Source organism: Rhodamnia argentea, chromosome 3 (assembly GCF_020921035.1).
Source record: "Rhodamnia argentea isolate NSW1041297 chromosome 3, ASM2092103v1, whole genome shotgun sequence".
NCBI lineage: Eukaryota > Viridiplantae > Streptophyta > Magnoliopsida > Myrtales > Myrtaceae > Rhodamnia > Rhodamnia argentea.
In genome coordinates, this window is record NC_063152.1 from 7578119 (window position 1) to 7650207 (window position 72089).

The following is a 72089-nucleotide window of genomic DNA, read 5'->3' on the forward strand; positions in this document are numbered from 1 at the left end:
AAAGAACGGCATTAGAAGAGTGAAAGAGAAAAGAAAGCATAAATCCCTTCAATTTTATGCTTTGCTTGTAATTAACAAAGATAAGAATCTTTACACGAGTTTTAACCTTGTGTGAAAAACTCTTATCAATATTCTTCAAAGGAAAGCATACCATTGAAAGGAATGTAATCCACGATAATTGCTTTTGGTCACTTCCAAGAAAAATCAATGGAATATTCAAAAAGTGTAAAACACAATTTTAATGTGTTTTAAATTCAATTGAAGATATGATATCCAAATTAAAACCGTTTGCTAAGAATGAGAGTAATTTAAATATCTATCTTTCATTAAATTTGGAAACACGAAAAATCTTGGTCAATTATCGTGAATTACAAATAATGAAAATGATATGCAACATGCATGAACCAATTCAATTTTATAGTTCCTTCTGGCGAAATTGGGATCAGACTCCCCTATATAGCCAAAAGGTCAAACAAGGGTTCTAATTCCAATTTCCTCCAAAGGGAATTATATAATTGATTGGAAATGTTCGAGTGATTGAAAGAAATGCTACTATCACATTCCAATGATAAATCAAAAGAAATACAGCAAGATTCCAACCAAATGAGTACAATCAAAATAGATCCCTAATACAATCGGTCTAAAGGGTGAGATGGAGGGGATTTCGGAAAAATAAATCCTATACAAGCGAACTAGGAACATAAAGCAAATCAAAGGAATGCGACCCTAAACACTTAGAGATGCCCCCGGTTACGGTCTTCAAGAGTTAACTTTGGGATCGGCTATTCCAAATCGTCATCTTCATCGCCAAATCGCCATCTTCATCCGACTAAACTCCAACGACCTCCATAGCGGACTCTTTTTTACCACCTTATGCTCGTAAATGAATGGTGCTATCTTTGCCTTCACATCCAAAATACTGGGAGAAAACATCTCTATCTACCCTCCAAATGGCATTTAATCCAATCACCGGAACTATTCAAATGCAATGGATGTAATGATCACATTTAAAATGTGCAATGAGTTGAACATGATAAAAATTCTAACAAGTTTGAGGGATAGAAAGATCTTACCAACCGAACTCGCCGATTTTTTTTTGTGGTTTTAGGTATACCAACCATCCACGGACATGCGCATGAGACAAGTGAGGGGTATACTCTAAAAATCGAAAGATCGGGTATGGAACCTATGGCTAAAGGCTCCCACGATCCAAATATAGCGGATTCGCCCTCGAGGGTACCTACCCGAGAGGGTTAGAGATCGCCAATCAAGATCATGAGCGGGAACGAATACGAGAGTCTCAAGTGCTATCGAACACAAGATCCTTTCGCACCCTTTCCCTATCTAAGGTAACCTATGGGTGATTGCGGTCGGGGTTTGACCGCCGGTGTGTGCAATGTGTCGTGATCGCCAAAATGCACTTTCATGCACAACAATTTATATCAAAACACCGCTTCTATAATCACATCCACAAACATACATTCCTTACTCCAACCTGCAAGAAACAATGTCAACAATCACTCCACCCCTTATTTCTCCCATCTGCAAAAACATCTAACACATTCGTTGGCGTACGTACCTCACCTTCAAGCGCATCTGCATAAAATTAGGTTAGGAAAACCAATCAACTTTTTAATCGGCTCAAGTCCTCTAATGGCTTAGTAACCGGTCCCCGGTGGAGTCGCCGGTCTGTCGCGACCCTCGATCTCGACGGCGGGAGATCGTGGGCTAATGGGTCGCCCTTCCGGCCCGGTTGCGTGTGGACCTTCGGACGCGGGCCTCTCCCAAGGCCCGCTACCCAAGTCGCAACGGAGGATAAAATCGTAGTCGACCTTTCGGTGTGGTCTAGTGACATGTGTTACGTGTGCATGCCAACGGAGTCGCCACCAATCGTTTCGTGGAAGGTACGATTGGAAACCCTATCGAATAGTCGGGAGCTTCTATTCGATTCTGCGAGAACCGGAGAAGTGGGATCGGGGACTTAGTTACGCCAACTATCGGAGATGACGCCCTTTCGGTACCTAAGTTGATTGAATTTTCTAATCTCGAATTTCATGCGGATGAGTGGGGTACGAATCCTAAATCTAGGAGTTCATGCGGATGGGAGTGACTATTCTAGCAATCACAATCAATGAAAGTAAATGCGCAAATCAAGGAAACCATAACGTGCGGATAAATCGCATCAAATCGGCGTGGCATTCCTAGTATAGCCCTATTGGCTTAGAGAAGGGACATTCAAAGCATAGGAAGGGATCGGGAGTGATTTGGAAGCGATTCACCCATGAGAGGCAAAATCGTAATTTTGAGAAATTTTGGGGTACGATTTGCCAAAAAGGGCAAAATCGTCATTTCAGAAAAAATTCAGAGTAAGAAATGTTGAAAATAGGATTGACCACCTAAGCTGACCCATCTCCTAATTTCCAACATTTTTTGGAAGTCCACAGGAATTTTTGGAGACAAATTACCCCTAAAGGGTAAAATTGTCGGTTTTGGAAAGATCGGGAGGAGAAAATCTCAAAAATAGGATTGGCCGGTTGATTGTGACCATTCCTCAATTTTTGAGAATTTTTGGAATTTTCGGGAATTTTTGGGGATTTTTGGGGACAAATTACACCTAAAGGGTAAAATTGTCATTTTTTTGGAAAGATCGGGAAAAGAAAACTCAAAAATAGGATTGGCCAGTTGATTGTGGCCATTCCTCAATTTTTGAGAATTTTTGAAATTTTTGGGAATTTTCTACGAATTTTCCTAATTTTTTTGGATTTTTTTTTTTTAATTTTTCCAATTTTTTTTGGATTTTAAGAATCATTTTTCGATTTTTTTTATTTTTTATTTTTTTTTTTCGGACCGGGTCAACCCAGTCAACGGACCGGTCAACCCGGTCCACCCGGTCCGGAGCCGCGTCCAGACCGGCGTTCACCCCCCAAAACGACGTCGCCCGGACGTCCGCGCGCAAATTTTCGAAAATTCCCGCCTAGAATAATTGACACTCCAGATTGTGACACGTGGCGGACGGACGACGGTCGGATCGACTTCTCTGAATCAACGGCCAAGATTAGAAGGAGGTTAGATCTCAACCGTTCAATCTAATTATTTTTTTAATTTCTGAAAATGATTTTATTTATTATTCGAAAATTCGAATATTCGATCCAACGATCGGAATGGTGACGCGTGGCCAAACCTGGGCCACGCGATCACAAAATATATTTTTTTATTTTTCGAAAAAATGGAATATATCTGAAAAAAATGAATTTTATTTTTCAAAAATTCGGGATCCCGACACGTGGCCTATCTTAGGCCGTCGGATCATTTTTTATTTATAACAGATTGCTGACGTGGGCACCACGTGTGCACCACGTGGCGCCACGTCATCGCCACGTCGGCTTTGACCGAGTCAACTTTCGTTGACTGGTCAAAGTCTTTACCTGAGAAGACGACCGGCGCCGGCGGATCTCGCCGGCGCCTCGCCGGAAATCTCGTTCCGGTGTCGAAATCAACCCTAAACTAAGCGAAATGGGAACCATTAGATTCTCTACACAATCCAAGCTAATATATCTCAGCTTTACATCCCAAAGTCTAGTTCACAGAAGGTCTTCAACTGTTGAACTCCGGCCAAACATGCAGATTCCGGCGAGAGAATATACGTTGATTACCGATCATCCAAACTGAGACTTAAGCACATAATCCACATCAATAATGGTTCGAACACTTACCTGATCATCCTTACTGATTCAGAATCATTCGTTGACGACTTCCGACACGAGACTCCGGTGAGATAGACACGTAGGTTCGGATATGCATTTTTTGGCCAGATCGATTCACGAAAAAGGGAAAACGAAGGATCAGGAAGTGTCGTAGATGCAAACAAAAATGTAAGAAGAGTGACTAAACAAGATTTGCAGACTCAAGGTTTGGATCGGGGTCCTTTAATTCACACCGGCATTCCATCGAACAGGTATCATGCTAATGTTAATGATGAATGTATTCCGATCGTAAACTAGATTATGCAAAACCGAGCCTACATCGGTACTCAACCAACTCAGATTATTCAAGATAATGCATCAATCCAACTCGACATGGATGAAATCGACTAAAACCGTAGATTCACAGTGCTCGCCGGAAAGTTAATAGAAGAAATCGAGCTCACCTTTCACGTCGGAGACGACCTGAGATGCGACGGCAGCGAGCTCCGATCTGAGATGCGATGGCGTGGTCCGGCGTCGTTCAAATCGACGGGGACTGGAACTTCGAAATCCCGAGTTACAGAATATCAATCTCCCCTCTCAAAAGACGATCTCCTCTTTTCTTTCTTCCTCTCTTGTGTTCTCCTTTTTTCCTTTTTTTTTCTCTCTGAATCTCCTCCCCTTTTGTTTTCGAGCACTCTCTTTCCTTTTGTTCCTCTTTCCCGTGCTCCTCTAACTGCCAGGCCTTCCAGAAGCTTCCCGAAGCTTCGTTGCTGAAAACCGTTCGAAAAACGGCCGTCTTCTCTCTAACCTGCGCCTGTGGAGCTTTGGGAGAGACGATGAATAGTGCCGGGTCACCGGGTCGGATCCGCCCGACCCGGCTGACCCGGTTCGTGCAATAAATGGCCAAATTGAGCTAACAATTAACATTTTTTCATAAAATTGATGCCAAAAATTGATTTCCCATCATGGATTACCTCTAAAGATGTGATTTTCGTAAAAAATTCCTTTGGAATTGAGAGAAAACCCCAAATATTGGGTAAGATCCGAAATTGATTTTCACAAAATTGGAGTCCTTAATGAAGGAATTAGCATCAATTGAGCCCGTCATTAGATTCAGGAGGTGGAAAATTATAGGATAAGGATCATGGGGTTCCATGGGTGTCTCTTAGGAAGATTTAATTTCGGATTTGGCATGGTAGGGACTAAAATGAAAGGAATTTTTGTGCAATTAAGTCCCTAGTGCCAAAATTGAGCAAATTAACATGTAATTGGATCAGAATGTGAAATGTAATGCTAGAGAAACATGTCACAACCCTCAAAAGTGAAAAAAGAAAAATAAAATGACCCCAAATGGTATTTTCATGTCTAATTCGAGGGTGCATTTGTGAAGGAACACACAAATCCGAAATGGAATTTTCAAATTTTAAGAGGTCAAAATGAAAAGGAAATTAAAAGAAAAATACTGACTATTTTTCTGTATTTTTGTGACCTCGAATAGTATTTTTCTTGATTTTTGGGGTATTTTCTTATTTTCTGAAAAATATCAAAAAATGCGAAAAATATGAAAAATTATTTTTTGATCAAAAATGGTTCCTTGAGCTTGGCCAAGGCTACCAAAGTTGATTTTACAATTTTCTAATTTTTTGTGAATTTTTTATGAATTTTCAAAAATAAATCGAAAAAAAGATTGATTAAAAATCGGGTGTCAACACCCGTGGGTCTTGAAGAGTTTGGCCGTTGAAGCTCTATGCAGCTAATGCTTATACTTCGTTGATTATATTCAAAAAATTGAAATTGTTTGAAGAAATTAGAATTTGAAAATTCAAATCAGCAATTAATCTTTACTTCAACGGGAGTATTCTGTGTTCTACGATTCTCGCTCCGCCATTCCATCGTCTCCCCTCTCTGTCTCGCTCTCTCTCTCGCTCTGCAAATTCTCTCCTCTCCCTTCGTCTCCCAACTGTATCAAGAACATGGCCGGGAACTTCATCTCCATCAAGATGAAATCTTGAACCCCGACTACATCGGCGGATTACCCGATCCCCTAATTGGTCACATCCTGTCTTTCATGAGCACGATTGATGCCGTCAAGACCAGCGTTTTGTCCAAGCGGTGGCATTCCGCTTGGACCTTCAACCCGTCCATGGATTTCTTTCTACGTCAGGGCAGCAGCCGGCGGTATTCCAATTTTGTGGATTTCGTGGACGGGGTACTCTGCACCGCACCTCGGGTGAGAAAATTCATCCTCCACGCACCTTGGGTCCCGTTGATTGAGTCGGTTCTCGGTAGATGGCTCGAATATTCAGTGCGCCACGGGGTGGAAGAGCTTTCCGTATCGTTTTTCCTCCGGCGTTATAGTATGTATCGTTTACCCGGTTGTTTGTTCCGCTCCAGCACGTTAGTGGATTTGCGATTGTCCGTCCGTAGAGCCGATTTTTCTGCATTGAATTCTGTTGATTTGCCTTCTCTGGAGAGATTGTCCATTCAATTTGGGGAGCTCAAGAACGATGCGCTGGCGAGTCTTCCGAGGGGCTGCCCTGTTCTTCAATTTCTGGAATTGAAAAGCTGTCGAGACTTCTCGTCCGTCGTGGTTCTAACCAGAGGTTTTAGAGAGATCCTTATAGATTCTCACATGTTTGAATGCGATAAACCTCCAATCCCGAGTATTTTGGCTCCCCACGTTCTAAACTTGCGCCTGTTGGGCGGTTCCTCTACGAAGGAGTTCGCAGTGGATGAACTAAAGTCTTTAGTTCAGGCCGAGCTGGATTTCTACATGACTAGTCCTACAATCAATCGGACCGATGGCAATCTAGTCAAGAAGCTTCTCCACAGGCTGTGTCACGTCACCAAATTGGTGATAGGGAGCTGGTGTCTCCAGGTGCGATTTGCATGCGACATATTCGTCCCGTTGTTTGTTGGTTGTTAGTTTCAAAGAGACGTTGTCATCTTATAGAGCTTTAGTAGAATTTTTGCTGGATGTGGCGTTTTTCTTTGTGTAATAGGACTCATACGCATCTTAGCCTGATATGGCCGTTAGAGGTTCAGCAATCCATTGAAATTTTGGTAAGACTAAAATCTGATGTTCCACTAAAAAAAAAAGAGAGAAAAATTTCACGGGAAGCATCTGCTGGTTGTTTGCTCATTTTGTTTAGTCCGTCGGCTTGTGTGAGAGGTCGTTGGAATTGCAAGCATGTCGTATCTTTGTGAGAGGTCACTGGAATTGCTGATAAAGAAGAAAATCAGACATAGTATTTGCTACTCTGCCTGATGTCTACTAGAGCAAATGTACACTGCCTTCGTAATAACTACCAAAAGACCATAGAAAATGGAGCTGGTGTATGGTCAGTCCATATCCTGGTCAGTTGTGCATAATCACAATATGAAAAGATCACAGAAAAAAAAAACCGAAATTGAATGAATGGAAAGTAGTTGTTTCCCATTTAATCTAAATACTGAAGTACAAGCTGTTCACTAGAATGAATATGTAACTATGTTATTTCGACACTTGAAAGCTTTAGCATCAACCAATTTGTCATTGAGGTGGGAACGGAAATAGTTCTCAGAGCATATGCTTGCTGGGTCTTTGTAACTGTAATTGGAAAGAGGAGTATATTATCTTATTCTTAAATGTGGCCTCTTCATGTGATTAGGTTCTATCAATTGCGGAAGACGTGGAAGATGTGCCGTTTTTGTTGCCAAATTGCAAGTCCCTAACTCTGAATGCGCGAATGCATTATCGGGATTTTCCTGGTATAGCGATCCTGCTGGCAATCTCGCCTAATTTGGAGGAGCTATCGATAAATGCTGATTATGTTGACTACACTTGGGCCACGGTATATATCTGCAAAACTCCTTCCATGATTCATTGATTCTCGCATATTTTGTAAATCCAGTAATCAATTAGAAACTTGTCTGTTCTAGATTAAAAAAAAATACGTGGCCCTTTCCTTGTCTTCTTTATCTTAAAATATTGAAAAAGTGGATAATTTTTTGAGACAAATGAGGCGCTTTTTAACTCTGAGTAGCTTTATTATGCCATACGCGTTCAGTAAAACATCATACATTATGCTTTCCATGTCCATGATGAATGGTTGATTAACAAATGTTACCTCTATACATAAATGGGCTTTTACGGATAGCTTTGGGAACAGTTTAAAGACTTTAATTGAGGGGAGAGTTAAGAGGGAAAGTTGATCTCTGTTGTATTTATTTTCAGCTGACATCTTAGCTGGTGAATTAGGTACATGCGATTTATCACCACAGGGTGGTTGATGTCCTGTTGTTGCTGTTTAAAATGTCTAAGCTCATCAAGTTTCATACTAAGAACTTAGTTTTGCTATCCATTTGCAGGTCAAGTGTGATTCAGTGATTGGAAACGGTGATGAAGAGGATTATTGCTGTCAGAAGTTGTGTGTCGGTCTGGCTCAACAGCTAAAGAGGGTTGAGATTGTTGGGTTAGACACCGACTGTCTAGAGCTAAAATGGGTGCTTTACTTGGTGAAGTATTTGCTGGGTGATGCATTCGCATTGGAGAAGTGGGTCCTAAAAGCTAAACGACGGCATGAATCGAGGGAAAAGCTTGTTAATCCTGGCAAATTGCTTGAGTTCTACCAGCAACTCCTATGCCTCCCAAGAGCTTCAACGAATGCTGAACTGATTTTACAAGGCGTTCAGCATGACGAGCAGAAAGGCAAGTAGAAAAAAGGAGGAGTTATTGGAAGCAGCAGCGAGGCAGAATCTGAAGCGTTTGATGTTGGTTCTGCAGTCCTCGTTTTGAAAGGTATTCTTTGTCTTTCAAAGATGCTCAGTGAATAAGACCATAGAAGCCACATGTAAATGATATTGATAGGATTCTTTTTGAAACGTACTCTTTGACTATGAGTCTACAAGTTGCTTGCGCTGTTCTGGTGACATGGTGATTTACATGTTCGACAAAGAAAAAAGTGCTTTAGTAGTGCAATTCGTTATGCTGCTGCAAAATGTCTTACTTCGCTGCAGTGAAGGATTTTCAATTGCTGGCATGAAGATCCAAATCATGGAAACAGACTGCCAGATACTTGATTGATGTCTTGGCAAAACAATGTCATCCTCATTATCAAAACAGCTTGGAAATAAAACGCAGTGAAGTACATTGGTGACCTTACGTTGTTTCCTCTTTTTGCCGCTTCTTACAATGCCTCTCTTTCAACAATGGTTATAGATAGCCTCAGCTTTTTCAGAAGCCATAGACGTTGGAGCAATAAGAAGCATGTGATCTGTCGCAATTCATAGCCATCCCACGACTTTCTTAGGACAATCAAACCATTGAACAAACACATTGGTCCCGTTGTGCAGTTCCGTTAAGCAGTCTGCATCATTAAACTAGACAAAACTCAAAAGGGAATGGAAACTAAGGATTTTACCAAGTGCTTGTAAACCTGTTCAAAAGGAACAATTGCCCATGAAACTCAGATAAGCTTGATCCAAACGAAATCCCAAGCGCGAAAACTCGAAATGAAGCCACGTCGAAGTATTTCTTGACTCCAACTTATGGTGTCAACATACCTGGTTATCCAACACCGTCAAAAGTGGCACAGAAAGAGACAAGCAATTTTATTCCCGACTCGAGATTACCTTTGCCATGCAATTTAGGGGTGTGTTATAAGGGAGTCCATTGAAACTGTAATCTATAGCTTTAGCGTTTCGCGAGTGAATCACCTCGATATAATCCCAAAGATCATGAGGGTCGACAGGTACTCCTCGACGCAACGTCCTTAATTCGGCGTCAATTATCATCTTCTCCAATCCAACTACCTTCTTGAAAAAGAAATTTGGCCAATGCAAGCAACGGTTTTGATTTCACCAAGTCAAATTGAAAACCAACAATTTCAGTCCTTCTGAGATGATTTGCCCCCACAATAAAGCTCTTTTCCTCTGCACCAAAATTGCTTTTCATTAAGGTAGCATAGGTCTTGAAAATCCTAGTAAGACTTTGACCAAAATCACACGTTGACAGGAGCCTTGCCAGAGCTAATTAACAGTTGCAATAACATAGTTGCGACATTCAGTAGGAAAAAAAAAACATAGAACAAACAAGCTTGTCGAATGAATCAAGGATCAGATCCTTATTTTCATGCAGCTACTGAGCATCTCTACTCTTTTACATGCCAACCCATTCATATTGTTAAACGCAAACGTGTGTGAAACATAAATGGGATCGGGAGACTTGATTATATTTCAGCAGCTTCATGGTAGAAGCCCGAATGTAGATGGCGTGAGGATGAATGCCAAAGCATATATGGAACAGTATGCAGATCCGGAAACAACACAATATTCTTGGATTTTACGTTGCATATGGCTAGCCTTTTCAAGAGTGGAGAATTCCGCACAAAGTACCTACAAAACACCGACCCTCTCCAAAACCTCTATGTTATGTCCAACATTCTTCGACACTCTCCCGACACTCTCCCACTCTCCGACACGACCGACAAGTGATCGGTGTTCTAGACACACCAATGATACGTGAGTCCACCATTCCGACATGCCATTGTGATGCGTACGGAGTCAATTTTAAGTATTTTTAATAAATTATGGGTCAAAATATAAATTTATTAAAAATATGCATAATTAAGTCATAGATCCAGCCACCCTAAAATTTAATATATAAAGGCAGCAAAGAAAAAAAAAACTAATTGTGAATCCCTAATAGAAGAAGAAGAAACTTATATATATGAAAATACATATTTAATATGCAATGTGTCCCAACGCAACGAAATTCTGTATTTTTTGAGAAATGACGGTCGACGTGTCGTGTCGTGTCGGTGTCGGTCCTACTTAACCAACTATGCCATTCTTAAAAGGCTGCTTTTACAAACTGTAGCACACACTATGATATCACGCCATCTTGACGATGATGTTCCATCTAGTCTATAGCCTGTGAGGGCAAATCCGCCGATCAAACGCAATAAAAGCATATTCGGAGCCAAAAAATTCGAGCGGCATACCATAAAACCCTTCAATCACGGACTCTCTTAGACATTTTGAATCAATCCGAATGTCACACGTGTTGTGGTATCGGCGATAAAGCGGAAGCGGATCATAACTTTGGAATCAAATCGGGAGCTATAGAAATCGATATAGAAATAAAATGAATTTTGACTTATTTCTTAATAATATTTTTTTGTCTTTTTCTTTTTTAAGGTTTGGATCGGCCAGAAGGAGATTAAAAAAATTATTAAAAATAACTAAAAATTTGAAATATATCAAAATAAAAAATTGCTACGTCAGTTCCGATCCGTTAAATATATTGAATTGATACAAATATAAAATAATTAGAAAAGAATTGATAAAAAAAAAATTTAATATTGAATTGATACCATTACAATACGGTCGCGATTGTTTTGATAATTTTACCTGCCATATTTCACGATCGCATCAACACCTTGCCCGACGCGGTGGTCCACCACATCTTCTCCTTCCTCGTCGTCCGATCCTACGTCTTGTCGAGGCGGTGGTGGATCGCCACCCCAGACCTTCGCCGTCTCCTTTCCCTAGAAGGGCCCCCCGTTCGTGGACAGCCTCTTGAGTAGCTTAGGTTGGAGGAATGCCGCGGTTTGAAGCAAAACGTTAAGCCTTGTACGAGAGGTTTGAGGGAAATTGTGGTCGATTGCTGCTTTTGGTATGCACTTGATGAGGGTTTCCCATGGGAGATTTTGAGTCCTCTTTTGCTGTCGCTGCGTCTGAGAGGGTCTTTTGGTATGATGAGGCAGCTGGTAATTAAAGCCTCTTCCTTGGTTGAGGCTGAGTTGAGCTTTTTTATGAGACGTGAGGATTTCTGAAGCCGAATTGATTGTTCTGTTCCATATTCTTTTGAGTCTTACCAGGATACTGCAGCCTGGTTGAGGGACTGCTTCAGAAGCTGCAGAACGCGACTAGCTTTTGATTGGTAATTGGTGCCTTCGGGTTAGCAAATGTTTCTTTCGGCCAACTTGGGTTCATATTTATGGATAGTTCATGGTCCCTCTTCCTGGAGTTGAGGAAGTTCATACTAAATTTTATCACACTGGAATCTGGTTCCCATCGTTTGCTACTCTGCCTTATGTCTAGTGGTGCAAATGTACATCGTGCCTTCAGAATAACTACCAAAAGACCAAAGAAAAAGCAGCTGGTGTTGGGTCAGTCTGTATCCCGCTCAGTAGTGCATAATTGTGATTCCAAAAGGTAATTGTAAATTCTTAATTAAAATAGAATGAATATGTAAACTCTGTTACTTCAACACTCGAAAGCTTTGGCATCACTCAATTTACCATTGTGGTGGGAAACAAGATAGTTCTCAAGCATAAACTTACTGGGTTTTTGTAACTGTACTTGTAAAGAAGAGTAAATAATCTTATTCTTATACGTTGCCTCTTCAATATGCTTGGGTTCTCTCACTTGCGGCAGAGGTTGAAGGTGGTGCCATTTTCTTTGCCCAATTGCAAGTGTCTGACTCTGCATGCACGAGTGGAGAAATGGGATTTTCCTGGTATAGCAAAGCTGCTAGCAAGCTCTCCTAATTTGGAGGAGCTATCAATAAATTTTGATTCATCTGACTACACCCGGGCCATGGTACGCATCTGCCAAAACTCATCCCATGATTCATTCATTTTAGTACTTTTTGTTGACCCAAAAATCCATTGGAACATAAAAAATCCAAAGCTACCTGTCTATTCTAGAGTTAAAAATTACATGGGCTTTCCTTTGTCTTGTTTGTCTTCGGAATTTGCAGAAGTGGACAATCTCTTGAGACAAACGAGGCACTTCTTTAACTCTCAGTAGCCTTATCATGCCATGTGAGTTCAGGGAAACATCATAGCTTATGACCAACACGGCTTATGCACAATATGCATTTCTTCATCAATGTCAAATAAGTTTGAAGAGAAACCAGCCGTAAGCTTACAAAATCCCTAGTTTACATGAGATGTTATATTTATATGGTGTGATCATATTGTAATTTGTAAAAACCATGGAAACAAAATTCATGTATGATTTGTTATTGGAGAACTTACTGAACTAAATATAAGCAGGTCATGATAGTTCAGGTTTTTAATCAAGTTGGCACTATTGTATAGTTAGATAGACTACATGCATGATTTTGTGTTTTGCGGTTTGAACTTTGGACCCAGAGCAATATTTGTCTATCAATTGTGGCAACTGTTTAGTAGGTAGCCAAAATTTTGATGTGACATGATTACCACTTAGGGTCACCCTTAGTTGTCACTTGGAAAATGAGTCATGAATCTAAAAATTAAGTCTGCGGATCGTGGATCGTGATTGTGAATTTCATCCAATGAAATCATACCATGTGATATAATAGATTGGTATTGCATAACAGATGTAAATTAATTGCACAATATCAAGTGAATCGCTAATAACCTTTTTCATAACTGCATTCCGTTCATTCAATTTCCTTCCCCAGTCATAATGCAATCTAGGGGAAGCCATTTCATATTTGTTTCATGGACTTGATTGTGTCTAATAGCATTGATGAAAAATAAAACAGCTTCACCGCAATGGATTTCCCATGTTGTAACAATTTGATGGAGAATTCAGTTTCCCACGAGTTGTTGATTATTGTATAGGATGAAGTTTTGAACTTTCCTCGTACTGAATGTAGTTAACATGAACATAATTGGAAATGTCACATCTTGCATTAGTTACACTGGATGCAATGAGGTGCAACCAATGCGTTTTCATACAGGCGGCAAATTTTGTAATCATTGCATCCTCAGCTTCTCTCCATTGACCATTCTGTATTCTGCCCCTACTATTTCAGCCAGAAAAGTGGCCACTTAAGAGAGGGACTGCAGTGGAGCCATTGCCAAACCTGAACAACTCGATGAGGATAAGGGTGAAGCAGAGAAGCAGCTGTCATTTCTAGCTGATTCATCTTCTTCAGGAAGAATGGCATTTTACTCATTGGATTTCACCACTCCGTTTGCTTTTCTGATGTGCGAAACTATTTAAAATTTTATCTTATTTCTAATTTTATTTGCATATTGTGGTGTAGTCTGCCTTTCAACTTGCCAAAGACTTGATAAGTAGTTTTACCAAAAGTGTGAATGAATTTACTGTCTTTCAAACCTGCATGCTTCGTCATCAATAACTAACACTATTATATGGGCAGGAGGATGCTACAGACAATTAGGATAGATCTGACAAATCTAAGTACTTGGGAGGTGTGGGAGAGCATCAGTGAGGGCTTGACATTTTTCTCTTATTGTTTTTAGCTACATATTAACTTGGTTATGCATTCGCTTTCTGACTTTCGTTCTCTCGTGAATTATTTGTCTGAAATGAATCTATAGGGCTAGCTTTTCCTTTTGATTACCTGGGTGATTGATCTATTTTTACACTAATTTGTGATTAAATATATGTTGGCGTGTGAAAACACTGGGAGGACTAGAATCATTAGCTAGGTGGGCGCAAACAACATGACATATTATCGAGTGTTAAGTGAAATTGAAAAGGATGAGAATTGGACTGTATCATCAAAAGTTGAAACATTCAGATATTTAACCAAGGAAGTTGGCTCACCAATAAAGAAAGTTAAATTTTTTTTAAAGCAGTCTTTTGTTTTTTTTTTAATTGAATTCCATAAATTTTATCTTCAGTGGGGGCAAACTTGTCGGTAATTTCTGAATGTATGTCCAATCTGCAGAATCCGGTTTGCTTCTTCACTATGCTCTGAAATAGTCATTACTGTCATGTATCCCGTGCTATCGTAACAGTTGGAGTTTGCTAATTGCGGGAGCATGCCCATTCCAATCCAACTAATTTGGAGACTATTTTTTCTCCCATTTTGGAGCCTGGTGAACCACCTAGCATAGAAAGTGTCTCCATTGGTACTGTTTGGACTCGTATCCATTAAAGATGTTCCTGCTGCTAGATAGTCCCTTTTGCGCTCTCTCGTCTTGTCATCTGTTTACATCCTTTTGTTACTTTGCTGCAACCGCAATAAGGGAGAGATCCAATTCTTGTTGGAGAGATCATATAACTGTTGTTTATCTAAATTATGCTACTAATGTCCTGTTTTTCCCCTACCTTTCTTTCAAGCACCAATTTTTCTTGTTGGATACGGCATTGGGGTAAGCATCCTTTGCTGCCAAGGATGCCATAATTTACCCGATAGTGTATTTGATCCCCCACGGGGTGTTTCTTTTCATTAATGCATCTGTACACCACGAATCTTACCCCATGTCTCAATCCTTAGAATTTTTACTTAAATGGAAGCATGTTTCGTTATCCTTTACTTGTCGGATCATGCGGTCAATTCAATACTTTTCGTGTACGAACATTACTTGTTTAACGAGGAACTACTTATTCCGCTTGTTGAGTTGAGGCTATTTTATTTTCCTGGTGCGCATGCCTTCATGGAGTTATTAGTTTGTTTTTGAGGAGTTTAATTCTAATGCCTTGGTAGATTTGGTAGGGAGCACTTGTGATTTTGTTGAAGCATTGTCGGAGGCGGATGAAAGCTTTGAAAACAAGGGGACATGTGACTACCAAAGTTGCAGTATATCAGATTTCTATTTCTCTGACATGTTTATAGCGTGTTGACGTCCTAATGATGTTACAACGGATGATGAGGATGCCACCGATTTAACGCTTGGGTACTAGGGTGATGAGTCAAGTACGTTGTTTGATGTTTCCGACAAATACATGATGGTACAACTTCTAGGGAGTACACTTATTACTAGTGCAATGGAAGATACCAAGTGACATGAAGAAGGAACGGTTGATCTAGATGGATCCAGCTTCTATATGTCAATTGATCGGATGAGATGCTACAACTCTAAATCAGTATGCCATTCTGATTTGGACGAAGCGTAGTGCTTCCATCCGCAATTGTTCATCAGAACATTACCTGACTTTTCCGATGAAATGTCGAGTTTCAGCCCACATCATCGAACAAGGAAATTCAGAAAAGGAGGTCTGTGACATTGGTGCTTGATCTTGATGGTAAGAAGCTTATTTTATGGTTTGACTCTCTCTCTCTCTCTCTCTCTCTCTCTCTCTCTCTCTCTCTCTCTCTCTGTGGTTGCAATAAATAACGATTATAATTATCTGTGCGTATGATAGGTAGACCGACTGAAAGATCGGTCGAGTACAATTTCATAGCCTAGGGAGAAACTTTTGATCGTGCATGCTCTCCTCTCCTCTTTATTTCTTATCCCTTAAAAGGTAAAGTTTGTTGTTCCAATTTCTCCTTTGTAAAGAAAAGCATCAGATTCCAAAGTCAATGTCTTGTGGAGGTACTAGGACACCCGCTAAGGTTCTGACACTTTTAATGTCAATTTCTGAACCGACTAGCTAGTTAAATGCTACTTCTAAAAGAATGCAGTATTTATCCGGGACAGCCTTGCCTCTACTAATCATCACCTTTCCTAGTCATGTATCAATATTTCTTTTTAGTTTCATCGTCTTATGAAAGCCCTTGATGGAGTCTTATATATGATCTTTCCCATCGGGAGAAATGCTTATTGTAAATATGCTTATGTTAGCTGTCTATTCTAGAAGAAGAGAGCCGGACATGTTATACAATTTTGAGTGATAAGCACAATTTTGCTTGAAACTTGGGCATTCTTGCAAGTTGAGCACAATTTTTAGGTGTAATAAAAGGATCATAGAAGTTTAATAGGTAAACATGAGCTTGTAGGTGTCTTGTTGTTTATTGTTGCGAATGTACCTGTTTTATGTGTGGTAAGAGAAGTTTCTGAACTCTAACGACCGGCATCTGTGAATGTGAATAATGCCTGTTCTTTAGTGAAAGATTTTGGATTTTTCCCCTTGAACATAAACAGATAAACCTTCTTTTCTCAGACACTTAAGGATGCTTGCCCCTACTTCACTTTCGGTTTCCATTGTACTCTGGGAAAGAAGTTCAAGAATACAAAGTGTTGTCCTATATGCTCTTTATATTCATATGGTCTCCCTTCACCTATCAGCTTAAGCTTTTGGGTTGGACTTTCTCACACAAAGTATAAGTTATCCTCTAAATTATTCACATTCAGACGAGCACTAAAGATCCCATTCAGATAAGGGGTTATGTCGGCTAATGTATAAGAGTTCCACGATTTTATCCTGTCTTTTTTGAGCAGTCACGTCTATTGCCACTAATGATTACTGACATCAATATCCGATTACAAAGGAGGTACGAGTGTAGCCATATCCTCCGAGAGAGAGAGAGAGAGAGTAGTCACTAGCGAGTGTCTGGCAGCTCACAGTGCTTGCAAGGGAACATTACAGCGGCATGCCACAATCAGTGTGTGGCAGGACCCTGATAAATGTCTGGCCAAGGTTGGCGATGATTGTCAAGGTTGCACACCGTCACCTACACTTGCCCATGTGAACATGGGCACCTACAACCCTCCTCTCCACGTGGCAACTACAACCCTCCTCTCTACGTCTCCCTCTGTATGTGTCTCATGTGCGTGTGCGTGTGCGTGTGGAAGTGCATTCACATAAATGACAATTTTCTAAAAAGTCAGCCATTTGACAGTGTTCAGTGTGAGTAACAGCCAGCGAGAAAAGGACTTTTGTCAAGTGAGGTAGATGACCTGATTGCACCCAAAAAAGAAAAGGACAGCTAGAAGATGAAAGCGCACCTAGTAGACAAGTTTGCTGACTAGGTCTCAACCCTTTTTTAGCAAATTTTGGGTCTGTTTGATAGAATTAGCCAAAAAAACAAGAAGGTCTGTAGAATTGACAGAAATACTCGTGGTTGGGTTCTTGTGTGTAATTTACATGCATAAAAGCTGGTGTTTTCCAATAATTCTATGTCCTTCATACTTGGCCATGGATATTATCTCTGTCTCTGTCTGTTCCATTTTTAATATATCGAGAAGATGCTTTGAAGTGCATCTGCCGGTGAAATTGATTGCCTTAATTAGATTCTTTTATTTACTTAGCCCTTGAGACAGATACATGGAGAATATCTGATTATGAAGTGCCATTGCACTCGGTTGCAGTTGTTGCAGAGACACTTGTCCAGTCGACATGGGAGCATTGTGATGATGCGGATTTTGCCTTCACTGTCTTTTTCAATATGAAAGAGCACACTGTGTATGTCAAAAAAGGAGGCCTTATCTGCAAACCTTCTTGGAGAGAGAATTGTGGACATGTTCAATGTCATAATCTTTGCAGCCAGCCCAAGCATCTATGCAGAGCAACTGCTTGACATACTGGATCCATACCAGAAGTTAATATCACGTCGAGTTTATCGTGAATCATGCACTTTTTGTGATGGGACTTACACGAAAGATTTGACCATCTTAGGTTTTGACTTGGCTAAAGTTGCTATTATTGATTATTTTCCACAGGTACTCTCCTGTCCACTTCCTATTCGGTTACTTGTTTGCCTCTTGCTGACTTCCACTTTCATTTTCCTTGTCGTGCTTACCTTGAGTGCTCATCTTTTTTGTGGTGTGAGTTGTGCTTTACCATGTACTTTCAAGTGGATTACCTTCTGCACTCTCTAGTTTAAAAGCTTCTGGTTTTCACCCTGAAAATTGAAGTTCGACCGCAATACAAATAAAGTGGTTCTATGGGTCATATCTGTCTGAATATTTGAACTATAAGAAGTTAAGAAACTCGGTTATGATTTGTCGTCCAGATCAATTGAAAAGGTGTCGATTCAGGAATCCAATTTGTTATTTGCTGAGGGTGTGCACAAGTGGTTTAAATCTAGAGAAGAGGGTGGAAAGTGTAAATTCAAATTGTTTTGTGCAAGTGCTTGCAAATGATACATGCTATATTTGCAAGGAAGTGTTGTGAAGAATCATTGAATATCTTTTTCCTTACATAGAATTCTTACTTTTGGGGGTTGCTCCACTTTGATTATTTCAGGTATTCCGGTTGCAAGTGAATAATGGAATTCCTATTAGGAGTTGGTTTGATGATGCATCAGATTGTGCATTAGTATCACTCCTTCCCTTTTTAGAGACTCTGGTTGGGGCTGATGATGTACGTCCTATAATTGCTAGAAGATTCGGTAACAAGGAATAAGAACCCTCGTCATCTACATTTTTTAAATAGCAGTCCCGTTTCCTATTGTTTGCCCTCTTACTGTTGTTTTCTTTTATTTGGTGTTTAGATAATTGTTATAGGTCAAAGCATAGATTGTTGTATTCCCGAGTCTCCTTCAATTGCTTCTAAGTTTTTCCATATTTTCCTTCCTATTGACAGTTCCACGGAGTGTATTGGTTAATTTTGTAAATAGATGGTTCCAGAAAGAGCTTAGGGATTTCTGCTGTGGTTTAAAAATGAGCTATAGCATTCTTCATAGGGGTGTGTAAGCAAACCTCATATTATCGATTTCAGCATTTCTTTTTCTGGCTTCGTATGTCTGGCTAGGAAGCTAATTTTTCTTGATCTCTTGAGACCTTTTTTCCCTGCATAAAGGAATTGAAATTATCCCTGATAAATTCTTCCTGTTTGTAGTACCCTTTTTTAACCTCTTCAGTAATTGGTATAACAGTCTGATTGACAGAAACATCGGCTCAAGATAGTATTTGGGGGGATTAAGCAGAAAAGAATATATATATTCCCATGAGCATAAATAACTAAGAAACTAGATCACAGAACTTCTTCCCTAAAACTGGATTTAGATGCATAAATGTGTTAACTGCTAACATATTACCTCGACAATATCGTTATTGGTTATGGGGATCTAAACTTAGTTTACGCTAGTTTATAGCTCCATAAAATATTGTTTTGTAATTTGCGACAGTTAGGAGATATTGGACATGCACTAAAAGTGAGATCTTGCTACTTGTAGCAGACTTTATTTCATCGAAATGGTGCTGTCTAGCCTTCTCGAAAGAGGATATGAAGTTCCTTTTGTAATGATCCAAATATGGGAACAAAATGTAAGTGCAGGAACTTAATAGAAATTTAGTTACGAGTAGTTATTGAAATGCTGGACCTTGTCATGATGGATAAAGAGAGTGTTACTGAGCTGTAACATTCTTCATTTAATATGAAGATAAAGTAGTGAATTTTCGGAATTTTTTGTTCTTAGATCTGATCTTCTGTCACACTATGACCTGCAGATCTCTCTCTCATTCTACGTGGTTGAAGAATTTCAAGACTCGATTTATCTGGTTGAAAACACATTCCTGTGTATTCATTTGGCGCAATTCTTAGTGTACTTTTAAAGGGCATCTATTTATAACTTTGTGGAGAAATTGATTTCGCTTGTTTCCTCACTTTCTTTGGTATGTGACTAGCACCGCATCTGGTTCTGTTTTCTTTTGGAGCAGCAAGAACAGTCATCATATATGCCAGAGTTATAAATTTGTAGAAAGGTGATGTAGTTACAGCTCCATATTGACTGGGACGGGTTGCTACAATGAGTTGCAACTGGCCCTAGACATGGTTGTTTCTTTGATCGATATCCACTAAAGCAGGTAAAAGGTGCAACCTTCATGATGTCAACTAAAAGTAACTCCATGTGAGAATAACCATTCATCAGAATATTTGCTTAGGTGAATAATGTAATGTCATATGAAACAAAAAATGATGAAGGAAGTGTAATTTAGGAATGACAGATCGCTCTTGGGATTCAATTAAGGATGACTTCTGTTAGGATTTGGTATTGTGTCTCTTCTCAGGTTCCATTTGGGTGTTCTCGATCTTATTTAGTTGAATGGGGTCAGCTGAGGTAAAGTTCTTGCTTTTTGCTTCTCAGAATTGTTATTTGCTAGCTACATAAATCCACCCGCTTGCTTTCTTCATTGTACTCCTTATTGCTCTTAAGCATTTGTAACTTTTTCAGGCATCCTCTACCTTTAACCTTTCATTGGAGCAATTATAGAACACGTGCAAATAATCCTCCATGTTCATCGTGCTTTCCTTGTTTTATTACGCTGGCATATTTGATGATAATTATAACCTTTGTTTCACGCTCGGTCTTAGGGGAAGAGAAGTGGCTGTCTAAAAGTAATAATTATAGATCTTTTGGCTGTGCAGAAAGATGTTTCTGTCCACTGACCTTTTGGCTAGCTCTCCCCTGTCTTGATTGAGGAATAGGGTATCAATATTCTTTGAGCATCAAACTTCGGGGGTTCATTTTCTACCAAAATGGCTTGATGCCAATGTAGATTGCTTAAAGTATAAGGCTATGATCTTATGAAGTTATAATTTTCAGCATTATTTTTCCTTTCTTGAAAAGTGTTTAAAACCATGGACGGGACCAGGATCACAAGATAGAAGCTTAATTTAGCTTGAAGTACTCGAGTTGAATATTTGGGGTATAAGAGGGACTTTATTGGTGAGCATTAGGAGTTGGGAAGATGCATCTAAGATTAAGAATTTAGCAATGGGCATCGAATTGTTTGAATTGGAGCACTTTTCGTCGTCTTGGGTGTGAAAAATTCCCGTAAGAAGCTACTGATCAAAATTGAGATTGTGTCAATGATGGTATCAACAGCCAACTATGCTACAATGGAGACGTGTTAAATCAGATGGCATGAACGGTTTACCGATTCTGCCATTGGCCTGGCATATTCTTAATAATCGTAGTATTAATTTCTTTTTCCTCCAGATGTTTGTATGCCTCACTTGCGGGTCCTCAGGAATCAAGAATAGAGTTGCTGTGCTGTAGTGTATGCTGAGTTGCTTCTTTGACTGAATCTATGTGTCCGAGTGTCGAACTCCTGATTGTAACATTCCCGGAAGTTTGAGAAGCTATCAACTGTTGTACCCTTCTTGCACTTGGAGTTAAATTGTGTAATTGGGACATAATCCTGTATTTGCTAATGTTTGCTAGTCATGCAACGCTAATTTGCTAATTGTGATTTAGCATTGTCCTTCTATGCACTCGTGTTCCTTGTTCTGCTAGTATTTGACAGTTTGCCTCCATGTATGTTCACTCTCTCCTAACCCTAGTTTTATGAAACAAGATTCAGTCTTCTTGCTACAATCATCAGAAGATTTTGTATGGGAGCTGCGAACTTTCTATAATTTAAACTTTAGGAAACGCGGGTCAAGCTTTAACTATCCTCACTTTTTATTAGCAATGTGTATTTTACGTGTGAATTATGTAAACCATTTAAAAACATTCCTTCAATGGTCTTATCAGACTCTCCTCATTTGTGGAAAAACTCTCCACGGAAGCAAATTGAGGGTTGTGATGCATCATTGGCTGTCATTCAATTTATCCGGTACTTTGTTTACGTACTTGAAGGATGCCCTCCTTCACCTGGAAATTATGTTATCCCTGGCTGAGAAAGCGAAACACGATACGTCACGCCCTTTATTTGAGTAGCTTTTTCTTAGTCAAATTCCCTGAAGCGGAAGCTTATACTTGCTTTGAGGTGGTCAAACGAGCGCCTCGAATTCATTGGAAAGGAGTTCCTCATAACATTTTGCACTCGACCTGTTTCGTGGAACGGTTGGAGATGTTCACACAAGAGAAGATAAGAAGCATAAGTGAAATTCTTATTCCTCCTTAATTAAAGAACCTATCCACTCAAGGATAGCACAGAGCATTAAGATGATATCATCGGGAACCTACACCATGTGATTGATCATCCTGTCGACTCTTTTATCCGCTGAAGGGGTCCCCATTTTTTCCCTGGAGTGGAGGAGGTGAAAACAGAAGCCAACATAAGAAAGTAGTGACGAGACTAAATAAAGAATATTCTGTTAGATCATCTCGAAACATGTTTACAACTAACATATTGTCAATAGCACTAAATTCAGAACCATGCAAAATCAATATAGACGGGTAACATTTGAAGAACCGGATTGAATGAATTAGGATAGCATATTTTCTATTGAATTAGGAAATGAATTGAAATGTAAAGATATTCTAAAATCTTCCGGCAACAACGTAGGTACAGCTCAAGCCATGATCAAAAGCTTTTTTGGGATGATGCGCTTGGGTTATTTACTTATGTTTTCCCTTGTATCTGCCATATGAACCCGGTTGCAGCACAGCAAGGTGCCCATCTAGCTGATTGTTTTAACCCGATGGAGGAGTGAGAGGATCCGGAAGGTCCTCCCTTCCTGTTCGGAGGAGGGGGCTGCCATTGGTTACGTCCTTTTAGGTATATGAAAATTTGCTGAAGAGTCCATCTGTGAAGTCTAAGAAAGCCGGTCCTCATTTATCCTCCTCATGAAGAATTATCGAGATCAATTTGGATACTCCGAATATAGGAATTAAGCTTATTCTGATTACATTATCACAGCAAAAGCGGTGCGTATATGTGTGTTTATGATCTTTCTCCGAGACTATTCACTAAAGCTCATTACATTTTGGATTTCACCATTCCGTTTGTGTTTCTGATAAGCAAAACTATTAGAAATTTTATCTTATTTCTAAGTTTATTATCATATTGTGGTTGAGTCAGCCTTTCAATTTGCCAAAGACTTCATAAGTAGTTATGCCAAAAGTGTGAATGACCTTACTATCCCTCAAACCTACATGCTTTGTCGTCCGTATCTAACACTATTAAATGGGCAGGAGGATGCTACCGATAATCGGGATAGATCCGACAAATCTAAGTACTTGGGAGGTGTGGGAGAGCATCGATCAGGATTCGACATTTTTCTCTTATTGTTTTTAGCTACATATTGACTTGGTTATGCATTCATTTTCTGATTTTCGTTCTCTCATGAATTATTTGTCCGAAATGAATCTATAGGGGCTAGCTTTTCCTTTTGGTTACCTGGGTGATGGATCTATTTTTATACTCATTTGTGATTAAATATGTGTTGATGTGTGAAAACACGGGGAGGACTAGAATCGGTAGTTAGGTGGGCACAAACAACATGACATATTATCGAGTGTTAAGTGAAATTGAAAAGGATGAGAATTGGATTGTATCATCAAAAGTTGAAGCATCCAGACATTTAACTAAGGAAATTGGCTTAGCAATAAAGAAAGTTAACTTTTTTTGAAAAGCAGTCTTTCTTTTTCTTTTTTAATCGAATTCCATAAATTTTGTCTTTAGTGGGGACAAACTTGTTAGTAATTTCTAAATGTATATCCAATCTGCAGAGTCCGGTTTGCTTCTTCAATATGCTCTGAAATAGTCATTACTTTCATGCATCCTTTGCTATCGTAACAGTTGGAGTTTGCTAATTGCGGGAACACGACCATTCCAATTAATTTGGAGACTATTTTTTCTCCAATTTTGGGGCCTGGTGAACTAGCCAGCACAGAAAGTGTCTCCATTGCTACTGTTTTGACTCTCATCCATCAAAGATGTTCCTGCAGCTAGATAGTCCCTTTTGCGCTCTCTCGTCTTGTTATCATTTTACATCCTTTTGTTACTTTGCTGCAACTACAATAAGGGAGGGAACCAGTTCTTGTTGGAGAGATCATATGACCGTTGTTTATCTAAATTGATGCGACTAATATCTTGTTTTTCCCCTACCTTTCTCTTAAGCACCAATTTTTCTTGTTGGATACGGCATTGGGGTAAGCATCCTTTGCTGCCAAGGATGCCATAATTTTCCTGGTAGTGTATTTGATCCCCCACGGGGTGTTTCTTTTCATTAATGCATCTGTACTCTACGAATTTCACCCCATGCCTCAATCTTTAGAATTTTTACTTCTTAAATAGAAGCAGGCTTCATTATCCTTTACTTGTCGGATCATCCGGTCAATTCAATACTTTTATTGTATGAACATTACTTGTTAACGAGGAACTACTTATTCCACTTGTTGAGTTGAGGCTATTTTATTTTCCTGGTGCGCATGCCGTCATAAAGTTATTAGTTTGTTTTTGAGGAGTTTAATTCTAATGCCTTGGTAGATTTGGTAGGGAGAACTAGATTTTGTTGAGGCATTGTCGGAGGCAGATGAAATCTTTGAAACAAGGGATCATGTGACTACCAAAGTTGCAGTATATCAGATTTCTATGTCTCCGACATGTTTATAGCGTGTTGTCGTCCCGATGATGTTACAATGGATGATGAGGATGCCACCGATTAAACGCCCGGGTACAAGGGTGATGAGTCAAGTACGTTGTTTGATGTTTCTGGCAAATACATGATGGTACAACTTATAGGGAGTACACTTATTACTAGTGCAATTGAAGATACCAAGTCACATGAAGAAGGAACAGTTGATCTAGATGGATCCAACTGTTATATGTCAATTGATCAGATGAGATGCTGCAACTCCGAATCAGTATGCCATTTCGATGTGGGCGAAGCAGAGTGCTTCGATCCACATTTGTTCATCGGAACATTACATCGACTTTTTCGATGAAGTGTTAAGTTTTCAACTCACAGCATCGCACAAGGAAATTCAGAAAAAGGAAGTCTGTGACATTGGTGCTTGATCTTGATGGTAAGAAGCTTAGTTTATAGTTTGCCTCCTCTCTCTCTCTCTCTCTCTCTCTCTCTCTCTCTCTCTCTCTCTCTCTCTCTTTGGTTGAAGTAAACAAACAATTGTAATTATCCGTGCGTATGATAGGTAGACCGACATAAAAATCGACCGAATACAATTTCATAGCCTAGGGAGAAACTTTTGATCCTGCATGCTCACCTCTCCTCTTTATTTCTTATCCCTTAAAAGGAAAAGTTTGTTGTTCCAATTTCTCCGTTGTAAACAAAAGCGTCGGAATGCAAAGTCAATGTCTTGTGGAGATAGTAGGACACCTGCTGAGGTTCCGGCACTTTTAATGTCAATTTCTGAACCGAATAGCTAGTCAAATGCTACTTCTAAAAGAAAGACGTATTTATCCGGTGCTGCCTTGCCTCTACTAATCATCTCCTTTCCTAGTCATGTATCAATATTTTTTGTTAGTTTCATCGTCTTATGAAAGCCCTTGACAGAAACTTATCTATGATTTTTCCCATCGGGATGAAATGCATATTGTAAATATGCTTATGTTAGCTGTCTATTCTAGACGAAGAGAGCCGGACATAATATACGATTTTGAGTGATAAGCACAATTTTGCATTAAACTTGGGTATTCTTCCAAGTTAGAGCACAATTTTTAAGTATAATAAAAGGATCATATAAGTTTAATAGGCAAACATGAGCTCGGAGCTGTCCTGTTCTTTATTGTAGCCAATGTAATCAATATCTGATTACAAAGGAGGGTATGAGTGTTGCCATATCCTTGGGAGGGAACATTACTGCCGCATGCCACAATCAGAGAGTGAGAGCAGTCATTAGCGAGTGTCCGGCAGCTCACGGTGCTTGGGAGGGAACATTACTGCCGCATGCCACAATCGGAGAGTTTGGCGGGACCCCGGTAAGTGTCCGGCGAGGGTTGCTTGGCACTCCCGGGCACCGGCGATGCATTGTCAAGGTTGCACACCCTCACCTACCCTTGCCCATTGGAACATGGCCAACTACAACCCTCCTCTCAACGTCTCCCTCTGTGTGTGTGTGTGGGTGTGGGTGTGGAAGTGCATTCACATAAATGTCGATTTTCTAAACAGTCAGCCATTTGACAGTCTTCATTGTCAATAACAGCCAGGGACAAAAGGACTTATATCAAGTGAGGTCGATGATCCGATTGCTCCCAAAAAAGAAGAGAGCTAGAAGATGGAAGCGCACCAATTAGGCAAGTTTGCTGACTAGGTCTCAATCCTTTTTAAGCAAATTAGTGTCTGTTTGATAGAACTAACCAAAAATCCAATAAGCTCTGTAGAATTGACAGAAATACTCGTGGTTGGCTTCTTGCATGTAATTTACAGGCATAAAAGCTGGTGTTTTCAAATAATTCTGTGTCCTTCATACTTGGCCGTGGATATTATTTCTGTTTTTGTCTGTTCCATGTTTAATCTATCGAGCCATGTTGCATGCGGCAGTTTTCGTTTGTGGGTCCTCCGTTCTGAGACAGGAACCGGCCGTTTGTCCCCGTGAAATGAAATGTCGGATGTTCACTTGGATGCAGCTTGGAGTTTTTGCATCTTCCTTGTTATGTCCTGTGAGTGGCATGATCGCTTGAAATTTTATGTCGTGATGCTTGAAAGTGAAGCTGAGAAATGCTAGATTTTCCACAAAAAGACGAAGATGAACCGACAAGGGTGCTGGTGGGGCTTTAGCCCCTGCAGCGTGGCTTGCTGTATTCTCACTTCTCTCACACATAATAGGGTATTGCGAATGCTTTTTTTTTATCTCATCAGCATCACAACCGCCTCAGATGCCAGTTTCATTACCAATGGTAGGATTTTCTTCTCTCTTTTATTTGATAGTCTTCCATGGTCTATCATTTAATGCTGAGAGTTTCATAGCTTGTTTCTTCTGTTATGATTTGTTCAGTGGCATATGCACAGGCAACCTTAGGTGCACAAGCAATTGCACCAGTAGAAGCCGAGAGCAAAAGAAGAGGGTGGTGGTACTTGGAACATCTTTTTAAAGGCATATTAAGAATTCCTCCTATGATATCCAGGTCTTATCACCTCGTAATTACTTTGCATTTACCCCTATGTTGCTCGTAGCATTGTTGAACCAGTTCAGAAGGTAATAATACTCTCATGTAATAGGATTAGACCACCACAAGGCCCCTTAGATCATGTTCTATTTGCACGTGGACTTCTTATTTTGAATGCTTATTGAGGATTAGACAGGTTCAACAAGACTGGTCTATGTGATGAGCTACTAGAGAAATATTTATCTGCTATAACCTTAATGAACCTGGGGGATATATCATAAACCCCTCGTTTATCACCTGCTTCTGAAATGATGGGCAGACCTTTAGTAGTGACTATGGAGTTTGCGTGAGTAGCGATAGCTTCATATGGTTTGTCTTGTTTTTTCGAAAGCAGAAAAATATGGACATTCGTTTCTGGGAAGCCGAGTGTGTCAAAATTGATGCAGAAACTAAAAAGGTCTACCGTCGAACTAGTAATGGAACCAATTCCAATGGAAAAGAGGAATTTGTTGTTGACTATGACCATCTGGTTATAGCCATTGGTGCCCGGTCCAACACATTTAATATTCCTAGGGTGGCGGAGAACTGCAAGTTCTTGAAGGTACTAATTGTATACATACACACCTAGATTTGTAAAGATGAAGCAACACCATATGGTTAATTTTGACTACAGGCGCAATCGACTATAAGCATTAATAGATTGGAGATTCTTGTGTGCCTTCTCGTGTATTCTCACATAGTAACGCGTGTGAAATAAAGCAGGAAAAAAAAGTTTTGATGCCTGCGAGAAATTGTCATTGGAGTTGTCTAGTTATTGCACCGGGGATGGAGTTTATGATTTTTATTTCTTTTTCTTTTTCTTTTTTTGCATGTTGATCTTTTAGGAAGTAGAGGATGCATAAGAAATTCGGAGAAGTGTCATCGACTGTTTTGAAGAGAGAAGAAGGATCCTTCATTTTCCTTTGTGTTGGCGGTGGCCGGACAGGCGTGGAGTTTGCTGCAGAGCTTTATGACTTTGTGAATGAGGATTCATTGAAATTGCATCCACGGAGTAAGTCAATATAACACTTCTAGAGGCAGCTGATCACATCTTGAACATGTAATTACTCCATACTTCATTACGTTGTTTCTTTGGCGAACCAGTTATTTCTTAGTGTAATTGCATATCTGGTGTCTATCTACACAATTTTTCTTCTCCCATCTTGGGGGGTTTCCGCACTTTCAAATGTCACTATATGGATATTCTCCAGAATCAAGGCATACCGTAAAAACTGTTTATTTGATCAACCATGCATATATGTTCTAGTCTGAACTATTTTAACGCCATTAATATGCTTGCCTCATAAGCAGAAGATTATCTTCTGGAATATATGCTAATTTGAGGATGCTAACTTTTGTGCCTTAGGCACGGCATGATTCTATCGATGGGGATTGGTTTTGCGCATAAGTTAGAAGAATTGTAATATCGACATCTTATGATGGTAGTGCGACCTCTCTCATCTATGTGGAGGCTGAAAGAGTAATATGCCTACTAATACCGGAAGTTTTATCGCCCTCATAATTTAAACGAGTTCAGCATACCAAAGACTTTTAGTCTTTGGCAGGTTCCGAAGAGATGGAATCGATCTAAAAGAAGGGTTGTGAAAGTAACCGACAAAGAAATGTCTACCCAAGAGAAGACTGGAGAAACATCTTCTATTCCCTATGGTATGGCTGCCTCGTCAACTGGTATTGGGCTGCGGCCTGTAGTAAGAGATTTCACGAAGCGAGTTGGTCGGGTATCTCATCCGACTATATGTTCGCTTCTAGTCTATTACATTTAAGCTAAGCATACACTTGTATTCTTGTGTGAATTAATTATTTTGGATTGACATCTTGGTGAAACGGGATAACAGACGCGCTACGGCAACCGATGAATGTTTTCGTGTTGAGAAATGTGAGAGCTTTTATGCGGTGATTGTCCCGCAAGTGATTAGCGAAAAGTCATGGTAAAGTTCCTGTATAGCTCTTTAATAATACATTTCTCTCGTGTCCTTTGTGGCTTCTTTCCTTTCATTCTTAGATTTTTACTTGTCAATCTACTTGGAACTTAAATGCTAAGGTTGACATGTCACAATTTTTGTCTCCATCGAAAAAAAGCATTGTTCTGAACGATAGAGTTGACTCTTCTCCAGAGTGTAAACATCCATTTTCCAGGCGGCATTTCACTAATGCGAAAATGCTTTGACGTGTGTCCAAGTTGTCTCGTGACAGTACATAGTGTCTAAAGTCGATCCGCAATGCCTTAAATTTCATTATGAAAAGATAAGCACTGCATTTTACGTCGGTTTTGTGTTCAGATTTCAGCACTTGCTATTTAGCATCCGTTTCGGTGTGCTCCGTTAAAATTCAATCAATCTGAGTCTTGAACAATTTGCACTTATCTATTTTGGCTTTCTCGGTCGAATTGCTAAGAGGTTGCTCCAGGAAATTATTGAAAAGGTTATGTCCTAGTATTGTTGCGGGGTCAGAAATTGAAGATTTTATTGGAGTTTAGAAAACCCGAATACGTTCACTCACAAGAGAGGGCCTTCACAAAACATGCTAACAAGCTAACTACTGGTCATGGCATATTTCTCTCTACACTAAGAAATGGAGACCGACTCCATCTAGGGATGGCGTGACGATTTGTTCGGTTGTTTGTTCTCGGGAAGATATCGCGGCTATATTTAGTAAGGTAGTTAAGGACAATTCGAGGACACCGACCGTAAAAGAAGCTCGTGAGGTCATTGCTGACATCCGTGAAAGATACCCTCGGGTGGAGCTGTACCTGAATAATAAGAAATTGGGAGACATTGTTGATCCGTTGAAGGAGAATTTACCACGGATCTTTCCCGGGCGGATTCTCGGATGAAAAATCTTCGAGCAACAGCATAGGTACAGCTCAAATCATGATCAAAAGCTCTTTTTGGATTATGCGCTTGGGTTATTTACTTATGGTTTCCCTTGTATACGCCACATGAACACGGTTGCAAGACAACGAGGTGCCTATCTGGCTGATTGTTTTAACCCGATGGAGGAGTGTGAGGAAAATCCAAAAGGTCCTCTCCGGTTCGGAGGAGAGGGCTGCCATCGGTTACGTCCGTTTAGGTACGTAAAAATTTGCTGAAGCGTCCATCCGTGAAGTCTAAGAAAGCCGCTCCTCGTGAAGAATTATCGAGATCAATTTGGATACTCTAAATACAAATGTAGGAATTAAGCTTATTCTGATTACATTATCACAGCAAAAACGGTGTGTATCTATTCGTTTATCATCTTTCTCCGAGATTATTCACTAAAGCTCCAACGCACCTGAAAATGTTATTCGCTTATTCATAAATTCCGGACAGAGAGAAAGCTGAGCAACGTCGCAAGCAAAACGCCCTTTCATTTGTCGATAATCCAAAGCACTACCATTAACCTCTTTCCTTAAGAGGTTCATAAATACAGATGAACTAAGCTCGAAAGTTTAAATTAGGTTACATGTTAAGAAACCTAAAAACTGTCACGATTCGAATAAGAATAAGCAGTGTAGTGCCCGGGGCAACATGCCTTGCCATGAGATCAACTCGATACCCGGGTTTTCATGTACCTTTTTTAGGACGCCTATTTGAAATGATAATCAAAGACAATTTCAGCATTTTTGGAAGCTCTTTGATAGCTGAGCACATTTTGGATCACTTGAAGTTGTTTTTGTCCATCTGGTGTGGGCGGCAATTTAGCCTTGATAATCAACTTCTCCAGCACAAGTGCATCCCCAAGAAGGAACTTAATTAGGGCGAGCAGATGTTTCGACTCACCAACATAAGCTTCACAGCCGACGATCTCAACTCTTTTGAGATGTTTCACCAAACATTCAAAGTTCCCCTTCCGTGAGCACAAAAAATCTTCTTCGTCAAAGTTGAAACGTTCTTCAGATTCTCGATGAAGCTGAAACTGCACATAAATACCCCATTCAAGAAACAAACTTCACATGAGAAGCTGAACCAAAGGAGGGGGGGAAAAAACTTCATTGGCTCACTAAAATTTCAAACAAACGATTTCCATTAGTCCTCTGCAGATGCTAGTTAGTCTTACTTTAATTTAAGCTCTCAAACTCGTCTACACATATAAACATGTTCTCTTTCTAGGTGCTCATCGCTAAACTCTTAGTTCAAGATTCGAACGCTACATGGCAGCAAAAGGACCTCCAGTCCAACACTGCAGTTACTTTAAGACATGAACCAAACAGCTTAATGTTGCCCTGCACACAGGCTGCTAGACTCACAGGGTTGGGCAATTTTCAATTGCTGGAACAAATAAGAGTTAGAGATTGATCTTCTTTATGTGCTTCTAAAGTTTTAACTCATTGTTTAAACATCAATGCGAAAGAGAAGTCAGCACAAGAAGCAAATCGAAAATACCATAGCAAAGGAACATACCATCGGGAAGCAAGTCAGGTATATGACTAATTTTTCCAGGCACTGTGAACTTCGTAGCATGTATGCTATCCCGGGAAGGTCCCATTGATTAACTGGTGCATGTAGTATCAGATTCTGACATTTTGACAATGGAGACGGCACTCCATCCATCTCCAAGAGGGACAGAACCTAAGGAAATTAAGCGAGCAAAATAGAAAATGTTAATTGACATTTCTTTTTCCCGTTCAACATGAATAAGGAATAACAAAAATTTACAGTCCATCCAGATTCGATATCCTCTGACCCCGTCTCGCAGCTGGGAAAAGACCAATGAGGACACCACGGGTAAAAATGAACAAGGGAATGTGTTTAAGAATCGAGACTGTTTACATATGCTTCTCAGGTAAGACTTGTGATCTTTGAAAGATCTGAAAATTCAAGTAGTGGGTCACCCGAGACAGCGAGCCTATTTATCGACTGAAGTTTCCAAGTGAATCATTCTACTGCCATTGTAAAATATTCAGGGGATACCCAAGTAGCATTTATTATGGAATGGCGGCCTAAGGTGACAAGAGAGCACGACCCAGTTCAGTCAACCAAAGATGACTAGGTCCATGACCCTTCGCCATATATCCAGATAATTGTATTTCCTCTATAAACTGGAGGAATGAATTGAAAAAAAGTAACTCTTTCAGATAATCTCTTTGTGCATTTTTCTTGTGAAAGTAAAGAGTTTGACAATGTGGCGTTGAGCAGCATCCAAAACAGTTACCAATACCTAGTGGCTTTCATTGTCCCTAATTGAGTGAGATCCCAGATCCATTTACTTGAAACGTAAACGGAGGGGAAAAAAGCTCCAAGGTTCACCAGTTCGTAACGACAAACTTATGAATCATCCTATCAGCCAATGATTAATTACACATGAGATCACAACGAATCCCCTCGATGAAATCAAGAATGCCGCCAATCACAGACCCCACTCAACACGAGCTGGTCTTATAAATAGTAAGAAAAATTGAGGCTGTACCTGCAAACACCAACCGCCGGTGGTGATGGTAGGAACTCCGCGCACCTTCTCAAGAAGATGCCTCAACAAGTCGCGGCCCTTGGAATTAGGATCCCGACTTTCAACGGAAAAATCTAAATCGGCTTCCACCAAAGAAGACACGTCGTCAAGTCTGAACCCAGCATGATTCCCTCCTATTACGCGCAAGGAAAGCAAATGCGGGGCGCAAAGTTTCTTCACGTAAGAACCAAAGCCGAGGCTAACGAGCACCAACTTTTTCAAACATAACGAATCAATTATAATGTTGTTCACGCCCTCGCAGCTGGACAACACAAGGGACTCCAAAACAGGACATCCCCTGAAGATTCGCCCGAGGAAATCATCACTCAACTGGGCATCTTCGATCGACAAGACCTTAAGACAAGGCCACCAAATAGTCATATCCAACGAGAAACAGCACTTACCGACGTCCAGGCGCACCAACCGGCTGAAGCAATACAAGAACTCCGGCAGTACATAAAAAAACCGCGACCGTTGAGACAGCCGCAAGCGGAGATCCTCCACGGAGCGCCGCACCGCGAACCGGAGCCATAGGTCGATCCTGGGGCGGTCGGCCTCGTCGTACATGAAGCGGGTGAGGTGGAATTTCTTCACCGTGGGGGAGGAGAACTGACTCAGGACGCTGTCGACAATGGACGGGAAGAACAAGGGACTGTCAGGCGGGGGTTCAAAGTATACATCGTATCCAACGAAGACAAGGTCGGTGGCGGTGGTCCAAGTGGGCCGCCAGCGCTTGGAGAGGACGCAGGTCTTGACGACGTCGTGGATGGGCAGAAAAGAGAAGATGTTGTGGATCATGGCGTCGGGCAAGCCGCTGATAAGGTCCCTACGGCTCAGAGGAGGAGCGGAGCACTCGCGGTGGATGGCGCCGTGCACGGAGGTCTCCGCCATGGAATTGAAATTCTAGGGTTTTTCTGCGGACGTTCTCCCCCGAGCTTCCTTATCCTTTTTCCTGTACACGCTCCTTTCAATTGAACTTCTTTTTTTTTTTTTTTTCCTTTTTTAGTAGACACCAAAATTAAACTTAAAGAAAAAGGAATTAAGTAATTACCCCAACTTACGTGGGGCAGTGGAGGAAGCATGCGCAAGTGATCCGACTTTGGGATCTTTTATTACCAATAGCTGATTATCTTATGGCTCAAACCTTCCATAAATGCTTCGTTTTGCAGTTAATTAGTTATTTTAGTATGATTTTCTTTAAATACTTCTTTTTCAAATTTAGAATCTTATTTCACGATCCAACAGCTTTAGCATGGGTTTAAGGAAGATCTTCTAAAAGCGTATATGATGTCGTAAAAGCAAGTGTGAAATAATGTACAACATAAATACAAACTTGAAGCAACAATTACATAACTAAATAGCATGCATATAATGAATCTAAAAAAGTAAAGCCCTCGCATTGCTTTTTACTTACCAAACAAGTGTGTGCCGAACTCGATAAGATGGTGATTTGTGTTATCGGACGTCAACTTTGTCGCGTCAAATTATAGAAATGATCGATAGTTGTTTATGTTGGTAAGTATCGCAACAATTAGAGTGGTAAATATACGCGGTACTCTCCTATTAGAGAGGTTAATATGTATAGGCTGATGTGTTGCATTCATGTGTTGGCGCCTTTTAGGTTAGCTGTATTCTAGGCAAGGTACTTTAGAATTACAAGCTTGAGTTGATTAGCTTTAAATAGAACTGAATTAATGATAAAAGGAAAAAAACAAATTTCATGATTCGTTACAAACTCTTTTTAACGAATGCGGTTAGGCTCTCGAATTTAACTGGAGCTGATTCAATATCCGAAATGCATTGTTTTATTGAGTAACTAAATAAAAAAATAAATATTAAATGGAATTTAAATGGATGGACTCACTATTGAACATACAAATTACTTCACATCTTGCACCAACCATGTTGAATAACAATATTACTATGCTTAGGTATACGTTGAGTTGCAAGTAAAACCTATTTAAAATACTTATAAAAGATAGCTCCCCCTCGTTATTTTATGGGGATAGATCTATATTAAATGAATCGTCGGATGAGACTAATATGCTTGGGTATATTTTGGGTGGTACGTAAAAAATCCTATTTAACATTTTTGTTAACATAGCTACTCGGAAAAAGTATAAAAAAAGTCCTAAATGTATTGCATTAGTGCCAATTTAGTCCTAAACTTATTTTTGGTGCCAATTCAGTCCTAAACATTTTACAATGATGCCAATTCAGTCCTAAAACTTTTATTAATGTCAATTCAGTCCTACACATTTTGCATTGGTGCCAATTCGGTCATACATCTTACGTATTTATGCCAATTGAGTTAATCAGGCTAATTTTGATCGAAAATCGCCGACGTGGATGTCGATTGTCCTACATGGCACGGCTAGCATTGACTTGAATACTTTTAAATATTATTTAAATATTTTAAATAATTTTTAAACTATTTTTGTTTTTTTAAATATTCTTAAAATTTATTAAAAATATAATATATATATATTAAAAAATGTCCACGTTAGCATCGGTTGTGCCATGTAGGACAATTGATGTCCACTTCCGATGATTTCCGACCAAAATTGACCGTATTGACTCAATTGGCACATATACAAAAAATTTGGGACTAAATTGACACTAATGCAAAAAGGTTTATGACTGAATTGGCATAAATGCAAAAGGTTTAGAACTGAATTGGCACCAAAAATATGTTTAGGACTAATTTGGCACTAATGCAATAGGTTTAAGACTTTTTTGACACTTTTCCCTAGCTACCCTCGTTATTTAAGAGAAGCCCGATGTATTTATGTTTAAGTATTATATAGAGTTACTGTTCGCAAAATTCTCAACGCAATTGTACATGTTGAACAATTAATCCCACAGAGATTGATGATTAATAAACTAATTAAATACTAAAAATGAATTAATTATAAAATTTATCTAACAAGTAAAAATAGAATTGAGAATAAATTAAAATTGACAATCTTAAAGACAAAAGTTCGTAACCGGATGTGATAAATCAATCAAATAAATATGTTAGAATATCCGATTTCACCATTGTTGACACCTAAATTTTGATTTCTCCTTATTCATTTATTTTGCATAAAAATCTGGAGTTAAATTTTAATTCCTACCAAAAATAATAGCTAATCTTTTTCATTTAATTTTAGTATTCATGCATTGCATTTTGCATTGGACCACCGACGGCAGAAGATTTGAGCTTGATTTGTTAGATGATATGAGCTTAAATAAAAAACCGGCAATTCAAAGAAGAATTTGGGGCTATTTTAAGCTTAAAGGCCTTAATTAAAAATGTCAATTATTATGTGCCAAAAATTCCAATCAAATTAATGCAATTGGATCCTTTGGGACTTAATTGATCACATACTTTGATCCCGGGTTTGTTTGGCGGGATTAACAAAACTTAAGCCCCAAGCTTGCAAAGCTTTTCTCTATAAATAGAGCTCTTTCACTAGGGTTTTGGGTGGAGGCAAAAAAATTTCTGCACACAAAAAGGGAGAGTGAACACGAGAGGAGAGAGGTGTCTCTTTGGTGGTTTTCATCCACGCTCAAAGGGTTTCATCCACGGAGTTCACGGCTACACACTCAAAAAGAGTGTTCCACGAGAGAGTCGAAGGTTCTCTGACATCAACACTTGTCTACACAAGTTCCCAGGGGGGAATACTCAGAAAAGAATTCAGAAACTCACGCGAGAGAGCTTAAAGAATTTAAGAGAAGAGTGAGAGGAAAGTTTAGGTTCTGGTTTTGGCTCTCCTTCGGCGGTCGCGGCTTCAATCAACGCTACCCTTCTCAACGATGGTCACCAATCCCGACGGTCTTCGGTAGTCCCTTCGATGCCATTCGGTCCTCTCCAACCCCCACAATTGGCGTTTTCCTTCCTCTGCTGTTTTGCTGCTATTCCAAAGGCTTTAAGAGGACCCTCATCTACCCAATTTGAGTGAAGCACTAGCCGATTGGTTCAATTCACAAGCTTGGAGTGCAATTTTTCGCGCAAATTCGAACAAGGGAAGATATTTTTCACCATAGGTAACTTTCTTGATTCAAATATTCTGAATATTTGATTGCGTATCCAATTGATTGAAATTGCATATATTGAAAACTCATGTTGCAAGATTAAGATATCCGAAAATTGTCTAATTCGAAAGATTGTACATCGAAAATTGAATCTCGGATATTCTGAATATTTGATTGGAAAATTGATTGTTTGAATTGCCTTGATTGGAAAATCGAATTGTTAGTCCAAAATATTTGATTGCTTGATTTGGAAGATTGCATTTTTTTGGAAATCGAAAATTCACAATATATCCTGTAATATATCTTGTGTCTAATTTGGAAAGATTATTTAGTGATGCAAACATTTGAAATCTTTGTGACAATCTCGTGATCATCTGAAAATCTTTCGAATATATCCAATATACTCAAGATATCATAAATCTTTCAAAATGTGATCGATTAGGAAAATCTCCTAACCCGCAACCGTATATATGGAAATAAGTCTATCTATCGGGCTTTAGACGGAATTATTTCCATAGCGGGTATTTTGAATTTTAGGGTCGATCCGTCGGGCTTCAGATTGAAACTTAATTCGAAAGAAATAGCGGTAATTATCCTTTTCATTAAAAGATTTGCAACTTTAATTTAAATTCATTCATAAAAACTTAAAATCACAAAAAAAAAATCAGAAAATTTCAATAAAAGAAACAAATCGTGCATGTCTCATGTTTAATTTTCATGTCACAAAATCTCAGAAAATAAAAAAAGATGTAGCAAGATATGGTTTCTTAAAAACCACGTCTTATCACTTTTTTTAGAAAGATAGGATTTTCTAGAAATCTTATCTCATGGATTACATTCAATAAACATGACCTTGGGAATCCATTAGGATAGATATTAAAAGATGCAGACATAGGGTTAAGATATTTTCTTAAAAAATTTGGGAATTAATGCAAGTTAAATTCGAAAACTTTAAGATGATCTTGAACCAATTCACTCTCATTTTCCTTTAATTTTTAATTTCGAAAATACATCAAAAATACAAAAAAACACTAATAAAAAGAAAACCTAAAAATTGTACCTTTGAACTGCAAGTCCTAATTCATCAAAATTGCCAAATCAAACTTTTTTTATGAAATTGGTACCGTAAGGGCATTAATTGGAAAATTAATGTAACCAAGTCCCGAACTTAAGATCTTTGGTTTGCAGAAATAAAATAGTTTTCTCCCACTATTTTATTTAGGTTTCTAATCAACCTACCAAGAAATGATTAGTGGCGGCTCCGAAAAAATAAAAAAAAAAATCTTTTGAAAGATAATCATTTGAACCATAAGTCACGATTTGGTAGAACTTGAGAGAGTTCGAGCTAAATTAGTTAATCTAATTAATTTGGCAATCCATTAACCTAAAATTGGAAAACCCGAATTTTAGGTCGCGACAACCATAACCACTAGACATGAATTTCATATCTTTACGCATACAAAAACAATAACGATATCAAACATGTGATAGCGGAATTTCCTTTGCTATTTATTATCCTATCTCTAGGTATACTAAACCTACTTAATTTGTCAATTCATTATATCTCTATGTGAATTTAAATAAACATACGTGCATTAAAATTTGTGAATATTTCCCAATTTACAATGAGTTTTTGGATCACCTTATCACTGAAAGCTACACAAATAACATGGTATATTTCTATCTACATTATATTATAAGGAGCAATTGCATATTATTACTTCTCGGTCTCAAACATGCACATTGGAGTATTTAAATGGTGGCTAGTCAATTAAAAGCATTAAGCATAATAATATATAACTCACATGAATGAAATCACTTGCAAAATATAAACATCATGAAATTCATATCATCATGGTCGGGCTACATCGTAGCCATAACAAAAGAAAATTAGAACATAATAGAAGGAAAAATAAACATACAAATTAAATCAAACATCTGGAATCAAAGAACAAGAATTCTATCGTCATTTTGTCTTCTCTTGAAAATACTTGAAAAACTCCGAGAATAATGAACGAACAATGTAAAAAGTTAAAAAAAAAAAATCAAACATCTCTCCCAAAGCTCTTTATGTTATCCTCCGTCTAGAATAACATTCAAGACTCAAGAATAAAATAAAGTCGTAAAAATAATATTAAGATATCTTAAAAAAAATAAACCTCTAAGGATAATATTATGATATCCTAAAAACAAGGCAATCTTTGATGATTTAGTCTCTATCTTCTAACGATTCCGTTGGTGGCATCTTGGTTTCCTTCTTTTTTCCTTTTCTTCTCCATATATCATTATCCCGCACAAACAAGGAAAAATTCAATAAATAGAACGAAATTCAAATATTTTGTCAAAGAAATTATATTATTTGTTATCTAAAATAGGTAAAATAACTCTATTTTCTAGAGTTATCAGTTACATACGATTTAAATGAATTAAGACTGCACGTATGAGCTCTATTCAATATTATAGGTATTGGAATTGATGCATATGTTAAATTATAGGTGTTCAAGGAAGATTGCAGTCGCTAAACTAAACCAAGCAAAAACATTTACCGGAAAAAAACTGAAAATTTTGATTTATTAACTTGGTTTCGGTTTGATTAGGAAATTGTGAGATCAAGAAATTTGATTAAATGATTAATTGGCAACTTGACAATTAAGGAGATGGTAGAGTCGTGGCCCTGGTGGGCCCGGCCAGTCATTCCAAGCGGGAGACGGACCAAAACTTGGTAGAGAAAAGCGGTGACTTCAAGTTAAGCAAGGAATGGTGGGACCCAGTCACGGGGAGACGGGCGGAAAGAAAGAAAATTATTATATGCTATCTAATTACGAATCTGCCCCTAGATGATTAAAGCGGGGACTTTCTTTCTTTCTTTCTTTCATTTTTATATAGGCTAAATTCCGTAAAAACCCTTAAAACTTTAAATCCAGTTTTAATTCTACCTCAGCCTTTTCTATAATCCCAAATCTGTCTCCAATTTTTCTATCAAAAAAATTCCAACATTTATAATCAATCTCAAATCTGCTACAAGCATTTTTTTGTCTAGGAAAAACACATTAGCTAGTGTCAAATCCACCCCCGTAAGCCCTCTGATTCAGAAACGGGCGTTATGTTTGACTTAGCATTTTTAAGGCAGTAAAAATATGCGTGCACCGCCATTGTCCCAAAACAAATTTACAATATGAACGCACTTAAGGGCCTATTTGGCATTTCAAAAAAGTGATTCTGATTAGAATTATATTTTTGATTTTATTCTACAGATGACTTTTAGAGAATCGGTACGCGTTTGATAGCTACATAAAATTTCTGTTTTCGAACAGAAATACATTTCTTCTTTTAAAAAAAATAAAAATGTTTTTTCAAACTTTTTTAAAATTCCCCCACTTTTTATGTTTTGATTTTTTTCATATTTTTTTAAATTTTAAGTTTCCCCTTTTAAGTTTTTTTTTAATTTTTTTTAAAATTTAAAATTTTATTTTTATATTTAATTTTAAATATAAAAAATTAGTTGTTAGTAAATTTTCAAATCTAAATTTAATTTTTTAAAAATTCGAAAGTTCACGTGAACTTAATTTTTTTTTTTTAAAAAAGAACTGAGATTTTGTTCTTTTTGGTGATTTTGAAAAGTGTTCTTTTTTTGGAGAATCAATTTTTTTTTTGTCTAAAAGATTCAAATTCAAAATTATTTATATTACCAAACATGTTTGTCATTCCTTTTTGTTCTGGAAAGCGGAATCGGAGAAATAGAAACATTACTAAATAGGGCCTTGGTCTATTGTCCCGTGACTACCGAGAAACCAAGTTCCATTAGGCGACTTAGGGTCTGTTTGGCGGTGATTCTGATTCTCTGTTTCTGTTCCCAGAAACAAAAAAGAATCAGAAACATGTTTGGTAATGGAAAAAAAAATGATTTTGATTCTGGTCCCGGGAACACTTTTGGACCACTTTTCGGAAGCAAAAAAAAGATGATTCTGATGTTTTGGAACACTTTTGAGGATCACTTTTTTACGGAATATACTTATGACTTATCCCTCATACTTATAATTAAAATTTAATATAAAATGGTATTATTTTAAAAAAAAGTCCACGTGGATTTTCAACTTTACATAAATTAAAATAAATTAATTGCTAAAAACTAATTTTCTTAAATTAAAATTTTTATTTAAGGAAAATTTAATAAAAAAATTTAAAATTTTAAGAAATGGGGGAAATAAAAAATACTTAAATTTTTAATTTAATAATTTAAAAAAAATTAAAAAAAATTTAGATTGAAAATAGCTAAAATTTTGAAAAAAAATTCTCGTCATCAAATCTTCCCCCCCCCCCCTTTTTTTTTAAATTAGTTTTTTTTTGTAAAATTTTAAGCCTATTTTTAAATTCAATTTAAATTTAAATTTATATTTAAAAAAATTAGTTTTTAGAAAAATTTTAAATCTAATTTATTTTTTATATTAAGGGACCTCTAATGCGCATTTTTTTTTTCAAATTTTTAGCTATTTTATTTTTTACTCTAATTAAGTTTTATTTTTATTTCCTATTATGTTTTTTCAACTTTTTTTTTATTAAAGATTGGACCCAACTCTCCACGCCGTCAACTAAATCTCCATTTTTTCTCCATTTTTCGAGTCGCACAAAAATTTTGTCGAGTCGGGTGAAGAAAAAATCAATATAGTTGAGTTATAGGTCTTGTAAGCTTTTACGATGTGTAATTACAAGAGTGCAAAACTATAGGCGGTTGCACAATGAGGAGCTTTTCTTTCATTTTTTTTGGGTAATCAATCTAAAAGTCACGATAAATAATAACAAACAAATGATTTAGACAAATTCTGTAAATGTAATACGAATTACTTTTCAAACAATATAAACGATTGCATACTCATGAAAAATCGACAAACGAATTGGGAACGGAAATTTTGTTACTTTTTTTTTTTTTTGCTCCATAATCACTATTTGATTATTTTCCCTCTTTGCCATCAAATGTGATTATATAATTATTTGATTTAAATGAAAAATTGGGAACGGAAATTTTGTGCAGCTACCAAACGCGTTTCTGTTCCGGGAACAAAAATTTTAAACAATTACCAAACGCGTTTTGATTCTCAAAAAATCATCCAGGGAACAGAATCAAAAAAAGTGATTTTGATCGGAATCATTTTTTGGGAACAGAATCACCGCCAAACGGACCCTTAACGAAATCCCAACAACAACGCTATCATTGCTCCAAAAGCCACACCACTACTAAGAAAGAAAAATAAAATAACCTAATATTCTCGAGGGAAAACAAAAGATTATGCACCATTTGACGCGTTTAAATTTGCCCTCGCTTTATTTCGACAAAGGGAAAGAGCGAACCCTTTGTAGTTGAGAAATTGTTATGATAATTCCTTTTAGAGTAATTCAAATTTAAGAATAATAAATGTGGCAAATGCATTAACCTGCCCGCTACGTGATGCTATCAATAGCTCGAACTAAAACAAGAAAATGACCAAATAAAAAAAGTTAGCAATAGTCCCATAAAAAGTTTACTTGGTATCGGACTAGGAAGTCTTGAATTTAAATCTTTCCAATCCCCTATTTTTAACATAATAAATCACGCCTTGATCTCATAAAATCTCACATTTTATAAGCGCTCATTTTTATGCTAATTTATTTGTCTCCGAAAACGGAACTTCAATTACAATTGTTCGTGGAAAAGCTATTTTTGCTTTGACAACCAAGGAAAAGCATGCCCCAACTAGGAAACCCCTAATAAGTTATCGTTTTATCTCATTAAAACTATGCATGCACTTGCAGCAGATTTTATTTAAATTAATTTCCCAATCAACTCATTTAGTTATCCTAAAAATAGCATTACTTACAAATCTCGCTTGAAGAGTTTGGCCGTTGAAGCTCTATGCAGCTAATGCTTATACTTCATTGATTATATTCAAAAAATTGAAATTGTTTGAAGAAATTAGAATTTGAAAATTCAAATAAGCAATTAATCTTTACTTCAACGGGACTATTCTGTGTTCTCTGGTTCTAGCTCTGCCATTCCATCGTCTCCCCTCTCTGTCTTCTCTCTCGCTCCGCAAATTCTCTCCTCTCCCTTCGTCTCCCAACTGTTTCAAGAACATGGCCGGCGAACTTCATCTCCATCAAGATGAAATCTTGAACCCCGACTACATCAGCGGATTACCCGACCCCCTAATCGGTCACATCCTGTCTTTCATGAGCACAGTTGATGCCGTCAAGACCAGCGTTTTGTCCAAGCGGTGGCATTCCGCTTGGACCTTCAACTCGTCCATGGATTTCTTTTTGCGTCGGGGCAGCAGCCAGCGGTATTCCAATTTTGTGGATTTCGTGGACGGGGTACTCTGCACCGCACCTCGGGTGAGAAAATTCATCCCGCAAGGTGTCATTGATTGAGTCGGTTCTCGGTAGATGGCTCGAATATTCGGTGCGCCACGGGGTGGAAGAGGTTTTCGCATTGCTTTTCCTCTGCCGTTATAGCATGTATCGTTTACCCGGTTGTTTCTTCCGCTCCAGCACGATAGTGGATTTGCGATTGTCTGTCCAAAGAGCCGATTTTTCTGCATTGAATTCTGTTGATTTGCCTTCTCTGGAGAGATTGTCCATTCAATTTGGGGAGCTCAAGAACAATGCGTTGGCGAGTCTTCTAAGGGGCTGCCCTGTTCTTCAATTTCTAGAATTGAAAAGCTGTCGAGACTTCTCGTGCGTCGTGGTTCTAACCAGAGGTTTTAGAGAGATGCTTATAGATTCTCACATGTTTGAATGCGATAAACCTCCAATCCTAAGTGTTTTGGCTCCCCACGTCTAAACTTGCTCCTGTTGGGCGGTTCCTCTACGAAGAAGTTCGCAGTGGATGAACTAAAGTCTTTAGTTCAGGCCGAGCTGGATTTCTACATGACTAGTCCTACAATCAATCGGACTCATGGCAATCTAGTCAAGAAGCTTGTCCACAGCCTATGTCACATCACCAAATTGGTGATAGGGAGCTGGTGTCTCCAGGTGCGATTTGCATGCGACATATTCGTCCTGTTGTTTGTTGGTTGTTAGTTTCAAAGATACGTTGTCATCTTATAGAGCTTTAGTAGAATTTTTGTTGGATGTGGCGTTTTCCTTTGTGTAATAGGACTCATATGCATCTTAGCCTGATATGGCCGTTAGAGGTTCAGCAATCCATTGAAATTTTGGTAAGACTAAAATCTGATGTCCCAATAAAAAAAAAAAAGAGAAAACTTTCACAGGAAGCATCTGCTGGTTGTTTGCTCATTTTGTTTAGTCTGTCGGCTTGTGTGAGAGGTCGTTGGAATTGCAAGCTTGTCGTATCTTTGTGAGAGGTCACTGGAATTGTTGATAAAGAAGAAAATCAGACATAGTATTTGCTACTCTGCCTGATGTCTACTAGTGCAAATGTACACTGCCTTCGTAATAACTACCAAAAGACCATAGAAAATGGAGCTGGTTTATGGTCAGTCCATATCCTGGTCAGTTGTGCATAATCACAATATGAAAAGATCACAGAAAAAAAAAACCGAAATTGAATGAATGGAAAGTAGTTGTTTCCCATTTAATCTAAATACTGAAGTACAAGCTGTTCACTAGAATGAATATGTAACTATGTTATTTCGACACTTGAAAGCTTTAGCATCAACCAATTTGTCATTGAGGTGGGAACGGAAATAGTTCTCAGAGCATATGCTTGCTGGGTCTTTGTAACTGTAATTGGAAAGAGGAGTATATTATCTTATTCTTAAATGTGGCCTCTTCATGTGATTAGGTTCTATCAATTGCGGAAGACGTGGAAGATGTGCCGTTTTTGTTGCCAAATTGCAAGTCCCTAACTCTGAATGCGCGAATGCATTATCGGGATTTTCCTGGTATAGCGATCCTGCTGGCAATCTCGCCTAATTTGGAGGAGCTATCGATAAATGCTGATTATGTTGACTACACTTGGGCCACGGTATATATCTGCAAAACTCCTTCCATGATTCATTGATTCTCGCATATTTTGTAAATCCAGTAATCAATTAGAAACTTGTCTGTTCTAGATTAAAAAAAAATACGTGGCCCTTTCCTTGTCTTCTTTATCTTAAAATATTGAAAAAGTGGATAATTTTTTGAGACAAATGAGGCGCTTTTTAACTCTGAGTAGCTTTATTATGCCATACGCGTTCAGTAAAACATCATACATTATGCTTTCCATGTCCATGATGAATGGTTGATTAACAAATGTTACCTCTATACATAAATGGGCTTTTACGGCTAGCTTTGGGAACAGTTTAAAGACTTTAATTGAGGGGAGAGTTAAGAGGGGAAGTTGATCTCTGTTGTATTTATTTTCAGCTGATATCTTAGCTGGTGAATTAGGAACATGCAATTTATCACCACAGAGTGGTTGATGTCCTGTTGTTGCATGTTTAAAATGTCTAAGCTCATCAAGTTTCATACTAAGAACTTAGTTTTGCTATCCATTTGCAGGTCAAGTGTGATGAAGAGGAATATTGCTGTCAGAAGTTGTGTGTCGGTTTGGCTCAACAGCTAAAGACGGTTGAGATTGTTGGGTTAGACACTGACTGTCTAGAGCTGAAATGGGTGCTTTACTTGGTGAAGTATTTGCTGGGTGATGCACTCGCATTGGAGAAGTGGGTCCTGAAAGCTAAACGACGGCATGAATCGAGAGAAAAGCTTGTTAATCCTGGCAAATTGCTTGAGTTCTACCAGCAACTCCTATGCCTCCCAAGAGCTTCAACGAATGCTGAACTGATTTTACAAGGCGTTCAGCATGACGAGCAGAAAGGCAAGTAGAAAAAAGGAGGAGTTATTGGAAGCAGCAGCGAGGCAGAATCTGAAGCGTTTGATGTTGGTTCTGCAGTCCTCGTTTTGAAAGGTATTCTTTGTCTTTCAAAGATGCTCAGTGAATAAGACCATAGAAGCCACATGTAAATGATACTGATAGGATTCTTTTTGAAACGTAGTCTTTGACTATGAGTCTACAAGTTGCTTGCGCTGTTCTGGTGACATGGCGATTTGCACGTTCGACAAACAAAAAAGTGCTTTAGAAGTGCGATTCGTTATGCTGCTGCAAAATGTCTTACTTGGCTGCAGTGAAGGATTTTCAATTGCTGGCATGAAGATCCAAATGATGGAAACAGACTGCTAGATACTTGATTGATGTCTTGTGTGTCTAAAAAATGTGTTGGAATACACTGCATTAGGCAAAACCAATGACATTACAATCGATCCATATTGAGGATCTAGACAAGTTCGCGTTCTCGTTCGAAAACATCATCATTGGTTCTACCGATTACAGCAGATTTGTTTGTTTACCTCTCGCATTTTTGGTTGATTGATCCAAGTCAATTGCACCCGGGAAGGTGATTGTTTCTTCCCTGATTTCAGGACGTCTAAAGGGAGATGGAAGTGAAACTCAATTGGTTGGACAAATTGGTTGAGACTGCTCATACACAAAAGTTCTAAAATCCCCAATATGCAAATATATTTTATTATCAGAAAGATTTTAGCAGGGACATGGCTAAAAGTCTGATAGGAAATTTATTTTATTTTTTGTTTTCTTTTTGGGTAAATCGGGTAGGAAGTTTTAGAATCGTTTTATTTGGTTCCAAATTAGCGTGCATGTTTGGTAATGCTTTTGTCTTTTCATTTTCCCTTTAAGTTGACAGTCAAATTTGAATGTTTATAAAAGTTATAAAACCTCATATTTTTGAAACATCAGGGGGATGAGGCAAGCCTTAGAGAAGGAAAGGAAGGCAGTGATGTTGAATGCAATCTACTCGAACTACTAAAAAAATATGAAAACAACAAAATATAAACATGTCATCCTCATTATCAAAACAGCTTGGAAATAAAACGCAGTGAAGTACATTGGTGACCCAAGAGTGTCACCGCAGGTCTTCTTACGTTGTCTCTCTTTTTGCGGCTTCTCACAATACCTCTCTTTTAACAATGGTTATAGATAGCCTCAGCTTTTTCAGAAGCCATGGACGTTGGAGCAATAAGAAGCATGTGATATGTCGCAATTCATAGCCATCGCACGACTTTCTTAGGAGAATCAAACCATTGAACAAACACATTGGTCTTGTCGTGCAGTTCCGTTAAGCTGTCTGCATCGTTAAACTAGACAAAACTCAAAAGGGAATGGAAACTAAGGATTTTACCAAGTGCTTGTAAACCTGTTCAAAAGGAACAATTGCCCATGAAACTCAGATAAGCTCGATCCAAACGAAATCCCAAGCGCGAAAACTCGAAATGAAGCTACGTCGATGCATTTCTTGATTCCAACTCGTGGTGTCAACGTACCTGGTTATCCAACACCGTCAAAAGTGGCACAGAAAGAGACAAGCAATTTTATTCCCGACTCGAGACTACCTATGCCATGCAATTTAGGGGTGTGTCATAAGGGAGTCCATTCAAACTGTAATCTGTAGCTTCAGCATTTCGCGAGTGAATCATCTTGATATAATCCCAAAGATCACGAGGGCCAATAGGTATTCCTCGACGTAACGTCCTTAATTCGGCATCAATTATCATCTTCTCCAATCCAACTACCTTCTCGAAAAAGAAATTTGGCCAATGCAAGCAACGGTTTTGATTTCACCAAGTCAAATTGAAAACCAACAATTTCAGTCCTTCTGAGATGATTTGCCCCCACAATAAAGCTCTTTTCCTCTGCACCAAAATTGCTTTTCATTAAGGTAGCATAGGTCTTGAAAATCCTGGTAAGATTTGCACCAAAATCACACGTTGACAGGAGCTTTGTTAGAGCTAATTAACAGTTGCAATAACGTAGTTGCGACATTCAGTTGGGGAAAAAAAATAAAACGTAAAACAAACAAGCTTGTCGACTGAATCAAGGATCAGATCCTTATTTTCATGCAGCTTCTGAGCATCTCTAACTCTTTTACATGCCAACCCATTTCATGTTGTTAAACGCAAACGTGTGTAATACATAAATGGGATCGGGAGACTTGATTATACTTCAGCAGCTTCATGGTAGAAGCCCGAATGTAGATGACGTGAGGCTGAATGCCAAAGCATATATGGTACAGCACGCAGATCCGGAAACAGATCAAATATCACAATATTCTTGGATTTTACATTGCATATGGCTAGCCTTTTCGGGAGTGGAGAACTCTACACCAAGCATCTATGAAGCACTGATACTCTTCAGGGCTTTCATATTATGTTCAACACTCTTTGACACTCCGACACTCTCCGGATACTCTAGGCACTCTCCGACATGCGACCGATGAGTGGTCGGCGTTCCACACACGCCCAGAAGAGACGAGTCCAATATTTCGACGTGCCATTTTCACACGTAAGATGTCAATTTTAAGCATTTTCAATAAATTATGGGTCAAAATATAAATTTATAAAAAATATATATAATTAAGTCATATACCCATTCACCATAAAATTTAGTATACAAAGCCAGCAAAAAAAAAATTGTGAATCCCTAACATAAGAAGAAGAAGAAATTTGTATATATGAAAATATATATTTAATATACAACGTGTCCCAAAATATCAATTTTTTTTTTATTTTTGAGAAATGACTTTCGGTATGTCGTGTCGTGTCGATGTCGGTGCTACTTAGTCGAGTATGCCATACTTTGAAGATCGCTTTTACAAACTATAGCATACACTATGATATCACGCCATCTCGATGAGGATGTTCCATTTAGTCTAAAGCCTGTGAGGGCAAATCCGTCGGTCAAATGCAACAAAGGCATATTCGGAGCCAAAAAATCGAGCGACATACCGTAAAAGGCTTCAATCACGGACTCTCTTAGACATTTTGAATCGATCCGAACGTCGCACGTATTATGGTATTGGCGATAAAGTGGAAGCGGATTGTAACTTTGGAATTAAATCGGAAGCTACGTAAATCGATAGAGAAATAAAATGAATTTTGACTTATTTTTTAATAATATTTTCCTATTTTTTTTCTTTTTTTAGGTTTGGATCGACAGCCAAGATATAAAAAATAACTAAAAAGTTTGAAATATATTAAAATAAAAAATAAGATTTTGTCACGTCAGCACCGGTGGCGCCACATCGGTTCCGACCGATCAAATAGATTGAATTGGCATAAATACAAAAACTTTAGAACTCAATTGATATAAAAAATGAGTTAGGACTGAATTAACACAATTACAAAAAGTTTAGGATTATTTTGGTAATTTCCTCTGCCATTTTTTATCATGAATGTGGCTTTCGCTAAAAATGATGATCGATAACGAAGATTTCTAAAGTTTCGGAGGAGCTGGGTTAAAGAATTTTCACGCTCGACATCCGGCTCGAATCGTCCATTGTAGAGTCCGCACCTTATATCTACCGTATAGTAGCCGCTCGCATTTGAAAGGCGCGGAAATTCTCCGACGACCGGAAGCCCGAGCTCAGTCGAGCAATAAGAAACCCTAAATCAGAGGCACGATTGTCAAGCTCCGCAGGGCGAAGAAACGATCACAGACCTCATCATCGTCCTCCTCCTCCCTCCGGTGCGAAACCTGGGCGACGATGCCGATTGCATCAACACCTTGCCCGACGCGGTGGTCCGCCGCATCTTCTCCTCCCTCGTCGTCCGATCCTGCGTCTTGTCGAAGCGGTGGTGGATCGCCACCCCGGACCTTCGTCGTCTCCTTTCCCTGGAAGGGCGCCTCGTCTGTGGACAGCCTCTTGAGTAGCTTAGGTTGGAGGAATGCCGCGGTTTGAAGCAAAACGTTAAGCCTTGTCCGAGAGGTTTGGGAGAAATTGTGGTCGATCGCCGCTTTTGGTATGCACTTGATGAGGGTTTCCCATGGGAGATTTTGAGTCCTCTTTTGCTGTCGCTGCGTTTGAGAGGGTCTTTGGGTATGATGAGGCAGCTGGTGATTAAAGCCTCTTCCTTGATTGAGACGTGAGGATTTCCGAAGCCGAATTGATTGTTCTGTTCCATATTCGTTTGAGTCTTACAGAGGGTACTGCAGCCTGGTTGAGGGACTGCTTCAGAAGCTGGAGAGCGCCACTTAGCTTTTGATTGGTAATTGGTGCCTTCGGGTTAGCAAATTGTTTCATTCAACCAACTTGGGTGCATACTTACGGATAGTTCAGGGTCCCTCTTCCTGGAGTTGAGGAAGCTCATACGAAATTTTATCACACTGGATTCTGGTTCCCATCGTTTGCTACTCTGCCTAATGTCTAGTGGTGCAAATGTACATCGTGCCTTCAGAATAACTACCAAAAGACCAAAGGAAAAGCAGCTGGTGTTGGGTCAGTCCATATCCCGCTCAGTAGCGCATAAACGTGATTCCAAAAGGTAATTGTAAATTCTTAGTAAAATAGAATGAATATGTAAACTCTGTTCCTTCAACACTCGAAAGCTTTGGCATCACTCAATTTACCATTCAGGTAGGAAACAAAATAATTCTCAAGCATAAACTTGCTGGGTTTTTGTAACTGTACTTGAAAAGAAGAACAAATAATCTTATTATATGTTGCCTCTTCAATGTGCTTAGTTCTCTCACTTGCGGCAGAGGTTGAAGGTGGTGCCATTTTCTTTGCCTAATTGCAAGTGTCTGATTCTGCATGCACGAGTGGAGAAATGGGATTTTCCTGGTATAGCAAAGCTGCTAGCAAGTTCTCCTAATTTGGAGGAGCTATCAATAAATTTTTATTCCTTTGACTACACTTGGGCCATGGTATGCATCTTCCAAACTCATCCCGTGATTCATTCATTCTAGTACTTTTTGTTAACCTGAAAATCCACTGGAACATAAAAAATCCAGAGCTACCTGTCTATTCTAGAGTTAAAAATTACGTGGGCTTTCCTTTGTCTTGTTTGAATTCAGAATTCGCGGAAGTGGATAATCTCTTGAGATAAACGAGGCACTCTTTTAACTCTCAGTAGCCTTATCATGTCGTGTGAGTTGAGTGAAACATCATAGCTTATGACTGACACGGCTTATGTACAATATGCATCACTTCATCAATGTCAAATAAGTTTCAAGAGAAACCAGCCATAAGCTTACAAAATCCCAGGTTTACATGAGATGTTATATTTATATGGTGTGATCATATTGTAATTTGTAAACACCGTGGAAAGAAAATTCATGCATGATTTGTCATTGGAGAACTTACTGAACTAAATATAAGCAGGTCATGATAGTTCAGGTTTTTAATCAAGTTGGCACTATTGTATAGTTACATAGACTACATGCATGATTTTGTGTTTTGCGGTTTGAACTTTGAACCCAGAACAATATTTGTCTATTAATTGTGGCAACTGTTAAGTTGGTAGCCAAAATTTTGATATGACACGATTACCACTTAGGGTCACCCTTAGTTGTCACTTGGAAAATGAGTCATGAATCAAAAAATTAAGTCTGTGGACTGTGATTGTGAATTTCGTCCAATGGAATCATACTATGTGATATAATAGATTGGTATTGCACAACAGATGTAAATTAATTGTACAATATGGTGTTATTTATTGTTAGGCAATAGCTAATGATAAAGATACTTCTGATTCGAATAATGTTATTATTTCCAGATATGAGATATTCCTACAGGTTATTTTTTCTTTTGTCAAATACGTACCCATTTGACTGCAAGGACACATGGATCGGGTACATAGTAATGTAATTGGATTCCCATTCATAGAATTTAGTGTAAGACAATTAAACCATCCACTAAGCCTGGTGCAGCCAACAAAATCATGCAAGATGACTACCGAGTTTTTGGTGAAGATTGACTTTGAAACTCGAACAAGGATCAGGACTCTACATGTAGTTTAATCACTAAAATTGTCAACTAGGATTTGAGTATTATCAATTATTGAGACTATTTCAATTCATGTGCTCAATTGCGTTCTCGTGTAGGACAAAAAAAATCTCACCTCGCTGCTAATGTTGTTATCAATGATTGAGACTATTTCAATTGTCAACAACAAATTACGTCATAGCGTTTACTGGGGTCCAACTCATTGTAGCGGATGGTGGAATCTTAATACGCGAAGCTACCCCACGAGTGAATACTAGGTTGTAGTTGAACCATCTCCAGTGTTGCTCAACCGAAAGAAAAGTGCTTGAAAGGGGAAAGGAAAAGTCCTTCATTTCATAGTTCCTCCCCTGCCTATCTGGTGTCATGCCCCGCTAGGAATTGATCTTCGCCTCAGAGGTTTCCTCTCCTCTGCCGCTCTGTCTTCCTTCCCCCTACTTCTCTATCCTCTGCCTTGCTGCGCCCCCTCTTCTCTTACTCAAAGTGATTGTAGCGGATGGTGTCATATAGAAGCATTCATCTGCGACATGCTCATTTTCATCAAAATGAATAACTTCTTTCAATTATTAGTAAAATAAGTTCAGTTCAGTCGAATTAGGAAGGTAATTATTCAGGTGACTTTTAAATTATGCTTGTGGGTGGAAAAGTTTGTAAATAACTGGTTATGTTTTCACTAAGCTATAGCTGCATGGTCATGAGAAGAAGGCTGAGAACTTGGTTGAGGCTGCTGCGATTCTTTTATCTTTGAAATTTCTGCCAGTTTATTACTGATGGTCCACTTCACGGATTACGTTTTGCTGAGAAGAGATTTTGTCTGTACATGATGAATGTCATCGTACTAACATGTTATAAATATTAAGCAGAATGGAAAAATGTTAAGAAGCTTGGAGTCCCATATGGCTGCTGGGATGCGCCTCAACTGGGAGGAGGATGCCCAAGTGAATACAGCATACATCTTTCAACTTAAAAGATGATACGACTTCGTGATATTTACGACCAAAACAGCGGATATTCTATGGCTCACACCTTTCATAATGCTTCGCTTGCAGTTAAGTAGTTATTTCAAAGTTCGACAGGTTCAGTATGGATTTATGGAAGATCTTTTTAACCTGTTGATTCGTTAGGCTCCTTAGCTTTCATCTCGAAGTTTTTCGTCTTTTTATTTTCCAACTGGAAAGTAATTATTCATTTGTTTTATAGAACGCTTCTGGTAACTCTTTGGCAATTGAAGATTGCACTACTCGCCTCTTTCCTCAAGCTCCAAGAGTTCCTCGCATGCCTGGACTAGTGCCCGGAGATGCTGGTTGAACTGACGACGGTCAAAAGATTCATTTGTAGAGCTCTCGGTTTTTCAAAGCCAATGTTTTAATTTCCTTTGCAGTGGAAATAAAAATGGGGTTTTGTGCTCCAGTGTGAAAATGGGGTTTAGTCCAATAAATGTTGGAAGTCCAAAGATGTACAGTCGAGTCAAACTTGAATAGTAAAATTGACACGTCTCAGTAATACATTGTTTGTCTAATTAGCTCTTTTATGCCTTGCCTTTCTATCTATCCACGTGTAGAAAATGTGAATGATACGTCTCCGATGGCAAAGATGTAATTTCGCCAATAGAGACGTACAATTCTTGAGCCTTCTGTTCATCACTTGGACCCATAACCCCCAACAAAAATCTTTCTTCAACTTTTGCTTTCTTTGGCTAGTTCTTTCCATTTTTGCTTTAATTCTGCATCATGGGGGAAGTCTTAGAATTTGTGTAGACTTGATCGTCGAGTTGGAAATTTTCGATTTGCACAGTCAAATTTTAAAACTTGTCGATGTTCTCCATGTTAGCCTTCTCTCAACTCCCTTAATTTTTTAGACTACGTGACACGGTCGGTGCTTATGGGATTTTTTTTTATGTATAATTTTTATAAATTCTTTTCCTTTCTCTTATTTATTGTTAAGAGCTTGCGAGCGGCCACTAGATTAAAACTTGCGAGGCCTCATCGGTAGGTGGCGAGGGCGCGAGCCCTCCCGCAAAATGGGCTGGCAAATGGTCATTGCACTCACATGCAGCCTTCGTGCTTTCACCGGTTGTGACCCTTGCCCAGCATTGAGCGAGGATCTCGAGCCCTCCCACCGGGGAGGGCAAGGGCTCGTGATCACCCAGTGGTTAGGCCCGATGGCCCTCTATTGGCCCTTAACAAAGAAAAAGGAAAAAGGAAAAAGAAATGGAAATGGAAATGGAAATGGAAATGGAGATATAAAGGAAACCTTTAATAGGAAAATGAGTAGAATCAGTAGCTAGGTGGGCACAAACAACATGACATATCATCGAGTGTTAAGTGAAATTGAAAAGGAACAGAATTGGATGGTATCATAAAAAGTCGAAACATCCAGATATTTAATCAAGAAAATTGGCTTAGCAATAAAGAAAGTTAATTTTTTTTAAAAAAGCAGTCTTTTGTTTTTTTTTAATTGAATTCCATAAATTTTGTCTTCAATGGGGGGGCAAACTTGTAAGTAATTTCTAAATGTATATCCAATCTGCGAGAATCGATTTGCTTCTTCACTATGCTCCGAAATAGTCATTACTGCCATGTATCTTGTGCTACTATAAAAGTCGGAGTTTGCTAAGTGCGGGAGCATGTCCATTCCAGTCCAACAAATTTGGAGACTATTTTTTCTCCCATTTTGGAGCCTGGTGAACTACCCAACATAGAAAGTGTCTCCATTGCTACTGTTTTGACTCTTATCCATTAAAGATGTTCATGCTGCTAGATAGTCCCTTTTGCGCTTTCTCGTCTTGTCATCTGTTTACGTCCTTTTGTTACTTTGCTGCAACCGCAATAAGGGAAGGAACGAATTCTTGTTGGAGAGATCATGTAACTGTTGTTTATCTAAATTATGCGACTAATATCCTGTTTTTCCCTTACCTTTCTTTTAAGCACCAATTTTTCTTTTTGGATCGGGCATTGGGGTAAGCATCCTTTTCTGCCAAGGATGCCACAATTTACCCGATAGTGTATTTGATCCCCCACGGGGTGTTTCTTTTCATTAATGCATCCGTACTCCACGAATTTTACCCCACGTCTCAATCCTTAGAATTTTTACTTCTTAAATGGAAGCAGGCTTCGTCATCCTTTACTTGTCGGATTACACGTCAATTCAATACTTTTCGTGTATGACCATTGTTTAACGAGGAACTACTTATTCCGCTTGTTGAGTTGAGCCTATTTTATTTTCCCGGAGCGCATGCCTTCATAGAGTTATTAGTTTGTTTTTGAGGAGTTTAATTTTAATGCCTTCGTAGATTTGGTAGGGAGCAGTTGTGATTTTGTTGAGGCATTGTCGGAGGCGGATGAAAACTTTGAAAACAAGGAGTCATGTGACTACCAAAGTTGCAGTATGTCAGATTGCTATGTCTGACATGTTTATAGCTTGTTTACGTCGTGATGGTGTTACAATGGATGATGAGGATGCCAATGATTTAACGCTCGGGTACTAGGGTGATGAGTCAAGTACGTTGTTTGATGTTTCTGACAAATACATGATGGTACAACTACTAGGGAGTACACTTATTACTAGTGCAATTGAAGATACCAAGTGATGTGAAGAAGAAACCGTTGATCTAGATGGATCCACCATTTATATGTCAATTGATCAGATGAGATGCTACAACTCTAAATCGGTATGCCATTCTGATTTGGACGAAGCAGAGTGCTTCGATCGGCGTTTGTTCATCAGAACATTACCCGACTTTTCCAATGAAATATTGAGTTTTCAACCCACAGCATCCCACAAGCAAATTCCACCCTCTCTCTTTCTCTCTCTCTCTCTCTCTCTCTCTCTCTGGTTGAAGTAAATAATGATTATAATTATCTGTGCGGTAGACTGATAGAAAGATTGGTCGAGTACAATTTCATAGCCTAGGGAGAAACGATTAATGAACAAAAAGGGGGGAGGGGTGTTGGTGGTTGCGGGAAAGTAAACGATGAACATTAGAACGAAAGGTCGGTAGGATTGAATACATAAGAGTTGTGTCTGGACCACGATCGAACATGATGTTATAGATCGATCTTAGGAATTAATTTCTGAGATGTAATGGTCGCTTGTGGAGTTAGAACAGTTCAAACCGATAAAAATGGAGGTGAAAGCTAGTGGTGTGTGAAAAGTGGTGAGGGCGATCATGCCCTGCAAGTGTTTCCCGCATTAAAATAGATTCCGATAGGTGAGAAATATATTACGAAATGCATAGCCTTGCGTCTTGAGCATCAGAAAAAGGATTGTGAGTGGATTGAGATGCCACGGTTAAGCGATACTTTTGCGCCTTGTGGTATTGTGAAGGTCGGTTTGCGCCCCAATGTAGTTGTAGAGAGAGTCCTCTGCTGTATAACTAGGATAGTCTTAGAATGATTTGAGACCCATACGAGTCGGTCGACCAGCAACCCAACCATGTCATGGTCGAGTTTTTACTATTTGAGGATTGTAATCAATAGAACTTTAGGCAAACAAGTGGGATGAAAAATTATGGAAACGAATTTGATAGATTCGTAATGGCAAGTTGTGAGTGGATAATATGGTGGGGTTTGCCGGTTGAGTTTTTAAGTCATTAAGATCGATGATGACCCAAAATAAGGTTAAGATTGTGAGATGTGGCAAATAAGGAAAAACTAGTGATCAGAGTGCGTTTGGAAGCATATAAAGGATACCTAGTTTCTTGAGAGAATGACCATAAGGGTCTTGCTTTTGATAAGGCAAAAATCTTGTCGGAAACCCATTACCGTAACTATAATACTAGTCCAGTTAGCATGAAGAGGTATCAGAATCGATGCAGCACTTTTGGTGGATTAGTTTGAAGGCGGATGTAGCTAAGCACATAGTGAAGTGTTAGATGTACCGGCAAGTCGGGGTCCAACATTGTAAGTCTAGTGGACTACCGCAATCATTGGAGATTCTAAAGTGAAGGTGGGAGCATATCACAATGGAATTGTGATGGGATTGCCAAGAAGTCAAAAGAGAAATGATTTGATTTGGATTGTAGTAGGCGAAGTGATTTTTTGCTCATTTTATAGCAATACGAAAGGATTTTGCTTTGGATAGGTATGTGAAGTTGAAAAGCTATAGATAGTACGTCTTTAGGGAAAGCGAGTGACGATCACCTCGAATCACAATTCCAAATTCACTACCACGTTTTGGAAATAGTTTGCAGACTGCGTTGAGAATGAAGCTATAGTTTGGTACGGCTTACCATCCATACATGGATGGGCAGTTTGAAAAGATAAATTAGATGCGAGGTGATATGTTGTAGAACGTGTTTGTGCGGGGGTAGGGGAATAGTAACAACTTCTATTAGTTTGTTAATTAAGAGATTACCGATCGATAAGTGTCGTTGGCTAATTTCAGTGGTAAATTGTGGTTATAGTATGGTAATTGACAATTGATTTGGATGGCAGTTCAAATGGTGACAATTTAGGGTTGAATTTTTTTTTTTTTGAAGTTAGACGATTTAACTTGTCTAGACGGATGGTTGATACGAAATTGTGACAGGTTAGCATTTGAGGATCGTAAGCTTAAATCTAACTTGTATTTTGATGGTCGCATTGTGGTGTTAGTGCGCTAACTGGAGATAAAGATTAAAATGAAACGAGTTTTGTGTGACGAGTAGTGAGGATATTATGAGGTATTAGTATTTTTTTTATCCTTTTGAGGAGTCTGCGGTGGTTTAATTTCGGGGATGAAATTTCCGAAGGTTAGGAGAGTTGTGACGCCCTAGAAATTCGATTTCTATAAAGTGCTTGAATTCAATAAAAAGATTAAAAATTGAATTTCAGTCTGTTTGAGATTTTGGATCATAAGGACGTAAGTGATGATTATTGGACGATTCCCGAGACGTCGGTCATATTAGGTTAGGTTTCGAAAATCTCGGTCACCTCGATTTAGGATTTAAATCCTCACACCCGAACCTAACCCCGACGGAGCTTGGCTCGTGAAAAGACCAAATTACCCTTCGTCAAGCTCACCAAATGCCCGTTCAATCTCGAATTGTGATTTGACAAAAATGCCCTCCAATTATACACAAGAAGACGAGTTTTGAATTCAAATGGGCCATACCTCTTGTCAACTTCCACCAATTACACCAAGGTCAATCGAGTCAACCTAACCCCACCCACTACCCTCTCTCTCTTTCTCTCTCTCTCTCTCTCCCATCTACTCTCCCTGTTCATGCACGACACCTTCTTCCTTCCAACCGAACACTCCTCCTCCCTCTTCCTCTTGTTGTTTGCTCGACTACTACCTCCGACACCTTGTTGCTACCCTCGACCACGTCTCGTAGTCGCTCCGCCACCTCCTCGGCCACCGCCGGGCCGTCGAGCAGCCCCGCTAGCCGAGCTCTGTTCTGCTAACTGCTGCGACTTATTTCGGGTCGTACCTCAGGCTGCTCCCAGCCACCTCCAGCAATCGTGCTCAATCCTCCAGCCACCCCGCACTACGCCGTCGCTCTCCCTTAGTCGTGGAGCCCAGAGCAACCGCAAATCCCGCCACCACAGAAGCCAACGACACCTTCCCCTATTTTACGCTTTGTTTTCACTCCATCTCCGGTCGCGGTTGTCTCGTCCTCCTCCGTCTAGATTCGCCACTCATCGACCACCCCAGCCATTGTCCTTGACCTTCCATCATTCACCGAAGCCGTTGTGGTCGTCCGACACTTGCGGAGCCCCAAAATACCCTCGAAATTGCCTTCCTTGTTCTAACCTGATATCCCCTGTTTCGGGCTCCGGTTCTGTCCAGCTCTGCTTCGTCGTCTCTGGCCATCCTCCGCCACTGCCGCCGCTTTCCTCAACCATCTCGGAGACTCCTTGCCACCCGAGACCCCTCAATCAGCCCCCGACACTACTTGTTCCCAACACCTCCCCTATTTTGTTTCACTTTACCCTGCTATTGGCCGCCACTATTTTGGCAGCCGGAAATTGCTAGCCGCCTCTCCCGAACCCGTACCGCTATTTCGAAGTGTCATCGCCTCACCCGACCACCCAAGCGAGAGCGGGAGCTCGAGGAGCCGGGAACCGTGAGGGAGCCGAGAGTCCATCAAGGATCAACACCACCGTAGATCGTCGTTATCGTGCTCGAGCTTGTCGGACGAGTGAGTTATCCCTTAACTCTCGGTTAGGACGCTAATTGCGTTAGGAATTAGATTAATTAGCTCATTAGGATATTTAGGTAGTTTAATTATGATCAGATTAGTTAGAGACTTACTTTAGGATATATGACTGTAATTAGTTAAGTTAGTTGATTAACTAGGTCGTCTGTGGCTAGTTGATGATTAAAATTGATTGATTGTGATTGATTGATCGCGAGTGAGTGACGGGTTAGAGACGAGTGTACGATTGACTATCGATTGGAATTGAATTGTGTGGCGAGATCGATTAGCTTCGATCGATTAACCGTCTCTTGAATTGGTTGATTGAATGTCTTGATCGATTGGGGATGGTTATGGATGACTATTTTGTGGGCTAGTCACCTCGAACCGCTTGAAATGTCGGTCGAATTAATTGTGCATTTATGAGACCACGTGTGAGATCAAATTGCATGTTTAGCATGAAAATGGCTTTGGGTTAAGTCTTGAGCATGCATGTATAAACATTCGACTAAATTTGAGAAAAGAACTGGTTGGATGTGGAATTGCTTGAGTGGTCATGTAATCGGGAATCCCGACAATCATTGTCTTATGATTGGTCTATCTTGATAATCATTGTCTTCTGATTGTTGGATGTGCGTGAGTCATTATCTTCCGGCTGTTCGTTTGTCGATCGCAGCTTGTGAGGACTGAAGCCTTTATAACGATTCTCGTTAGCTCTGTGCCGTATCAACAATCATTGTCTTCTAGTTGGTCGAACAAAGTCACATGGACTAGCGGAAGCCGTCATTGGAAGTAATGCATGATGCTTGGTCCTACCAGGAGAGTACCAACCGACTAATGTGCTGGACTTAATGATTGTTTATGATAATAAATGAACTACATGTGATGTCCTGTATATGTAAGTAATGTGATGCTTTGCCAATGAATTGGTTGAATTAATTATCGTGTCATGTCTGCATTGCATTATGTGTGGCTTCCTGGCGGGAAAGTTCGCATGTGGTTGAGATATCTGTTTCGTGATGATGTGATTGTTTGGTAGAATGCTTTAAGCGAACCAACGTCTTAGTCGGGCTTAGGTGTTGACTCACCGAGATTATTTTCACCCCATTATTTAACCTTTTAGGTCCCAAGTGATGGAGAGGGCTATTAGATTCGGGGTTCCGTTAGACCGGTCGTTTAATATAACGTCTTACCCGGTTGTAGACATAAAGCATGTTTGGGAGCATCATGTCACGACAATGCATGGTATTTACGTGACGGGGATGGTCTATTCGGCCGGCTCCATGGGTTTGAAGGGCCGTCTAATCCGGCCGTTTATGTCCCCGCTTGGGGCTTGATGGACCTTGATACACCCAATGGAGAAATAGTGGACTGCGAGTCCGACATGGAGGCATAGTCCACTTTTGGTTAGGGCTCTAGAGCCTAGGTGTAGAGCTATTTCCTTTTTGGAGCCATGTTGATGCTAGGGCGAGGGTGATGTGAGATTTTGGAGTAGATGAGAGTTTAACCTTACCCGACCGTGTATCTTTTTGAGGTCTTAGAGAGCCGCCTCGAAGCATGAGGTTGTATATATTAGTCGGTAACTCTGTAAGATTAAGGATCATCTATTCTTATTATAGAACTGAAACGTCTTTTACCCGATTGACTATTGTGCTTATTTCCTATGTTGCTATCCCTGTATGTTTGAACGTTTGGGAGAGTTCACGTTTCCGCATGTGCCGAAAGTGTATAGGTCGATAGTGTGTCTCGGATAATATCTTTTGTGACCTAACGGTGTTTTGATAGGTATGTTGCGAGCTCGAGAATCGAGGCGTCACAAATTTCATTTGAGTATTTCTTCACTTCTAGTCTATTACATTTAAGCTAAGCATAAACTTGTATTCTTGTGTGAATCAATTGTTTTGGATTGACATCTTAGTGAAACAGGATAACAGGCGCTCTAGCGGCTGATGAATGGCTTCATGTTGAGAAATGTAAGAGCCTTTATGTGGTGATTATGCCTCAAGCGATTAGCGAAAAGTCTTGGTAAAGTTCCCGTATAGCTCTTTACTAATACATCTCTCTCGTGTCCTTGTGGCTTCTTTCCTTTCATTCTTAGAGCTTTTTACTTATCAATCTGCTTGGAACTTATATGCTAAGGTTGACATGTCACAATTTTTGTCTCCATCGAAAAAGCATTGTTCTGAACGATAGAGTTAACGATTCTCCAGAGTGTAAACATCCATTTTCCAGGCGGCCTTTCACTAATGCAAAAATGTTTTGACGTGTGTCCAAGTTGTCTTGTGACAGTACACGGTGGCTAAAGCCAGTCTACGGTGCCTCAAATTTCATTATGAAAAGATAACCACCACATTTTCTGTCAGGTTTGTGTTCGGATTTCAGCACTTGCTATTCAGCATCCGCTTCGGTGTGCTCCGTAAAAATTTATTCAATTTGAGTGCCGAACAACTTGCACTCATCTCTTTTGGCTTTCTCGGTTGAATTGCTAGAAGGTTTCTCTAGGAAATTATTGAAAAAGGTTATGTCCTGGTATTGTTGCGGGGTTAGAAATTGAAGATTTTATTGGAGTTTAGAGAACCCGAATACGTTCACTCACAAGAGAGGGCCTTCACGGAATATGCTAATCAACTAACTACTAGTCATGGCATATTTCTTTGTACACTAAGAAATGTAGACTGACTCCATCTAGGATGGTGTGCCAATTTGTTTGGTTGTTTGTTCTCGGGAAGATATCACGGCTATATTTAGTAACGTAGGTAAGGACAATTCGGGGACGCCGACCGCAAAAGAAGCTCATGAGGTCATTGCTGACATATGTGAAATTGGGAGACACCGTTGATATGCTGAAGGACTGGAAGGGGGATGTTGAGAAGGAATCAATCGAATTAGATTTTGCAGAATTTACCACGACTCTTTCCCAGGTGGATTCTCAAATGAAAAATCTTCCGGCAACAGCATAGGTACAGCTCAAGTCATGATCAAAAGCTTTTTTTGGATGATGCACTTGGGTTATTTACTTATGTTTTCCCTTGTATCTGCCCCATGAACACAGTTACAGCGCAACGAGGTGCCTATCTGGCTGATTGTTTTTACCTGATGGAGGAGTGTGAGGAAAATCTAGAAGGTCCTCTCCAGTTCGGAGGAGAGGGCTGCCATCGGTTACGTCCTATTAGGTACAGAAAAATTTGCTGAAGCGTCCATATGTGAAGTCTAAGAAAGCCACTCCTCGTTTGTCCTCCCTGTGAAGAATTATCGAGATCAATTTGGATACTCTGAATACAAATGTAGCAATTAAGCTTATTCTGATTACATTATCACAGCCAAAACGGTGCGTATCTGTGTGTTTATAATCTTTCTACGAGACTATTCACTAAAGCTCATTACATTTTGTCTTTTGAGAAGAGTGTTAATATGTTGAACAACTTCATATGCTTAATTCTATTTGCGTTTTGTCATTCCCGAAGGCACAAGCATCCTCTGGGAGTAGAATAGACAACAGCACAACTTCCAGGGGATTAGGTCTCAATTGGCCACAGTAGTCAATGGCTCTGGTATTTCCTCTCTCTCTCTCTCTCTCTCTCTCTCTCTCTTAAATGTTTCTTTCAAGCTCGAGGTCATTTAATGGCATCTAACTGTAACCTTGCTAATTGCAAAATTTAGCAAGCAAGTTAGCTGGTGGATGAGGATACCGGTGATACCAGATTGGACGAGGTGTTTCATTTTCGGGAGGGATTCGAGCCTTATCTGAAGCTATGTGTTGGCGACGAAGAAAGTGTTGCTTGTAATAATTCAGTTCACAGTCCCATTGGTTTATTCGTCATAGGTAGCACACTGAGCATATAGCCTACCAAAATAAACTCAACTGCTAAGGGCCGCAAAATATTTTCCTTTGGGAGACATCCTTTCATTTGGATGGTGAATGTCAGTTGAAGTTTATGCTGGAAATTGGACCACCTACTTTGATGACAGCCGATGTGATCAAGTTTTTAAGTAGTTTGGCTAGTCGATAAATTCATATAGTTCAAATTCCAATGTCGGACGACCCCTTGCGGCCATCGCACGGGCCGCACGAGCCTAGGTGAGGGTCGCCGGGGCCGCACGACCCTCAGCTATGAGCCCAAGTGATGGCCGCCGGTGGTCACGTAACCCTTAGACGTGCTAGCCGGGGTTCGTTCGACCCTCGGTGGCTGTAGCCCTAAGTTTGGATTTTCGAATTTTTTTATTTTTTATTTTTTTATTTAAATAAAAGTGGTAGAAAGCTACTTTGCAAATTTGTTTTGCCAAACACTATGTAGGCCCAAAGTTGTTTTTCAAAGGAATTTTTACCAATGTCATTAGCATTTTCCCAAAGCCCCTTAAGCAAATGTATTTGCATTCTCCCAAAGCCCATTGGAAATGTTGAACCAAACCTACCCTCAGTGCATTTTCAAAGCTCCTTGGGAAAAATGCTAGGCATTTGGCAATCATTTTCAAGAGATTTTGGGATGAAAGTTAGCCTTGAAAATGCTGAAAGCTTAATCTTGGTTAACATTTGGCCAAATGCTAAGTTATGATTTTTTTCTTCCATATCTACCCTTACTTATTTTTTCAAATTCCAATTTTTCCCATCATTTTTTTGTTATTTTATTTTTAAATAAAATTTCAAAACCCTAGTTGTGGCTGCCGACCAACTAGATCTGCGACCGCCGGTCGAGGCCTCTAGGGATAGGGCGACCCTCGGTGGTCGTTGCCCGGGCCGTGCGAGCTCGGGCAAGGCTCGTTGTGAGTCGCTTGACTTCCTCGTCACCGGGGTCGCGCGACCTAGACGAGAGCCGCCCTGAGGTCGAACGACCCCTTGCAGCCATTGCCCGGGCCGCACAAGCCTAGGCGAGGGTCGTCGAGATCGCACGACCCTCGGCTACAAGCCCAAGCGATGGCCGCCGGTGGTCGTGCAACCCTTGGTGGCCCTCCCGGGGTGAACGCAACCCTCGGCGGCCGTAGTCTTAAGTTTGGATTTTTGATTTTTTTATTTAAATAAATGTGGTAGAAAGCTACTTTGCGAATTGATTTTGCCAAACACTAAGTAGGCCCAAAGTTATTTTCCAAAGGAGCTTTTACCAAATGCTATTTGCATTCTCCCAAAGCCCCTTAAGCAAAATTCATTTGCATTCCCTCAAAGCCTATTTGAAATGTTGAACCAAACCCACCCTTAGTGCATCGGTCTCAAATAATCTGGAAAATAATCAAGTTTGTCATGTCATTTTGGTGATTTCTTCCTTATTCTCACCGTCCTTTAAAAGCAGACAATAATCTGAAAAATTCATATAGGCGCTTCTAAATTTAAGTTTGTCGTGCAAACGACTCAAAAATCAAAATCAAGTTATTGCCATCATCTTTCGCCCAACTTCTCGCCCTGCCCCTCCAAAATCCACCAACATGCGAGTCGGTCGATGCGGACATTAAGCTCCAACTTGCACCAGAACCAGAGCACGTCTCCGAGAACTTGACCAACTCCATGGTCCCCCATGCGCCTCGGCGAGCTCACGAGTCACGACTCATTACAACGGCATCGCCGCCACCGTGAACTCATAACTCTTTTCATTCTTTAGTATCCCGTGATTATTAACGAAAATAAATGCCACGTAACAGAGATATAAAGAAGACTAATGATTTCACGGTTTATTTCTTTTTGCCAAAAGTTGAACCAAACCGAACCACGAAATAATGTTTCGTTCCAATTGCAAACCGCTTTGCGGAGAAAAAATCAACTTGAACCAAATTAAACCATTAAAAAAGTCGATGCTAAAATTCGAGTTTTATCTTCTTCTGAGCAGCAAAGAAGTACTCCGAGTTTGTGTCCTTGAAATCGAACGTACCTGAAAATGTTATTCGCTTATTCATAAATTTCGGACAGAGAGAAAGCTGAGCAATGTTGCAACCAAAACACCCCTTTCATTTGTCGATAATCCAAAGCACTACCATTAACCTCTTTCCTTAAGAGGTTCATAAATACATATGAACTAAGCTCGAAAGAAAGTTTAAATTAGGTTACATGTTAAGAAACCTAAAAACTGTCATAGTTCGAATAAGAATAAGCAGTGTAGTGCCTGGGGCAACATGCCTTGCCATGAGATCAACTCGATACCCGGATTTTCATGTACCTTTTTTAGGACGCCTATTCGAAATAATAATCCAAGACAATTTCAGCATTTTTCGAAGCTCTTTGATAGCTGAGCACATTTTGGATCGCTTGAAGGCGTTTTTGTCCATCTGGTGTGGGCGGCAATTTAGCCTTGATAATCAACTTCTCCAGCACAAGTGCATCCCCAAGAAGGAACTTAACTAGGGCGAGCAGATGTTTTGACTCACGAATATAGGCTTCAAAGCCGACGATCTCAACTCTTTTGAGATGTTTCACCAAACATTCAAAGTTCCCCTTCCGTGAGCACAAAAAATCTTCTTCGTCGAAGTTGAAACGTTCTTCAGATTCTCGACGAAGCTGAAACTGCACATAGATACCCCATTCAAGAAACAAACTTCACATGAGAAGCTGAACCACAGGAGGGGGGGAAAAAACTTCATTGGCTCACTAAAATTTCAAACAAACGATTTCCATTAGTCCTCTGCAGATGCTAGTTAGTCTTACTTTAATTTAAGCTCTCAAACTCGTCTACACATATAAACATGTTCTCTTTCTAGGTGCTCATCGCTAAACTCTTAGTTCAAGATTCGAACGCTACATGGCAGCAAAAGGACCTCCAGTCCAACACTGCAGTTACTTTAAGACATGAACCAAACAGCTTAATGTTGCCCTGCACACAGGCTGCTAGACTCACAGGGTTGGGCAATTTTCAATTGCTGGAACAAATAAGAGTTAGAGATTGATCTTCTTTATGTGCTTCTAAAGTTTTAACTCATTGTTTAAACATCAATGCGAAAGAGAAGTCAGCACAAGAAGCGAATCGAAAATACCATAGCAAAGGAACATACCATCGGGAAGCAAGTCAGGTATATGACTAATTTTTCCAGGCACTGTGAACTTCGTAGCATGTATGCTATCCCGGGAAGGTCCCATTGATTAACTGGTGCATGTAGTATCAGATTCTGACATTTTGACAATGGAGACGGCACTCCATCCATCTCCAAGAGGGACAGAACCTAAGGAAATTAAGCAAGCAAAATAGAAAATGTTAATTGACATTTCTTTTTCCCGTTCAACATGAATAAGGAATAACAAAAATTTACAGTCCATCCAGATTCGATATCCTCTGACCCCGTCTCGCAGCTGGGAAAAGACCAATGAGGACACCACGGGTAAAAATGAACAGGGGAATGTATTTAAGAATCGAGACTGTTTACATATGCTTCCTAGGTAGAACTTGTGATCTTTGAAAGGTCTGAAAATTCAAGTAGTTGGTCACCTGAGGCAGCGAACCTTTTTATCTACTGAAGTCTCCAAGTGAATCGTTCTACTGCCATTGTAAAATATTCAGCGAATAGCCAAGTAGCATTTACTATGGAATGGCGGCCTAAGGTGACAAGAGAGCATGACCCAGTTCTGTCAACCTAAGATGACTAGGTCCATGACCCTTCGTCATATATCCAAACAATTGTATTTCCTCTATAAAATGGTGAAATGAATTGAAAAAAAAAAGTAACACTTTCAGATAATCTCTTTGTGATTTTTTTTTTGTGAAAATAAAGATTTTGACAATGTGGCGTGGAGCAGCATCCAAAACAGTCAGCAGTACCCAGTGGCTCTCATTGTCCCTAATTCAGTGAGATCCCAGATCCATTTACTTGAAATGTAAATGGAGGGGAGAAAGCTCCAAGGTTCACTAGTTCGTAACAACAAACTTATGAATCATCCTATCAGCCAATGATTAATTAGATATGAGATCAAAACGAATCCCCTTGATGAAATCTACAATGCTGCCAATCACAGACCCCATTCAACATGAGTTTGTCTTATAAAGGTTGTACCTGCAAACACCAACCGCCGGTGGTGATGGTAGGAACTCCACGCAGCTTCTCAAGAAGATGCCTCAACAAGTCGCGGCCCTTGGAATTGGGATCCCAACTTTCAACGGAAAAATCTAACTCGGCTTCCACCAAAGAAGACACGTCGTCAAGTCTGAGCCCAGCACGATTCCCTCCTATTACGCGCAAGGAAAGCAAATACGGGGCGCGAAGTTTCTCCACGTAAGAACCAAAGCCGAGGCCAACGAGCGCCACTCTTTCAAACATAATGAATCAATTATAATGCTGTTCACGCCCCCGGCATCTGGACAACTCAAGGGACTCTAAAACAGGACATCCCCTGAAGATTCGCTCGAGGAAGTCATCGCTCAACTCGGCACCTTCTATCGACAAGACCTTTAAGACAAGGCCACCTAATAGTCGCACCCGATGAGAAACAGCACATGCCGACGTCCAGGCGCACCAAACGGCTGAAGCAATACAAGAACTCCGGTAGTATATAAAAGGGTTAATACCATGAAAAACCCTAAACCGGTACACCTGTGACAAATTTACCCCAAACTATTTTTTTGACCATGAAAAACCCCAAACTGGTACATATGTGACAAATTTACCCCAAAATATTTTTTTTACCACCAAAAACCCTAAACTGGTATATTTGTGACAAATTTACCCTAAACTAATTATTTTGACCACGAAATACCCTAAACTGGTACACATGTGACAAATTCACCCCCGTTAAATTGATTTAATATCATGAAACATCTCAAATTGATAAACCTGTAACAAATAAAGGCAGAGATGGCCGGTTCAACGAAACCGCCGGTTCCGGTTCCTGAAAAAGGTGGAACCGGAACCGGCCCTTGAAGAGCCGGTTCCGGTTCCGGTTCGGAACCGCCGGTTCCTAGGCCCAATAACTCTTTTTCGCGGGCCTTCTCTCTCTTTTTTTTTTAAACCGGGTTGGAACTGTGGGCCCGATCAACGGGCCGATTCCGGGCCGGTTTCGGGCCCCGGTTCAATATTGGCATTGTCTAAATAGAGGGTTAAAACCCCATATTGGTATACCCGTCAACTATCACATGTCACTAAATCAACAATTTGATAGTTAAATTTAATGAAAATTAACGGAGGGTAAATTTGTCACATGTGTACCAATTTAGGGTAAATTTGTCACAGGTGTATCGGTTTGGAGTTTTTTGTGGTCAAAAAAATAATTTGGGGTAAATTTGTCACAAGTGTACCATTTTGGGATTTTCCATGGTATTAACCCTATATAAAAAGACCACGACCAATTAGATCCCTACAGCTCAAAGGAGGAGGAGGTCGGTTCCCTTCGGTGCGATCCCGCCGGTTGCCGGAGGGTTTGCGGCGGATAACGCTGTGGACGGAGGGCGCCGCCATGGATTTGAAATCCTAGGGTTTCCGCGGCTGTGCCCCTGATTTTTCCAAGGACATCTTTTCTAATTTCTTCAAAAATCAATTGACTCGATCAATTAGTTATAGATTCGATTTAGAAACTATCTTTTTTCTCAATTCGATCCGATTTCCTATTCCCTTTTAAACATCCTTCAAATTTTTTTATCAGAATTTTTTTTTCTTTTGATCTCGTTATGCAAGTATGACTAAACAAATTATCTGATTGCAAAATCAAATTAGAAGATTTTATGAAAAAGAGATGGAGGATTACATTTATTTATGCTTAGAGAAAAAATATTAAATAATGGACTTAAATGATATCCTAACTCGCTCAATAATTTCTTATTTTTTTCATTAATAAAGGAGCGCTCCTCAAACGCTTAGGATTAAAAGTTCCTAATTTTGACATCGTCAAACTTGAGAATCTTTTAAATCAATTTTATTTATATAATAATTAATCCTAGTATCATGAAATCGTTTCTTTGAATTATAAATTTGATGTGTAACTTTCAATTTACTCGCGTCTAATTATAATCAAAATCTGTAATTATTAGAACTATATTATAATTTCCTGTGATTATAAGTTAGTCGAGAATTATTACGACCTTTTATTGTCAAATCTATTGAAAAAATTTAATTATGAGTGTGATCATAAAAATGATTAACTATTAGCATTTCTTGTACTAAATTATTAATTATCAAGTATAATAAAAATCGCATGAATTAATTAGGAAATTAACATCTTCGTTACTTAAGTTTAATAAATGAGTTACTCTACAATATAAAAAAAAATCACCTAATTGAGTAATTTTAATATTGAAACTCCAGCGCCTCGACCTCTTACAACGGTCGACAAAGTTCTTGTCCTCCCATCGTCAGTTATGGAAACCAACTCCGCAAGTTGCTTAAACCACTCAATTAGCTTAGGCATCAGTCGCCGGAATCGCCAATTGATCGTGCAAGCAGCATGTCAAGCGCACAAGGATTTAGACGATGACGACGAGGAAGAAAATGAAATGAACGATGACCATAAGCAATCGGATAACAGGAACGGAGATGAATATGACGAGGACGATGCAAGACAGAGGCAGTGTGACGTGCTCAGGCTCCGGCCGAGACTTTGCAACGCGAGCTTAGCACAGGCGTAACTGAATTCTCGATTATGTAGAGATTCTGCTAGGAATGGATGATAAATTCGTTGTACTAAGACTCGAAGTGCCTGAATCAGAATGCTAACTAGCCAATTTGGAGGATTACGTGGATAATGCTGGGTTCCAAGCATTACTTCAGAATTTGGTGGAGAGCGACAATGGAAGAAGAGGAGCCGGCCGAACGCGAAATCAGTGGTTTTGGAACTTCTAAATGTGGAGAGCAAACCGAAAGATGAAACCAAAGCCAATTTAGACCTAACGGAGAAGATTACATCTTGACCTTTTTCTCCTAAGAACATAGTGAAAAATGAAAACAATGTAAACTGGTTAATGGAGTGAAATGAAGCTCAACTATGTAAGCTTCAACGACCGTCAGTGACTGAACTTAGTGCCCGCAGATGACCTTCAAATGAGGTTCAACTTCTTCGGTCCTCACCGCCGTAAAGAAGAAAACGATAATTGACTATAATTTCGGCAATTCTAGATGCTCTTTGACAGCCTCCTTGCAGCTGAATCACATCGTGAGTACCCCAAGGATCATGAGAGTCCGTGACGTCTTTACTCAGCATGGATTGTCATCTTCTCCAATTCAACTGCCCCTCGAGAAGAAACTTAGCCAAGGCACGCAAAAGTTTTGATTTCTCATTGTCGAATTCAAACCCGACAATTTCAACCCTCTTGAGTTGATTTGCCACACAAGGGAAATCCTTCCGTGAGCGCCAAAATTGCTTTTCAACAAAGTTGCAGAGCTTTGGAAAATCTTTTTCCTAAATTGAAAACACACATCCACAGTAGCTTTTTAAGAGCTAATTAGAAGAATTAGGAGAAGCAACAACGTAGCAGTGACATTGCGCACAAAAAGAACTGTAAAACAAACAGGCTTGTCTATTCCGATAGGGCACACCCTAGAAGTTCTCGCTAATCAATGATCACATCTTTGTCGCAAAACAGTCAAACTTTTTTCCACGTAGCTCCAAACCATCCCAGCTTTTTTTCACATACCAATTCGCACCATCCCAGCCCTTTTTCACATACCAATTCGCTTACGTAAGTAGATGCAAACTGTGTGTAAACCATAAATGGCAACAAGAGATTCATTGTACAACATCAGCTTCAAGTTAAAAGCCTGAAAGTAGATGATGCGAGGCTGACTACCGAAGCATACATGTCACTATGTCCACAACAAAATGGATTAATACCGTGACATTATTGGATTTTGGATTGCATATGGCTAGCTTTTCCAGTAGTGGAGAACTCTGCAGCAAGAACGCAATCCCCTGAAGCTCGCATTTACAAACTGTAGTATACACTACAATATTTTGCCATCTCCATGACAGGTACGGCCATCCCTTTACCCCCGTTGTTGATAGAACCTGAAAACAAGTTGAATTGTGAACCAGGTAGCAGAACATGATATGATCTTTTAGTTGTTGAGGTTCATATATGTCTGATATAACAGCAACATACGTCAATAACATATCCAGGAAGAAAGACCAAACAAAATCAACTCGTACCTGAAGACACCAGCTTCCGAATGTGACTTTCGTGACATGTTGCAGCTTTAAAAGATGTGATTTAAAGTCGTCAGAAAATTTCCAACGAAGAGCAGTTGGCTTGTGAAAGGTCAACTCTGCCTCTGCTAATGAAGGTACTCTCAGTAGGCAAGGGCAGAAGACAAATCCACCCGACGAACGCAATAAAAGCAGATTCGGAGCCAAAATATTGAGTGAGAAAATATGATCGGCTTCAATCACCACTCTATTAGATATCTTGAGTCAATCCGGAGGCGGCAACTCTCGAGCGGGGAGGAACGCAACGTAAGAGATTCAAGAATAGGGCACCCCCTCATGATTTTCATAATCCCAAAGTTATCCCAAAGAACAGTGGATGCTAAATGTTAGAACCACAACCAACTGCTCTAAAAGCTTAAGCTTGTAGAAGAAGGCGTGGTTTAATATTTATATATTCCAACACTCCCCCTCACGCTTAGCCCTAAGGCAAAGACCAGACTAAGCGTAGAAATATTCAAATGGGGAGGCAAATAGAACACTCCCCTCACGCTTAGCCCTAAGGCAAAGACCAGACTAAGCATGGAAATATTCAAATGGGGAGGCAAATAGGGGCCTGGAAAGATTTGAACTCGGGACCACCTGCTCCGATACCATGTTAGAACCACAACCAACTGCTCTAAAAGCTTAAGCTTGTAGAAGAAGGCGTGGTTTAATATTTATATATTCCAACACTAAAATCCCGTCACTGCACAGTTTCTTAAGTGAAGGCCAGTGGATGCTAAAATCCCATGGAAAAAAACCATTCGACAGTCGCAAGCTCACCAGGGACGCGCAATCATACAGGATTCGAGGTACCATGCATGAGCGTCTAAAGACCACCGAAGCGTCTTCCACTTGGCGCGCCACCGCAAAGCAAAACCACCCATCGAGTTCGGTGGGGATGTACGAACCAGCATCAAGATGGAACTTCTCTACCTTAGTAGCTGTGCAGAGACTCAGTGCACTGCTGATCAAAAGAGCGACACGCCTTGAGGGGAGAGAGGGGAAAGAGAGGTTGATGTATGGAGTGGAGGTCCAAGCCAAACGCCATTGCTTGGACAACACGCTTGTCTTCACCAGGTCTTTGAAGGGCAAGAAGCAGAAGATATGGTGGATTATGACGTCGGGCAAGGGGCTGTTGTTATCCACCTCCACCGCCTCTGGTGGCGAGGCGGAGAGATCAAGGTTGGCGTCTGGCGGCGCCATCTCCCCCGCCGTGATTGGATTTTGAGGGACTTTGGAGGGTTTGTGGAGAAGGTGTTGGTGGATTGAAACAGAAACCAAATCAAATCACGCAAATCTACGCAATTCAGATTTCGAATCTTCTGTCAGGAGATTTTTAGTTTTGCAGCTTGGTTAGTAGCATCGTTATAGGGTTATTTTAATAAATGAATCCAAATAATGGCATAAAAATTATTTTATATCTTTTGAGAAATTTTACGGAAAGGGTTTGATATTTAGGGTGCGCATGAAAACACTTCTCCATGAGAAATTAACTTAGTTGATTTCTCTACTTCTCCTCAAAAGTAGAAGTTGATTTTTCTACTTCAGCTTCGGATTGACTTTTGA

At 39.6% G+C, this 72089-nt stretch overlaps 3 protein-coding genes, 1 long non-coding RNA gene and 2 pseudogenes across 4 annotated transcripts in view; 5 read left to right on the forward strand and 1 right to left on the reverse strand.

The window, feature by feature from the left end:
* The first annotated feature begins 5829 nt into the window (after positions 1 to 5829).
* LOC115732807 (putative F-box/LRR-repeat protein At5g54820) lies at positions 5830 to 8384 on the forward strand. The gene is made up of 3 exons (XM_048275473.1): positions 5830 to 6564; positions 7337 to 7519; positions 8037 to 8384. Exons 1-3 carry the CDS (start codon positions 5830 to 5832, stop codon positions 8382 to 8384), a joined length of 1266 nt encoding a protein of 421 aa, XP_048131430.1.
* A 3283-nt stretch (positions 8385 to 11667) lies between these two features.
* On the forward strand, positions 11668 to 18839 carry LOC125314017 (annotated as a pseudogene).
* Positions 18840 to 25768: 6929 nt separating this feature from the next.
* On the forward strand, positions 25769 to 29041 carry LOC125314018 (annotated as a pseudogene).
* Positions 29042 to 30673: 1632 nt separating this feature from the next.
* LOC125314019 (F-box protein At5g03100-like) lies at positions 30674 to 33424 on the reverse strand. The gene is made up of 2 exons (XM_048275474.1): positions 32495 to 33424; positions 30674 to 31003 (listed from the first exon to the last, which is right to left on the reverse strand). The coding sequence occupies exons 1-2, from the start codon at positions 33422 to 33424 to the stop codon at positions 30674 to 30676; spliced, it is 1260 nt and encodes a 419-aa protein (XP_048131431.1).
* A 9234-nt stretch (positions 33425 to 42658) lies between these two features.
* Positions 42659 to 45355, forward strand: LOC125314020 (FBD-associated F-box protein At5g56370-like). Its single transcript, XM_048275475.1, has 3 exons — positions 42659 to 42916; positions 44328 to 44510; positions 45029 to 45355. The coding sequence occupies exons 1-3, from the start codon at positions 42659 to 42661 to the stop codon at positions 45353 to 45355; spliced, it is 768 nt and encodes a 255-aa protein (XP_048131432.1).
* A 16972-nt stretch (positions 45356 to 62327) lies between these two features.
* Positions 62328 to 72089, forward strand: part of LOC125314401 — a 26263-nt gene continuing 16501 nt past the window's right edge. The window contains exons 1-2 of the long non-coding RNA XR_007197899.1: positions 62328 to 62446; positions 62805 to 62809. This is a non-coding gene — a long non-coding RNA (uncharacterized LOC125314401). The remainder of the gene's footprint in view (positions 62447 to 62804; positions 62810 to 72089) is intronic.

Coding starts and splice junctions, on each gene's coding strand:
- LOC115732807 (XM_048275473.1), top strand. CDS start 5,830: ATGGATTTCTTTCTACGTCAGGGCAGCAGCCGGCGGTATTCCAATTTT. Junction 6,565..7,336: donor TAGGGAGCTGGTGTCTCCAG/GTGCGATTTGCA, acceptor TCATGTGATTAG/GTTCTATCAATTGCGGAAGA. Junction 7,520..8,036: donor TTGACTACACTTGGGCCACG/GTATATATCTGC, acceptor ATCCATTTGCAG/GTCAAGTGTGATTCAGTGAT.
- LOC125314019 (XM_048275474.1), bottom strand. CDS start 33,424: ATGGCGGAGACCTCCGTGCACGGCGCCATCCACCGCGAGTGCTCCGCT. Junction 31,004..32,494: donor CCGGCGGTTGGTGTTTGCAG/GTACAGCCTCAA, acceptor ATTTATGTGCAG/TTTCAGCTTCATCGAGAATC.
- LOC125314020 (XM_048275475.1), top strand. CDS start 42,659: ATGGCCGGCGAACTTCATCTCCATCAAGATGAAATCTTGAACCCCGAC. Junction 42,917..44,327: donor TACTCTGCACCGCACCTCGG/GTGAGAAAATTC, acceptor TCATGTGATTAG/GTTCTATCAATTGCGGAAGA. Junction 44,511..45,028: donor TTGACTACACTTGGGCCACG/GTATATATCTGC, acceptor ATCCATTTGCAG/GTCAAGTGTGATGAAGAGGA.